The sequence below is a fragment of the Haliotis rubra genome, unplaced genomic scaffold, assembly GCF_003918875.1.
Source record: "Haliotis rubra isolate DU_JTF1 unplaced genomic scaffold, ASM391887v1 Scf31, whole genome shotgun sequence".
Classification (NCBI taxonomy): Eukaryota; Metazoa; Mollusca; class Gastropoda; order Lepetellida; family Haliotidae; genus Haliotis; species Haliotis rubra.
This window is the reverse complement of record NW_025766980.1, coordinates 1,712,339-1,784,427: the sequence shown is the minus strand read 5'-3', so window position 1 is coordinate 1,784,427 and position 72,089 is coordinate 1,712,339. Positions and strand designations below refer to the sequence as shown.

The window sequence follows — 72,089 nt, the reverse complement described above, 5'->3', positions numbered from 1 at the left end:
CAAATCCAAAGTATTAACTAAATGTCTCTATGTTACCGGAGTCTTGATTCTTGTCGATGTACTGATTGAAAATTGTTGACACTAATAGTCAATGTAGACGAGGCCTCGTGAGCGGTTGGTCTTGAAACGTCGATGTTTGCAGATAGATGAGCGTAAATCCAAAACAGTCCCCCAAAGTAGTGTCGAACTTCTCAGCAACCAATCCTTATATACCTATTACACAATCCTCGTATTCTCTAGCAGTAGCTACGCCTCTCTACGATCCTCCCAGAACTTTCCACAAGAACGCCGAAGACCGAAAGCAACAAACAATCAAAGGAAGGCAGCACCAGCTTACTCTCAACAGGTGAAATTACACAGCCCAAGTTCAAGATGCGAGTTGAAATCTCACCCAGCGCTTCAAACTTTTGTGACCATAATAACTAAAAGTTAATTGATGTGACATTTTAATTAACAAAAACACATCCTCATAACATCATCAAATCAATACAAAGATATCCAATCTAACTTGTCAGAAAGGTATAAGCCAGCAGAGAGTATCCAGGGTATGATCATCACATTCAATGCCGATGGCTTTTGATGTAATGTAAGATGACAGTACAAGGGCTAACTCCCATTATATACCTTTCTAGGGCAGTTCATTCTGGAAAAGGTCCTTGTATCCCTTTCCAGAGTATACTGTCTAAATCTAAAGAACACATATTATAATTATTAAAATATAGAGATAGACGTCATCACTTATTCCTCTTGCAGCTCATAAGAAAGCCTTACGTCATTAACAATGTATTGGCAAACACGCAACAAACTTTGTTGTATCAAAAAATGGTCGTTGCAAAGGTTTACATTTTTGTCGCGTATAAGTCTTCTGAGCAAACATTAACACAAAAATGTGTGCCGGCAGCCGTGTGCTTTATATAGCCAGTGTTCTTGAAGGTACTACACTATATAGTCAGGGAGGTGGAGAGTCTTCTGGAGTTAATAGAGCCCACCAGTGGTGCTGAAATCATTCCTACCCCGGATGCTTAGCTGTTTTTGTGTTTTTGGTAGCTTCACCATTGTGGAGGTGAGGTGTACATTAAAAGAATTTCCACCGTTTACTTTCTTACTGTAATCACTACTTACATATTATCCTGCCTTTGGAGTTTGTCCTGCTACTGTAATAGATCTGTATACCAGACTGCTTTGTTGTCTGTTGCTTCCACATCGAGTTTTTTAACGGGCTGATTCCTGGTTAAATTTAGTTTCAAGTTGGGAATCAATATTTTCAAACAACGTACCTGCCAGTTGGTATTCTTACCTGCGAGCTGGATTTTTTAAGCCACCTTTACATAATAAACATAAAGGAATTGTTGCTATAATAGGAGTCAGCAGTTACAACATTATTCCGTTTGATCAGAAGCTATGGTCTCCCATGACTGTGTAATACTAACACGACATATTCTCTTTCATGAATATTGGATCGTAAAAATTATATGAATGATAAAATCAATTGGTTAGCTTTTTTAGCAATATGTAGATTGTTGCTGCTCTAAAGAATATTGAAGTTGGGTTTTCTGTCAATATTCTTCAAAAAGTGTAGCAATTTATCTCTCTAAAAGATAGTTATGAAGTCTTCTTGAATGTCATCTTTCACAGACGTCATTGATTTTTCGATCGAGTTTCTTGAACAACGATATGAAGTTGTTTTGGGTGCAGTTGTGTTCCTGACATCGATTGATTTTTTGACTAATGAAAGAAAACTGTCTGAGTTCTTGGAATGTGTATCATAGCGATTCTCGAACAACAAACAAACATTTACAGGGCTGTGTAAAAGGTTTGACCAAGCAAAGCTGCGAGTTCCCTTGAGAGAGAGCCATGCTTGCCACGGTGACTTCACTGATGCACGTCATCGTGCCCCAATTGCGTAGACCGAAGCCCATGATGTCCATCACTGGATGGTCTGGTCAGACTCGATTATTTACAGACCGCCGCCATATAGCTTGAATATTGCAGGGGCGGCGTTAAACAACAATCAAACATCGTTACTCGGTATAATTGTAAGGATAGTTTTACGGTTTTTAGTGCATATATCGGAGGATAACAGTCACAAACGTTCTATAAAATCGCTCCACTCCTTAACCATTTGGGGAATCGTATTTTACAAAGCAGACGCCTACCACCACAGGATGATGAGCACCCGCGCAAGTCGGCTCTTTATTGCATTTGTCCTCTGAAGGTTGGTGTGTGAACATATATTGGTTATGAAAACACGCGCACACAGACTCACAAGTGTTGTGCCTTAATAGTGCTATGCAACGTTTCGGTCCGATTTTACGTTTTTGCAACAGTTAAAATTTACAAATTTGGAACTTAAAAATAAAAGGGAACTTGTGTTGAACAACTTGAACACATGTAAATGGATCGTGTTGGAATTCTCGTGACAATTCGCCACAACAAATTTCTTTCAACAAAAACGTTAACGGTTTTTTATTGTTTGTTTACAGATTTGGATAAAGACGTCTTTGTGGATAGGAAAGTTGCAGTGCAAGGTTTCATACAGATATTCTGATTTTGTCGAGAATAATCACAATCAGTTTTTAACTCTGAAATATTCCTCTGGCAAATTTGTTTAACAAATAACTTAGAAACTGTTTCTTGGATTGTTTTCAAATTTGGGGAACGACTTTTGTGTCTATGGGACAGGCGTCCCAAATAATCTTGTCATCAACTGTTTTCAAATATTTTGAACACACTCTATGTAGTTATATACATAGTTATGGAAATCATAATGCGATGTAATCTTTTAATTCAGTATGTGTATATTGTGAAAATGTATCACAGATCGATTGTTCTTTTTCTTTACTCTGGGTGTACCAGGGTACCTGCATTGATTATTCTACTTAAGTTCTACTTAATTAATTCTTAACCTACTCATATACTTAATGCCATTGCGCTTCCCCGCTAATTGCCAATTAGAACCGTTTCTGGGTTTTTTAGCAAACGATCAGAACATAATCTATATATCATTTAGAAGGTTCAACGTTTTCGTGACCCGCAGATTATGGATTGAGTGAGTGAGTGAGTTTAGATTTACGCCGCACTCAGCAATATTCCAGCTATATGGCGGCGGTCTGTAAATAATCGAGTCTGGACCAGACAATCCAGTGATCAACAACATGAATTATGGATTGAATCCCAGACCGAAATAATTCATATCAAAGCTACCCCTTCCTTCACAATTACTAGAAGAAAATCGTTTTAGTACTGTTGATCAGCCGTTGGCTGTCAGGGACGGGGCAATGAGTGAGTCAGGGACGGGGCAATGAGTGAGTCAGGGACGGGGCAATGAGTGAGTCAGGGACGGGGCAATGAGTGAGTCAGGGACGGGGCAATGAGTGAGCACTGCTCACATTTCTGGGCTTTGTGTTAGGTGTTTATCTTCCTACTATATCAAGATAATTATCAAATGTTCTACGTCATAACTCGGTTACCTGTCCAAGTGCACTGATATGACTAGAATTATGGAAACGCGGTGTTCAATAAGTCCAAATCTTTTCTTAAAGAAGTCTGTTCGTGTATATTAGTCCGTAAAGTTTCACCAAGAAGGCAGCCTTCGTGGAATACCAGGCCTCCCCGACATTCAGTAGCCTTGGTGTAAATTAACTTGTTTGAGAGGCACTAAGGAGGGATAACAGAATAGGGATGGACACCTTCTTTATTACAGTGAGAGCGACGTTTCGGTGTAGCTTCTAGCCCCGTTATCAAGCAGGTGATGAACAGAATGAGAACAGAGAGGCACATATACAAGTGCGAGGAGATGTTTGTACAGTACAATGAGTATTAGGACTGCAAAAGCATAGAGAAGCCAGTTAACAATTCCCTGCATGGATGGGCTCGAAATAAGAGCTAGCAAACATTCCATAAACCCAATACCTTTCAGCTGCCTTAACTGATGCAGACTGAAGGACCTGGGTACCCTGGGTACCACGTCACTACATCGGAAACAAGAAGTGTAACGGTCGATACAAGATTAACACAATGACCTTGTCACTTCCGATATATTGAAGTACTGTATATTGAATGCGCGGTCTCCGCAGCTCTTGAGGTGAACGTTCAGAAACTCCAGGATGACAGGAAATGCCTCGTACGCAATTGTATCCGAGAGAAGCGGTTATCGATTGCGAATTGATTATGCTCTTGGCTTAAGGGTGTTCTTCGGTGTTTGGCGACAGAACGCCAGTGCGGTGACAGTGAAACTGGTCGTTCATTAACATTCATCATGTCATTGGCATTCGCAATCAGTGTAAGTACATTCTGTGTCGATTGTATGAAATCCGTACATATATCGTTTGTTTCTAATTTTGGATGTTAATATTACCACTTACTATAAACCTGAAACAGAACATATGGTCATTAGTTGTCTACTAGAATTTTGGTTCAACGAAAATATTAATGTATAAATGATTTTATATTGACATAGTAAATTATGACAGTTACCGGTTGAAATATATTATCGTATGTATGAATTTAGTTTGTTTCATAATTATTCGTCGCAGTTGTTAAGCCTGTAAGCAGAGCAATACGAGAGATGAAATTTAAATGATTCCTTAAACTGTTATTGAACTTTTGTTTTATTGGGGTTTTATGCTGCTTCAATTGAGTTATTTTTGCTATTTTCATTATACCGTTCATTTGCTACTACCGTCTGAAAACATGACAAGAACACGACCTTTCCACGACAATTGGCATGTACATGCGTAAAGGTGTTTTGATTAAAGAGCTTCTTGCGAATGAGTATTGTATTAGATCAATAATCACGCGAAATATCAATTATCAGGAAGTTACTTGTCATTGATTTCTTCCCATATAGATGTTTGTCAATGATTTTCAGATACTGACTTTCTTGACTGTCACGGCTTGCTCAGCTGGTGAGTATCCCAGTATATTTGTAACGCATGACTTATGAAGTGGAGATGTTATCTTGATCTTTCCTAGCAGTCTTTATCTTAACAGTTACTTCATCAATCATCTGTCTGGTCGTCCATGCAGGTAGCAAAGGTACTGAAAGTCCCCATGGTCCTGGTATGGTGATCTACCATAAGTTGTTAGCGATCTATAGCCTGTTTTAGTTGTAATTGTGCTATTCTAGTTGTTTTACTGTCCTTCGTCGACAGGTTATTATAATATACAGATACTGAACCACAAAAGAAATGTCGCACCGATAGCGGTTTTTTAAAGCACACACTTTATTTCACTCTAATTAACAATCAGAAGGGAGGATTGAGTTCAAACCTGACAGTTATGGTTAACACATTTTGGGGGATCACATTTAGAGTTCACACAAACAAAATCACCAAAAATGGTACCATTAAGATACCCCAAAGTCAGTATTGTGTATGGCCTGTACGTGCATCGACGAATCGTCTGTAGATGGAATGAATAAGCCGGTTGATGAAGGCCATAGGCACTTGGGTCCATACTCTGTGAAATGTCTGATCGAGTCCAGCAGCGGTTGTCGGCCTTGGGTGTAGGTCATTCAGTCTTTGAATCTCGTCCCAAAGACTGAGTGCAGGCTATTGTAGGGTTTGGATGCCATGTTGTCTTATGAAGTCAAATGTTACTCTGGCATTGTGGGCACGAGCGTTGTCTTGCTGGAAGATGTGATTTCTGTAACGCCCAAAATGTGGTACAACCTGGGGTTTTATGACTTGGTCATTATAGCGAGCAGCTGTCACGTCATTCCCTCATCCTGGACCGAGATTCTCGAACACCACGGTGCAAACTATCTGGTTCAGATCAATTGCAACCCACACCATGATGCTTGGACCACCCACGAGTCTCTTTCAACAGTACACTCATTGGAAAACAGTTCCCCACGCCTTCACCATACTCTCACTCTGCCATCGACTGTCGAAACACAATATCGGCTTTCATGAGAAAGAAACACAGTTCTCCATTGTCGATAACGCCAATTTCGATGCAGTTACCCATTGCAGTCGGTTTGGGCGGTGATGAGCGGTGAGGACAGGACTACGATATGGTCTGTGACAGCAGGTTTCTTCCGCGCAAACGTCGACGCACTGTATCGGCACTGATGGGTCTGTTGTGAGTCCCAATGGTTGTGATGTTACTGAAGGTCGCCCACTGCGTGGACGGTCTTGGATGCTGTTAGTGACCTGATACCACTCCTGCAGTTGGTAGATTGTCCTAACATGAACATTAAAATGATTGGATACCCTCAGTGCAGTCTGACCAACTTGCAATCGTCCAAAGACTTGGTTCCTCTGATCTCTCGTAAGTCGTGCCATGGCGATTGTGTCAAAACAAAAATGATTTTAAGCGAGTTTGAGACTCGCTTTCACTGGTAGGGTTGTCACGATATGCACGTGCCTTTTCATTTTCACGAATGTCATACGGAACCTTTACCACGATTGCCTTTTTAGGTGCGTTTGGTCGATATGCTTTTCCATCAGAAAACACACTGTTGTTGGTAATAACTGTCAATTTGGATTTAAAAACCATGTTAACAAAACGATACAATCATAATAAAAAAGTTTTGTAAGAACAAAAATTTTGCGAAAAGCGATGTTTCTTTTGTGGTTCAGTATATATTCCATTTCAATGTCAAATATGTTCTCGTCACGATATGGCTGAAATATTGCCGATGTGACGTTAAATATTAACTCACTCACTCACTCTGTCTGGTCTTTGGTTTAAAGATTTAGAATTTAGGGATGGTGCCCTGTTCCTGAGTGAGTGTGTTGAGCATGATTTGAGATATGTCACGCATGCCAGCTTTTGTAACGTGTGAGGAAAGCCGAACGTGACATAGGATTGTTACCACTGATCATGATGACGATGGCTGTTGACTTTGTCGAGACAGCCAAAAATAACAAACACTCACACTCACCGACACACACTCAAGAAGATAGTACAACTAAAGACGAATTTAAGAGGAGCTATTTCAAGACAAAGAGTAGAATTATTATTCGGCTATCAAGACAATATTCACGTAGAATAACAATATGATTCGGAACTTCGTATCACGATGACACCATCTTGTTGGTGCAGAGTTTCAAGAAACAAACGTATTAGTGTGAGAGATATGACCCGGATAAACACACTACTATAAACGGAGTCAAACCTGTTGCCATGCAAATAGATTGCTATTTTCAAATTTCAAAATAGAAAAAGGCGCCACTTCAGCCCAAGTAGATCTTGTATTCAACCTCTTCCACGTGCAGGTGGACACTACGAGGGGCATTCAAAAGGTAGTCGGCCTCACCTAGAAAATGATACAAGTGCAGCTGTTTTTATGTTTTATTTTTGTACATATTATCTGTCAACCTCAAGCAAATTGTACCCGTGAGGGTCCGGGTTAGAATATTGATCTTCAGTAACCCATGCTTGTCGTAGGAGGCGACTAACGGGATCGGGTGGTCAGGCTCGCTGACTTGGTTGACACGTCATCGGTTCCCAATTGCGCAGATCGATGCTCATGCTGTTGATCACTGGGTTGTCATTTTGCGTGTTTGAGATAGGTAAAAGTCCACTAGAATCAAACTTAGATATTAAAGTGCCTACAAAAAGCAATTTGAAACTAACATTACTTGTTTAAGTGACTTCCCTCTTCATCTGATGTTTGATAGGCATATAGAAGTTGGTAGGGTAATACAAACGTATATATAGTATGTACATGAAATCTTAGCCGTCAACATTAGCAATTGGCCTAGACGAAAATTAATGGACGCTATCCACATCAAACATTCCAAACCGGAGTTGAATAGGGACCAGGGTGTCTTCTTTCGAAATGCTTGGTGCATTAACTAATTTCCCTCCAACAATGGCGTTTACCAAAACATGCTGTACATCCCATCGCCTAATGTCTATTATTGTACATCTCAATCACCTAATCTCTATCACTGTATATCCGTTACTGGCTTCCATCTGTGGTCATTCACTCTATGTAAACATGTTGTACAAACAGTATGTATACCCTATTTAACTTAATCCCCTCACCAATCTGTTGTAATAACAACTCTGTGGCTTCCTGTACATACTATACATACCTCTGTAACTATTCACTGTCATTCACCTGATGAAGGGGCAAGTATTAGCCCAGAAACGTCGTGTGTAAATAATACAGAAGTTGCACATCCATATCAAGTGTGTTGTATTCCCCCTTCATGTTTACTGAAAGAGCTTGTTCTGGGGACACTACCTACCCCCCCTTTCAGGTGACGTAATCATAAGGACATAACTTATTCTAATGTTTTCACTTATTCATACATGATGCCAATGATTCAGACAAAATACTGAAAGTGTCAGCTCTCAATATATTGTAAACGGTGCCAGCTTGAATAACTGCCCACAATGTGTTTGAAAGATTAAAATGGGTGTGTCCTTAAAAACAGCCCCAGTCTAAATATAACAAAGCAATCCAAATCTTTGAATGTTGATTGATTATGACGGGTAGTCATCCAATACATCCAAAACATATTTTATATGATATTATCTGAAAGCATACCATCACACAAAAAGTACCAAATGACAGATTGTGTTTCATTTTCTTCTTTTTTAAAAGAAACATTATACCCCAATGTGTTGTGATGACTAATATCTCGTTTACCACATGATAAACATGTGAAATTGTGGATATGGATTTTCTAATGATTCCTTCGAAATAAAGTGGAAGTTCATTGAGAATATAGTTAGGCCGACTATTTTTAAAACGCCCCTCATACTAGTGGGGCAGGATCCGCTCAACTTTTGACCAAAAAAACTATGTGATAATAAGTTCCTCAAAATTTGTATTGTGATTTCTTTGATTCCTTCATTCATCTTTTGTTCTGGATTCCAAGGCTACATAGAAATCCGTAAAAGAGTAGGTATTGCTTGGTCCAGCAAATATACCTCCAAACTCCTGTCTCAAAGATTAACCATATTCCTTAATACTATTAAGGATGGACTTTCTCTGTTTTCACAGAGAGTATTCGAGACAGGCGGAATTAATGCCATGTGGATTCTTAAAACCAAAAAAATTTACAATACATGTATATATGACGTGGCACAGATATGAAGCGGCCATTCGAAAAAATGCAACATTGATTGCTCCAAATGCCACATGAAATCATCAGCATCCACACTGTTCTGCATCGGGAAGCTGTCACAGCCGTCAGCATCCACACTGTCCTGCATCGGGAAGCTGTCACAGCCGTCAGCATCTACACTGTTCTGCATCGGGAAGCTGTCACAGCCGTCAGCATCCACACTGTCCTGCATCGGGAAGCTGTCACATCAGCAGCTGTCACAGCCGTCAGCCATAATGTCCTGCATCGGGAAGCTGTCACAGCCGTCAGCATCCACACTGTCCTGCATCGGGAAGCTGTCACAGCCATCAGCATCCATACTGTCCTGCATCGGGAAGCTGTCACAGCCGTCAGCATCTACACTGTCCTGCATCGGGAAGCTGTCACAGCCGTCAGCATCTACACTGTCCTGCATCGGGAAGCTGTCACAGCCGTCAGCATCCATACTGTCCTGCATCGGGAAGCTGTCACAGCCGTCAGCATACTGTCCTGCATCGGGAAGCTGTCACAGCGCGTCATCGGGAAGATCAGCATCCACACTGTCCTGCATCGGGGAAGCTGAGCCGTCAGCATCTGTCACTGTATCTGTATCGGGAAGCTGTCACATGCATTCAGCATCCAAGCTGTCCTGCAGCCGGAAGCTGTCACAGCCTTGGTATGACTTATTGCTTGTATTTACGCGTGATACACGAAGGAGATGACAAGAACTATGCAGGCAATAATAATTACATAATATTGTTTTAAAATTCTCTTTTATGTATATAGGTCGCTTCAGTAGCTCTGGAATGAAGAAGAAAAATATTATCACTCATAACAGTCAAATACTGTTTTTTACTGAAGTTGCAATCACGACTAACTACAGAGCTTTTAACAACGACTTTTTAAAATCCCATGTTTAGCAAGACCGCTTTCATCCCAATCAAAGGTAGAAAGTTGTTGTCTTGATTAATTGAACAAGAGCGTATTGAACCAAACACGCCTGGATGTGTTGCGCTTTCATCCCGAGGGAGTTTCCACGACATGGAACCTCAGTGTCACAACACACGAGATCAATGGTTTCTGAAGGTAGTTCTTCCTTGGATGACTAGTTTGTGATACACACTCGTGATTTCAAACGCCATACAGTTTTATGTAAGATTTATTTGTGGTTGGCGAAAACAGGCCGCCGGCTGGATATAAGTTCCCTCAAGCATAACTGATAAAATGTTTACATGAGTGCATACCACGTGACATTTTCAAAGTAAAAGTCAAATGAGTCCGTTTCTCTTTCGACGGCAGATAACTGAAGTTATTTGATGTGGTAGACGAAGTTCCCACAGACACTGGCTGCCTGACGTAGTCCCAAGTGCCATGAGACTTTCAATGAAAGAATGTGTTTCTGTAATAATTTTTGTTTATTTGTCGGTGCCTTGCCTACTTGTTACCTATCAAGATAATGCCCAATCAGTGTAGAATTAGAAAGTTGAAATAAATGTTTTAAAGTTATAACATTATTAAATTTAAGGTAAACACAGGTGAATCAATCAGAGAAAAACAGCACAGCAGAAAATATAAATTAAAATACATATATTATCACAAAACATGCAGTCACAGGGAATAATATTATCTCCTGATATCGGTGATGATGTGGCACGATTATCAGCATACTTTGTACCTGGGTATGGGACACAATGCAATTTGTGTATCTTGACATACACCACACATCGGGTGTCAAAACTATCTGTCGGTAATGGCCAGTGACCGTGTGGACAGTTACCATTCATGAGCTCCAGCTCCAACCATGTTTCTCATCTTGATCGACCGGGCTGCCTCCTAGGAGACTCCTGATGATACCTCCAATGACTTGATCCAGCTGTTCAAGTTTGTCAACATATCTACCTTTCATTTCCCACGAGGTGTATGCTGGATGAAGGTACCTTCATTGACATTTGCATTATCTGTAACATGTTCCCTCAATTTAACCACGTCTATACGAACCCATAGTTTTTTGCTTGTATTTTGAGGCGTGTTCTGGTCAAACCGATCTACCCCGCCCATATAATCCTGTATGTGTGATGGGCTGGGACCGATGTTCTGTGAGCCGTCCTACCTCCACCTGGCGGCAAAACCATTTTCTTGGGGAGGGTGTGCAGTGCTTGGGTAGTAGACAGACTTGTTATCCTCCTACATGTTAGCACCTTAGTCCCGACAAGCTCACAAGTCGACGGTCCCAATCTGCACACAATTTGCCTCTTTACATGAAGGGAGATCTACGACGGGGTAATAGTTCCAGCGATATGTGCCACACAGGTGCGTTTTTTTTCTGTAACAGATAGTCCACCAGAACAGCTCTGGTATAATTCTAAAGACAATTATTGATGAAGAAAATTACTCCACAACTATATATAGTTATCACACAATAAATAGAACTTGTTGACGTTGATAAGTATTTACCCTTGTGGAGATATCGAGGACTTTGTTACTCAAGATGTTTACATCTTATTTTTTCATCGAACATGTATACTCCCAGGCGCCGAGAAATAATGTAGTCAGTTGTCATGAATGATTAAGTGAATACGAGCATCTTCACAGGCTTCATCATGATCACACAGATGTAGGCAACAATACCAAATCAGTGACATGTTTCAGGTCAATAATGCCAATGAAACCCTGATCTTCAGTGCATGCAACCTGATCGAGGATTGATCTCTCCTTCGGGAATATGGAAACATAAATGCGGACGGATTTCATAGGTTTCCACATCCAATGGAATCAATTATCAATTATCATTTATTCATATACATCTGAATATGAACGACCACGTCTGTATGTAACACTCCATGCGAAGTTGACAATGGGTTTGCTTACAATCTATAGTTCGGTAGTTAGAATTGATCTTCTACAGCCCATACTTGTAATGAGACAACTAACGGGGTCGGGTGATCAGGCTCGCTGACTTTGTTGACATATATCATTGCATCTCAGTTACGTAAATGGATGCTCATGACGTTTATCTATGGACGTTCTGGTCAAGACTCGATTATTTACAGACCGACGCTATATAGAGTCCGACGTTACATAAACTACCAACAACGTTAGGTAGTTGGCACTTTCTCTGAAATTTAGTTGCATTCAATGGTACAACAACCCTGGGCTATGCTAGGTACCCGAATAGAGCAGGCCCGGATTCACAGTGCTGTCTTGGTATAAAAAGGTGCCAATGGTACATGTAAATCCAGCCGGGGTTCATGTTCGATTCCTGGTTGTACGAAGTGCAATTCTAGAGGCTGTTTAGTCGACGGACCTCTATGTATGCTTCCCGTGCCAAAGCGTCGTCATTGTCCCCTTGACTCCCATGCTATGATGGTGTAGCAGGCCCGATTTCTTTTCGACTTCAACAACTTAATGTCACCTGAGGCATGTATAATGACCAAGCATCCATACCTTTAGGGTACACGATCGGATATGAACGGGACGACCCGTTGCAATCACCCGTCCTCTGATAATATTTTCAGCCGGTCTGGAGGAATGATGGCGATAGTGATCATAATAGTGAGTTCGCAAGATATGGAGTGAGTGAGTGAGTTTAGTTTAACACCGCTTTGAGCAATATTACAGCAATATCACTGCGGGGGACACCAGAAATGGGCGCAAGATATTGATGAAATATAGGTGAGTATAGGTGAGTATAGTGCAAGGAATGTGAATGCCAAAGATCTGGTTGGGTTATATGTAGTGATATTTTTATGGCTGTCGAGGTATGGTTTGTTTGTTTTTTAATTCAGGTAAATGACAGCGGCCTGTACATAATCACCAAACCAGTGGTAGATGTTATCAGCACCGACCATGTCTCCGGGCACTGTGCTTGTGCGCTTGATCCATTTTTTTGTCTCATACAACATAAAAATCAGGTAATATAATTGCGCATTGTAGAAATATATATTATCACAAACATTATCACAATGCATTCTTTCCACAGAATATATGGATCACCGCGGACGAGAGTTTCTACTGGGATTTCCGCTCTGGCCCAACGTGTCTCAAGGTGGCTCAATTAAACTGCATGTGCGAGGACCGAAATTCACAAATATTACCACGGAAATTCTTGGATCTGGGGAGATTTACAACTATACCGTTGGGTTTTCAGAAACTCTCACAATCAACCTGTCAACAAATGTTGAGTACAATGGCACAGAAACACCCAATAATAATAGTGTCCGAGTTCTGAGCACTGATGAGGTATATGTGTATGTCATACGAGGGGTTTCCGGAGGTTATTTCGCAGTTCCAAAACTTAACTGGACCAAAGAATTCTACATCGTGTCCTACCCTCCATCAGATGGTGGATACTCCTACTTTGCTATCATAGGATATGAAGACGCTAACGTGGAGATTACATTTAGGAAGGACGTAAACTTTGGGTCCATCTTAATATCTCCACACGTACCAATACGCGTAAGAATCTTGCCGATGCAAATCTGGAGTATATACTCCTCCCAGGATTTGACAGGAACGTACATTAAAAGCCAGAAGCCAATATCTGTTCTCGCTGGTACAACTTTTCCAGGAGCTCCACATGGGGGCAAATTTGTTGAAGAGATGCTACTACCTATAGCCTTCTTTGGGAGCAACTATATTATTCCCACAATTTCTGGGGATGATGCAGTCCTGAGAATTGTCGCATCAGAAAATAACACGGTGATATACGCCGAGGGTGATCTGTACTCTTATATGGGAGCTGGTGACTACGTGGATATAGTCACAGACGACGAGGATGTGCACTGCCTTAAAAGCACACGTCCCATCCAGGTAGTGTTGATAGGAAAGCGAGCAAATGTGAGCTCTTACAGTGTGGATGGCTTCTTAGGAGACCCGATCATGGCAGTCGTACCTGCTGTTGAACGCTTTCAGAATCATGACAAAATTGATGTATTTACTGAAGCTGGCGATGGACTCATTAGACAACTGCTGTTTTTCTTTCAAAATGACAGTGACATCGAGATTGGAGGAACTGCCGAGTCTTTCTTTGAATATTCCGATTGCTGTAACCATGTAATATCGTACTTGGTGGATAGTCAACAAACAGTGTTGCCCATGCCACAGGGCTTCTCTGTCGGGGTCATGCAGCTGGCGACTTCCGGCAGCAAGGGATATGGTCTGACGATGGGGGTCTCCTTGGGTGAGTTAATATTGTGAGCTATCGACATGCATAACTATACTGTATTTTAATGACTGAACGAATCAAATGCTGATATAAATCATTGAAGCTCTGTTCGTGCAACAATGGAATGAGGTAAAAATAAAGCATATGAAAATATATCAATACGGTAGGATATTTTGCAGTATGTGGAGTAGCATTCAAATCGGACACTTCATTAATTCTCTACGTGTTTGGTTTGTACATCTGTTGTTTTTCAGACCCTTCATTTTGTCCGACGAAGTATGGATTCACGTACCTCAACACATCAGGCCTATGTGTGAAGGCGTATACGACACCCACCACGTGGACTGAGGCCCGTGCGTTATGTCGGGAAGACAGGTTACGTCTCGTTACGCTTGACACACAGGCCAAGATCAACGGTATCAAGCACTTTCTGAAGGACCAGCTTAACAGTATGTATCCTGATGTGAGACAGGTATGTTTAGGATCCTTACATAGAGCAGCCATACTACTACAACTGTATCTACCACAATGAATAATAATTAAATGAGTATCAACCAAGCGGAGTGCCATGTCAAATCAGCACAAACTGAGAAGAGAAGGCTTTTTGAACGACTACTGAACCGAGCTTATGTATTCTTATGTTGACCGTCCTTCGCTTTTATGAAGTCAACTGGCCCGAAATATGTCACAGAAGGATTTCTGTTTGCTGCTCAGGACCTGTCACTTCCCACTCGTAACGATCAATGTGTCATTTAACATAAAAATGAAAATATGAATTGCAGATTATAAAATGAAAGAGTGTCCAACACCTTTATACTGAATGTCCAGCGTTGGTACAAACACAGTATATTTAGCGACATGAGGAATCTTTATAACATTCAACCCCATGCTTTTTAATTTTTAACACGGTGGACCATCCATTGTACTCCCAGAATACGTAGACGGCATCATGGAAAGGGAGAATTATACCAATGTTTGGGATAGGCCCGTATACAGCTTGAGACGTATCCAAGTTAACAAACCTGACCATGTTCTTTTCTGTCCCGTTTAACAGCATTGTGACTGACAGGGACAGAAACATTATGGCAAAATATTCGCACCTTGCTCTTGGCATGTCACTCTTGCATCCAAAGTACGAAGTTGTCTGACTGCCTATTGTTTTGGGTGCCTTGGGTTTGGTACCTCCCAATCTCTTGACTTACATGTACATTTGGAAAGTTGTTTGCTTCGAGCCCTTGTGACACACTAGGTGATGCGAAAGGCTGAATTGTTGAAGTCCTCACTATCTCCGAAAGCTTCTTGTAATATATTGATTAGAAGTCCAATTCGTCGTTTTGAACAAGAGTCATCAGAAGATGACAAATCCCCCCGGCCTCCACAAATATGAAAGAGCAAATCATCTGACAGTTACTTATAGTTGAACTTGATTGTTTTAGACTAAGTCCTAAACGTTTCCATGGAAACCAAGAAAAATAATAATGACAAAAATCTGTAAACAGCAAAAGGCACCACTTTAGGTTCTGTTTGATATATCTGCCAAGTGTTGTTGAAATATATTAAACGGTTTTCCAGTTGTGCTCCGGAAACGAAACCCACCACTCCCTTTTGAGACTAAATCCAAAACGTTTCTATGGAAACAAATAAAAATAAAAATGACAAAAATCTGCAAAAAGGAAAAGGCACCACTTTAGGTTCTGTTTGATATATCTACCAAATGTTTTTTGAAAAATATTGAACGGTTTTCGAGTTATGCTCCGGAAACAAAATGATTACGGACGGACGGACAAGGCGTCGACTATATCCCCCGCATTACATGCCGGGTGGATAAAAAGGGGCAAGGTACCCCCAGCTGATGATGTGCCATGACCACCCGAAGCCCCTTTACTGCATTCTGTAAATGATACTAGGGCTACTTGAATGGCACAAGACTCCAAGCAAGAGAGGGACATACAAAAATCATATGACGTGTCTGTGGATTAGTTTTCTCCTCAGTTTGATTCCATTTCCCCGGGGACTACACCATTCGTTAATCACAGGGTAACTGGCTATTCGTTTATCGTTTTAGGACCCGTTTTTCATGCCTCTCAGATTATTGTTTCTAATTAAGGTCACAAAAATTACTTGAAAACTAATTTGTGGCAGCACTCGATCTTTGGGATACAGGAATGGCCTAACAACATTTAGTCCAGTAAAATTAGTGGAAAAATATCACTGAACCTCAAAAAAATTGGTACAGAAATGGTTTTGTGTTTATATCATTTACAATAGTTCTGTAAACAATCCATAAAAAGTCCTCCCTTGGATGCTGATGCCAAGTGGCTTTTTTAGGGCAATAACTATGAAACATGGAATTTTTCAATTATTTTTAAAAAATCTGAAAATAAGTCCAGAAAATGGTATAAGATCTTGCAAAACATACAACTGAAGCGTACAAAATAGTAAATAAAGAAAATTAGGGCTGATAAAAAATTATGACATGAGGGTTGAACTTGGATTTTGGACACTCCAGCACACTGAAAACAAGTAAATGAGAGTTATCTCCCCTTTGTTTACAATAGATTGAAGTAGCAGAATGGACAGGAAAGGTTATATCTTTAATAAAACTCTAACTAGATGAGGCTATAGTTAGCCAAATAGAAAAAGGATTCAAAAGACAGCTTAAAGCTACAATTAAAAGAGATGAGGAGGAGGACCGAGGTGATTTTGCTCCATAATTAGCCCACAGAACTATATGCACTGCGGTCGTGCACGACTACGTACTTTGGTGATAAATGGGACATTCTGTTTCAAGATTAGCAGAACTTGAAGAAACATATGACAGAATGATAGATTAGGAAAATATGATACCATTTATATTTTCTATGCAATTAATTTTAAAACAATTTCAAAAGGTGATTGAATGATAAGTTTGTTCTCTTTTATCTTTAACTGGCAACTACCTATTGTTATGTGAGCAGAGTGAGTGAGTATGTTTCTACGCCGCTTATTCCAGCAATATCACGGCCGGGGACAATAGAAATGGGCTTCACACATTGTACCATGTGGGAAATCGAACTCGGGTCTTTGGCATGACGAGCGAACGCTTTAACCACTAGGCCACCGCCCCCCTTATGTGAGCAGAATATTTATAGTATAACTGGTATTTTTTTTTTTCTGATATAAAATCTTCATGAAAACACTTGACACTGATTCACATAAATTAGATATATAACATATCTTTACTGAAAAACATGTTTTTCTTAAAATTGAAAAATCATTAACTTAGGCTCTTTGTAGGGAGTGAGTTTAGTTTTACGCCGCACTCAGCAATATTCCAGCTATGGCGGCGGTCTGTATATAATCAAGTCTGGATCAGACAATCCAGTGATCAACAGCATGAGCATCGATCTACGCAAATGGGATACGATGACATGTGTCAACCAAGTCAGTGAGTCTGACCACCCGATCCCATTAGTCGCCTCATACGACAAGCATGGGTTACTGAAGATCAATTCTAAACTGGATCTTCACGGGTGCTGGGCTGCTTGATCAAAGCTCTAGAAAGGTTTTGAAAACAATTTTTTTAACTTTTTCACCCCCAAATAGGATTTCGGATAACATTATTTGACTTTTCGAATTCAATTTTGGTAGTACCTTGTGTAAAATATATGTAAAAACGTAAATCTGTGTCTCAATATGAGATTTAAAAAATTATTTACTGTAGATTTCAATTTTTAATTTTTCACCCCCAAATATAGGACTTAGCTTCATATTTCAACGGAGGACTTTTTAATACTCATTAGTTATAACTTAAACATGTTGAAAACACTCAAATCATTTCTGTACCAATTATTTGGAGGTTTTGTCACATTTTGACTGGACTAATTGGATGACGTTCAGTTTAGAGTATGTCATGGTGAAGCGTCATAATCAGTGTGACATATTTGAAGCGATATATAATAATATCTAAAAAAGTATAATATTGAAGTTAATGTAATTTCTCCACAGATCACACGTTTTCTATTGGGCTGCACACATTCTCGGTGTTGTTTGATTTGAGCATGTACAACTGGATCGACGGGGGATCTCTTGGAAATGCTCTGGACTGGCTGCCGCAACAACCGGACAACATCAGCTCGTGTGTCCAGTTGGCCTCGAGGAACAGTAAAGTCGGGTGGCAGTCCACACATTGCGACGCTACATCCGGCTACATCTGCGAGGTGGTGCTAGCGCAGAAACAAGACGTTCAGCTGTTTTCTGGAGAATGCCAATGTACATACACAATATTGGTATTATTTTACCACTGACCGCTGTAGTAATCGGCGACTATATTCCGTCCACAACAATTCATGCTTGTTTTAGGAAGCGAGTGAGTGAGTTTATTTTAGGCCGCTTTTAGCCAGAAATGGGCCTCGCGAACCCGGGTGTTCGTCTCGACAAGCGAACGTTTTCACCACTAGGCTACTCCACCGCCCCTGTTGTAGGACGTGACCAAATGGATCTGGTCAGGCTGGATTACGTCAACAATGGCGTGTAATCGTTAATTCGTTATACCAATTGAATCTCAGTTCAAAATGATCAGTCGTTTAGTGATCTACCTTGGGTTGCTGGATCTATAGCCCGTTGTTATATTGTCCTGTCCTAAATAGTGACATTCTTAACTCACACTCACTTCTTGTTTTAAATCTCAAACTGTGATATTCTAGTTGTGTTAATGCCCTTTGCCGGCAGATTTTATAATGTAACATTATCAATTATCATTGCATGACTTGTTCAGGTCGAAATATGACTGAAATATTGCCGATGTGACTAAAAATCTCACTCAAAATGATTCGAAATGGCCAGAAAATGTTGTTTTGTGCACATTGGTCATTCACTCGTTGACAGTTACCTCTTCTATGCTAATATTCAACTCTGCTCATGTCAGATACAATCACCTAAATGCAGTATGTCAATCTCAATGTTATCAGACTCCCACCCAGGATGTCCTACGGCTGACGGTTACACCTACATCTACGAGGCCGAGCTCTGTGTCAAGCACCACCTTCAGCCACAGTCGTGGGTCAACGCTGCTGTCGCATGTCGTGCTGATGGAGGCCGTCTCGTCACCGTGGACAGTGACACGAAACAATATTATCTGCACAGAGTATATCGGCATATCTGTGAGTTGAATATTTCATTGTGCAGTACATAAAATAGATATTATACAAAGTATTTTATAAGGAGCTGATTTCCAAATATGAGTCCTTCACGTTGCCAGGACAGACACCTATGATCGCTGGTTTGAATTCCGGTCCTGGTTTTAGGTGTCTCAGCACTTTACCCGTGCTCTCGGACCCACCTGCTAATGTTTAAGACCTTCATCATATGGGCTGTTACGCCATGAACTGATTACATGGTTTTGAATAAGTAGCGTTCAACCAAACTGACAGCCCATGAGTGAGTGGATGAGTTTAGTTTTACGCCGCTTTTAGCAATATTCCAGCAATATCACGGCGGGGGCACCATAAATGGGCTTCACATACTGTACCCATGTGGGGAATCGAGCCCGGATCTTCGGCGTGACGATCGAACGCTTTAACCACTAGGCTATTCCACTGCCCGACAGTCCATGACGTCACTGAAGTGAAATATAGTTATTAAACTCACTTATACTTTAACATTATGCTACGACCTATTTGTGGACAGGTAGCAAAAGTACTGTAAGTCCCCATGGACCCTAGTACCTTCGTGGTGATGTACCTTCAGTTGTTGGTGATCTATAGCCCGTTTTTATTTTGTGCTGTCTATACTGATTTAATTTTATGATACCGTACTAGTTTTAAATTTATATCTGTGATGCTCTAGTAATTTTACTGTCCTTCGATGACAGGTTTTTATGTTCTAAATTTATTGATTTTAATATTGATATAAATTAACTTGTTCTCGTCACGATATGGCTGAAATATTGCCGATGTGACGTTAAATATTAACTCACTCACCTATTTGTGGAATATGATTGTTTAATTTGTGAGTAGTTGTATGTAAATAGTGTAGGGGACTTGTTTGACACCTTTCAAATTGGGTTGGATGTTCTACTGCACAATGCTTAGGTCCAAATTTATACTGTTGGACTAAAAACATGAAACTCCTAATAATGTAGACTCGGTTATATATTGCCACTGAACAGTAACACAAACATCTGTTTATTCTAGCACCAAACTACTATATAGGCAGCTCCTGGCGTAACTTGACCACTGGGCAGTGGGTGTGGACTAACTGCTCCTCACTGACCTACAACAACTGGGACTTGGGACAACCCCAGGACAAGAACGGACATTGTGCTGTGACCAATCCCAGTGGTTCTTGGTACAATGTCCAGTGTAACGAAGTGATGCCATATATATGTGAAAGATCTCTGACAACGTATGCGGGGAAGGACATTGGTGGTCAAGCCGATAGGACATGCGAAGGTAACATTGTAAAGAGCAATATCTACATGGCAATCATATTTAAGTGCACAGTCGATGCCGCATGTGGATTCCACATTAGAACAGATCTCCAGCAATCCATGAATGTCTCAATCAGAGACATCAGGTAATGAGACGCCATCAGTTGTTTGTGTCAGGTCTAACGACGTGGGTCGGTATTCATAATACACCTGGATTGTCCAATACAGTTTTGACGCCAGTCTTATAGCTGGAATACTGCAGAATACTGCCCATGGCAACCACTTTCAAATAATTTCTTATGTGGTATAGGCAAATATTCATAAGTCCATGATGTATGTCTTACTGATACTCGGACAACTGATTGTATGTAGTTCGTGGCTGGACCTGCTCTGAGGCCTGCCGTTACAATTTGTATCTCTTTAAGATAGCATACAAGTAGCTGCTTGTCCATTGTCGGAATCTGTGTTATTGCGCAAGAGTAATAGAATTATGAGAGTATCATGAACTGTTTTTCTCTCTCCAGAAATGTCATCACTTTTGCCTTCGATGCTGTCGTCGTCATCATTGGTGCTGCCTCCATCATCCTGGTCAGTACTTACCTCTGAATATTCTCCATCCACCTCAACTCCTCCTTCAATGCACACAGATCACAGTAATGTCGTCCCAACTGAGACAGGAGGGTCAGTGCAATCTGAAAGTGACTTGATTTCATCAGCGGGGTTATCTATCGATGACACACAATCGTCAGTATCTTCAGCCGACAGCCCTCTAGTCAGCACTGATACAGCAGGGACATCGTCATTGACAACTCTAACCGATATGTCAACAAGCACCAACTCAGTTTTAACCCCCAGTCTCAACAGCTCCTCTGAAGTTTCGGAAACATTAGTGCAGTCATCGATGTACGATAGTGGACATGACATCATGCCCTCTACCACATTCTCATCCCCACAGTCCCAAGAAACCACTGTATCTCATAGAAGTACAGGATCCAAAGACAGCATAGGGCTCAGTGATAGCCCAGACTCCAGTTTCAGTCCAGATTCCTCTACATTACAACCAACGATATCAGGAACGGATACAAATCCAGAGTCGAGCAGCATAATCCCAATGACTACTCAAGCAGATACTTCATCGGTTACTGGTCCCACTAATGAAACCGATAACATGGAAACTCAAAGCGAACGTAATACGTCTTCTTCTCCTGGAGCATCTTCAAATTATACAGAAAGAATCATGTACACCACAACGATTATCCCCGATTCAAACCCTGAGAGAGGTGTCTTTGAGATCTGCAGGTGCTCCTGTATTCCTGAGAACCGACTCAATGACCTCGCGGTTGAATCAGTCGACGAAAAGACAAGGGAAATTAAGGACAAACTGCTTCTTGACAGAAGAAACTTGACGAAGACCATCATAAAATACATCAGTTCTCCAGATGAGCGGAAGTCCTCCACCAGCATCGGCGCCTCAGGTCTGGTGTTGATTGTATTCATTGTGGTGCTCCTACTATCATCCGATCTTCTCACCTTCTTTCAGAACAGAAGATATCAACGAAAAACATTCCAAGAATAGACAGAAACCATATTTTTTAAAACATCATCCTTTTTGAAATTACAAAGAATTAATATAAATGGTGTAAAAATGTGACCCAGAAAACATGATTCGACGCAAACAGAATTTGTTTCATTATTGTTCTGCCTTTTTCACCCAGTGTAAATGGGGTGCTAATCGGGACTCCTTTTCATCCGACGTTGAGCTTCAGTTTACGGTTACTTTCCACTGTAATATCACCGTGTTGCCTTCTTCTGTGTTGTATTATAACGGGGATCGAGTGGACTGATTTTGACATGTGCATATTGACGTTTTGAATAAATTCACACTCTACTGTTTATACAAAATAAAACCCTTGAATATACAAACCAGTTTTCATGAAAATTTCACCTGAGAATAAAACATGTGAAGCATCCCCTACAAATGGGAGTGATCACCACCAGAATTCGTTAGAGCAAGCCTCTTTTGATAGGTATGGGTTGCTGAATATCAGTTCTAACCCAGATCGTCACGGGTAAAAAAGGCTAAAGTATTTCTCTCTTTTTTTTAGTTTGTTTGTTGTTTAACGCGGCACTCGGCAATTTTCCAGTACATGGAGGTGGCCTTTGAATGAACCCGTCAATCAAGTAATCAACATTAAAAGCTTCGGTCTATGACCGATTCTGATCACCCGACCCTGTCAGTCGGTTCAGCAGCATTGGTTGCTGAAGATGATCCGGATCTTCACGGGTGAAAAGGCTAAAACAATACACAATTCAGGATCTACATTTTTATGTAGCGCATCTTGCTATCATTTTTCCTATAAGTACATGTAACTTTTTGTAGTCATTTGAAACATTATAAATTTAGTCATTTGAAACATTATAAATTTACGCACTATATTTTTGTAGGATATTAACAGGTATGAATATCTTATGTTTATTCAAAGGAACGATAATATAGGAGTTTTGTTTTGTAAACACGTACAGGGAAACAATTGCTGGAGTCCTACAGAACTGAGACGCTTGTTTATTCTGTTCCGTGTCGACTTTCAAACTGAAACAATGCCCAGATATCTATACGGAAGAGAATTCAGTATAAACCTGCAAACAACAAAGGCGTGGTGCACAATTGCTATTTGGTTTATAAACCTTACAGATCAATACAAATCCAAGTAATTACAATGGTGGTGAAGGACGTCAGTACAACGTGTAATGGCATTATTAAATGCAATACAAATGATAACAGCTATAACGTCAGTGTTAATACTATTCAATGGGCAGCAGTTCCAATCTGGTCACATTTCCATTAGGCAGTCATACATGTCTGACAACTGATTTCGTTACAACAAAAATGCTATGAACGTCTACTGAATCACAACAAAAATAAAGCCATACAATCATAACGTAACAATGAATTACTCTGCCTTACAACAATATGACCCCTTTCATTGAGATACAGAAATAATACGACCTTTTCAATAACAGTAAAGACATTGAGCAGTGAGTCGTGATACTCAGGTTAAATTTCATCAGACTAGTTAACGTATTGTAACTGCAAATACTACACATTCCAAACATAAATGTTGTAAACGCTTTTACATTGTCAGTTATCATGAAGTTGTAATATAAAAAATGAATTTACATAGTTGTGTTGTATAGTTTAGCAATATTTAATTTGCACTGAGACCAATCTGTAATTTACCTAACAAATTCAGTTGATCAACATTTATTTATATCTTTAGGGGTAACTGCTAACCCCCCGACAACTGCCCCTGGCTATTTGCCCCACCCCCTAACTGCCCCCGGACAAGTGCCCCCATCAAAGTGTGACACACCCTCCCCATCTTGATAGGATTTATTAAACTCAATTATGAAAACAATGTGTTGAGTTGTGATTAAGATAACAACTTAAGTAAGATAACAACTTACCTATATTATATCAACAAACAGTTAATCCCATCGCCCCTAATAATGCTGGTATATAAGCATTCAGGAAAAGGTGTCCTGCCAGTCATTTTACAATCATGGAGTGGATTCCAAGTCAGAGAGGGAAGGATAAGTTAGCTTTAGAGGGAGTCTTGTATGTTCACCAGAAAGAGTTACAAGGTGGAGTTAACTTCTACCTTACATACTTAGAATATTATCTTCCCCTTCTACCCTTCATTACTGGACAAAGAAACAGATACTGAACACATGTCTGAAAGCTTGTATGTGCATAATCTTAGGAACAATCTCTCTGTTATTTGCAGTATATTTATTCACTAAACAACTTCATTGGTTGAAGAATATAGGAAGAAAACGTTCATTTCTCCGACGGTAGACACGTGATTCATCACTGAACCAGACTTGCCTCCAGTTTCTAGTTCCAGTTCCGCAAGCGATTGTGCCGATGGAAGTCTCTCAAAACAGGGACGAAAACTGGCCGAATCCCCACTTCACACCATCGATTCCAGACAGTTTGGTCGGAAATTGTTCTCAAACCAGGGAAGTGTTGTGCAGTCTCCACGATCGGGCTTGGGTGGAAACTCGCCCCCCTCCCACGTGTTATTGCTAGAAATTGCTAGAATCGGCGTAAAACTAAACTCACTCAATCACTTATGACTGTTGATTGAGGTAGTTATAAAGGTAATGAAATGAGAAGGACACCATACAAGGATTTCAGGCTGTAACTGTTTAACTGCGTAGACCATACTCAAGATAGTTTAAGAAAGCGACAAAATCATTTCCAGTTTCATAAGAAAACTCTTCTGAAAGCGATTGTACGATTCCAACTGTATCATCCGCATTTGTTTATGAAATAGTGATGACACCAGGTGTTCACTAAAAAGGTGATCCTATCCTGCCCCACAAACACATGCAAAGACAAGTAACTTTTTCATCTGAAAACCACAGGTACAGGTGCTGGTAAAAGTTGCTGAAAACCACAGGTACATGTGGTGGTAAAAGTTGCTGAAAACCACAGGTACAGGTGCTGGTAAAAGTTGCTGAAAACCACAGGTACACGTGCTGGTAAAAGTTGCTGAAAACCACAGGTACATGTGTTTGTAAAAGTTGCTGAAAACCACAGGTACATGTGCTGGTAAAGTTTCTGAAAGCCACAGGTACAGGTGTTTGTAAAAGTTGCTGAAAACCACAGGTACATGTGCTGGTAAAGTTGCTGAAAACCACAGGTACATGTGGTGGTAAAAGTTGCTGAAAAACACAGGTACAGGTGTTGGTAAAAGTTGCTGAAAACCACAGGTACAGGTGTTTGTAAAAGTTGCTAAAAACCACAGGTACATGTGGTGGTAAAAGTTGCTGAAAACCACAGGTACATGTGGTGGTAAAAGTTGCTGAAAACCGCAGGTACAGGTTTTGGTAAAAGTTGCTGAAAACCGCAGGTACAGGTTTTGGTAAAAGTTGCTGAACACCACAGGTACAGGTGCTGGTAAAAGTTGCTGAAAACCACAGGTACATGTGCTGGTAAAAGTTGCTGAAAACCGCAGGTACAGGTGCTGGTAAAAGTTGCTGAAAACCACAGGTACATGTGGTGGTAAAAGTTGCTGAAAACCACAGGTACAGGTGTTGGTAAAAGTTGCTGAAAACCACAGGTACAGGTGCTGGTAAAAGTTGCTGAAAACCACAGGTACAGGTGCTGGTAAAAGTTGCTGAAAACCACAGGTACACGTGCTGGTAAAAGTTGCTGAAAACCACAGGTACAGGTGCTGGTAAAAGTTGCTGAAAACCACAGGTACAGGTGCTGGTAAAAGTTGCTGAAAACCACAGGTACAGGTGCTGGTGAAAGTTGTTTGTCTGTTGGCCACTTGAAAAGTGACGCAGATACAAGACAAGATCGATGAAACAACTTCATAACCATTTGTGAGTGAATCAGATTATTTTTTAAACGTTAATGTTGTGTGTTGACTCATGGTTGCAGCCAGGCGACCGATGTTTTCTGTGACAAACAGTGATATGTAAATACACCATGCATTGACACAGATACAACTGTGAAAATCGATTTAGCCACAGACCTATGCAAAGTTTATTTCTCTGATCAAGTAGCACCTTCATGTTGAAAATACCCGTAAACGCAAGCGTATTATTGTTTGTCTAGATTAGATAGCGGAAGGGAACAATGGAGGGAGGGTAGAGGTAGGATCGATGTCGATTTACAATTATTTACCATGGTAACATCTGCCTCATTCTGTAGGTTCTGTCTCATCAGTTGTTACATCTGGTTTCATGGCAGTCCTTGTCTGTTGACAACAGGGGAGAGGGGGAAGAAGGTGTAATTTGAGAGGTTCGGAAATTTGAAAAAGTAACCCCAGATATAACACATGTTATCACAGATAAAAAGTGCTCGTTTCATATATCTGAATAAATAACCTTGTTTAGAAGCAAATGTTAACAGAGAAGGCGCCTTTGTAAGACACCTAAGATGAATGAGTAGTTGAATGTTGTTTAACGCCGCTTTGAAGGTTATTTACAACTTGACTACCATTAGATAGGCCTTTGTTATGTTTACCACTTTGATGGACCAACGAGCACGGTCATGCAGGAACAAAACGGGATTGGAACCCTCTCTACTACCCCTCTAAGGAAAGGCAGCGGATCCTGAATCTACCGTATCTCGTTCATTGGAAACGCCGTTGGACACGCACGACACAGAAGTGAAACACATCCCTTATTAACGAAAGGCACGACTTCATCACATGATTGTTTTGTACACAACATTTCACGAATATATTTAGTTCGTGAGTTCTCATCCAAAACGGAACCATTTCCCAGTATGAACCCAATTGACGTTTAACAGGTTAACATTGATGTTTAACAGGTTAAAAATGCCACTCAAGCAAGTTTAACAGGTTGCCTTGATGGTGCAAAGAACTGTCAATGGCACTGTAAAACGTCAAGGCCAGAGCATAACCAGTCTCGACTACATGTGACTGTAAAGCAAACAGCGGTGGCAAATTTATGAATGGATTACAAAAATTATCAGCAGTGACACCATTTGTTCGGAGAAAGGGGTAAGCATGACCAGTTCTTACAGTACCACCAGGTGTTCGGAGAAAAGGGTAAGCATGACCAGCTCTTACAGTAACACCAGGTGTTCGGAGAAAAGGGTAAGCATGACCAGCTCTTACAGTACCACTAGGTGTTCGGAGAAAAGGGTAAGCATGACCAGCTCTTACAGTAACACCAGGTGTTCGGAGAACAGGATAAGCATGACCAGCTCTTACAGTACCACCAGGTGTTCGGAGAACAGGGTAAGCATGGCCAGCTCTAAGAGTAACACCAGGTGCTTGGAGAACAGGGTAAGCATGACCAGCTCTTACAGTACCACTAGGTGTTCGGAGAAAAGGGTAAGCATGACCAGCTCTTACAGTAACACCAGGTGTTCGGAGAAAAGAGTCAGCATGACCAGCTCTTACAGTAACACCAGGTGTTCGGAGAAAAGGGTAAGCATGACCAGCTCTTACAGTAACACCAGGTGTTCGGAGAAAAGGGTAAGCATGACCAGCTCTTACAGTACCACTAGGTGTTCGGAGAAAAGGGTAAGCATGACCAGCTCTTACAGTACCACTAGGTGTTCGGAGAAAAGGGTCAGCATGACCAGCTCTTACAGTAACACCAGGTGTTCGGAGAAAGGGTCAGCATGACCAGCTCTTACAGTAACACCAGTTGTTCGGAGAAAGTAAGCATGACCAGGTAACACCATGACCAGCTCTTACAGTACCACTAGGTGCTTCGGAGAAAAGGGTAAGCATGACCAGCTCTTACAGTGACACTAGGTGCTTGGAGAACAGGGTAAGCATGACCAGCTCTTACAGTACCACTAGGTGTTCGGAGAACAGGGTAAGCATGACCAGCTCTTACAGTAACACCAGGTGTTCGGAGAACAGGGTAAGCATGACCAGCTCTTACAGTAACACTAAGTGCCTGGAGAACAGGGTAAGCATGACCAGCTCTTACAGTACCACTAGGTGTTCCGAGAACAGGGTAAGCATGACCAGCTCTTACAGTAACACCAGGTGTTCGGAGAAAAGGGTAAGCATGACCAGCTCTTACAGTGCCACTAGGTGTTAGGAGAAGAGGGTAAGCATGACCAGCTCTTACAGTAACACTAGGTGTTCGGAGAAAAGGGTAAGCATGACCAGCTCTTACAGTAACACCATGTGCTTGGAGAAAAGGGTAAGCATGACCAGCTCTTACAGTAACACCAGGTGTTCGAAGAAAAGGGTAAGGATGACCAGCGCTCACAGTAACACCAGGTGTTCGAAGAAAAGGGTAAACACGATCAGCTCTTACAGCATGACCACTTACTAGACCAGTGTTCTAGGTGAGAGAAAAGGGTCAGCATGACCAGCTTCTTACAGTAACACCAGGTGTTCGTAAGAAAAGGTGTAAACACGACCAGCTCTTACAGAAACACTAGGTGTTCGGAGAAAAGGGTCAGACACATCGGAGACCAGCTCTTACAGTAACACCAGGTGTTCGGAGAAAAGGGTAAGCATGACCAGCTCTTACAGAAACACCAGGTGTTCAGCTCTTACAGTAACACCAGGTGTTCGGGAAAGGGTCAGCATGACCAGCTCTTACAGTAACACCAGGTGTTCGGAGAAAAGGGTCATGACCAGCATGACCAGCTCTTACAGTAACAGCATGACCAGTGTAACACCAGGTTGGAGAAAAGGGTCAGCATGACCAGCTCTTAGAGTAACACCAGGTGCTCGGAGAAAAGGGTAAGCATGACCAGCTCTTACCGTAGCACCAGGTGTTCGGGGAAAAGGGTCAGCATGATCAGCTGAGAAAAGGGTAAGCATGACCAGCTCTTACAGAAACACTAGGTGTTCGGAGAACAGGGTAAGCATGACCAGCTCTTACAGTAACACCAGGTGTTCGGAGAAAAGGGTAAGCATGACCAGCTCTTACAGTAACACCAGGTGTTCGCAGAAAAGGGTCAGCATGACCAGCTCTTACCGTAGCACCAGGTGCTCGGAGAAAAGGGTAAGCATGACCAGCTCTTACAGTAACACCAGGTGCTCGGAGAAAAGGGTCAGCATGACCAGCTCTTACAGTAACACCAGGTGCTCGGAGAAAAGGGTCAGGATGACCAGCTGAGAAAAGGGTAAGCATGACCAGCTCTTACAGTAACACTAGGTGTTCGGAGAAAAGGGTAAGCATGACCAGCTCTTACAGTAACACCAGGTGTTACGAGAAAAGGGTCAGCATGACCAGCTCTTACACATACTGCATCAGAAAGTAAATTCTTGTCTGTGGCCATCACTCCGCACTACCCATGACAGGTGACGGTGACCTGAGAACAATCGAACCGTGAGGAGACACTCAAGTGATACCCTAACGCAGTTACTGGATTTGTTTTTAGCTAAAAACTACATATTAATTATTTACCTATGTCTATTGTGTACAGATCTGGCTGTTTATATGCGTATGAGAGAATATAGCAAAGGGTACAATAGAAGTTTATGGTGATCGTGTCTACTATGATTTGTAAATGTAATTGGGTTTCGATTTGTGCCCCGTAAACACAGCTACTCAGTACACACTTGTATCTACTTCAACATAAAATATAACATTACTTAGATAGCGTGACATTAAAAAAGGGCGCAATTTCAGTCAAAATGTAGAGTTTACCAATTTGGTAAATGTGTCCCTCATAGTTATGTCTTTTATTATTATCAGTTTCAATATACCGTAGCATGCAAGTTACGTCACGTGGCAATGCCGTGTTAACAACAAAACGTATTCATAGCATCACGTTGCCTTGGGAGTTATTGATTAACGTATGTTCAGTCGTTCAAGCAGAGAAATATTATCTATATTTTTTATCATCGAATATCAAAAACGTGAAGTGAAGCATTTGCTTGGGATCACAAACAGTTATATTTATAAAAACAAAATAAAACTCAATGACTAACATGGGGGACATCTTACAGTATTAATCGATCCACAATTATATTGCTTCTCCTAATACTTCAGATTACTTTGAAGATTTTCACCATAATACATTACAAGTTTTGATCGAAATGTTTCTTTTCACATATAATTAGAACATGAATTTACATTTCGAGATACCCGTGAGCATCCGGGTTAGAATTGGTCTTCGGCAACCAATGCTTGTCGTAAGAGGCGACTAACGGATCGGGGGTCAGGTTCGATGATTTAGTTGACACATGTCATCGTATCCCAACTGAGTAGATCGATGCTCATGTTGTCAGTTACTTTATGATCTAGTCTAGAATCGATAATTTACAGACCTCCGCCATATCCAAGAGGAATCTCTGCCAAAGTCTATGTCATGTTTGGATGAATCAATTTTAAACAATGATGGAACAATGTGTCCGGCTAACCTGCACAAGAACACCTCCGATGTTTATACCATCACCGCGTTAAAGGCGTGGCTGTGTGAAAGTCATTGCTGTGTTTAAGGCGTGGCTGTGTATAAGTCATTGCTGTGTTTAAGGTATCGCTGTGTTTAAGGTATCGCTGTGTTTGAGGTATCGCTCTGTTTAAGGTATCACTGTGTTTAAGGTATCGCTGTGTTTAAGGCCCCGCTGTGTTTAAGGCGCCGCTGTGTTTAAGGTATCGCTGTGTTTAAGGTATCGCTCTGTTTAAGGTATCCCTGTATTTAGGGTATCGCTGTGTTTAAGGTATCGCTGTGTTTAAGGTATCGCTGTGTTTAAGGTATCGCTGTGTTTAAGGTATCACTGAGTTTAAGGTATCGCTGTGTTTAAGGTATCACTGTGTTTAAGGTATCGCTGTGTTTAAGGTATCACTGTGTTTAAGGTATCGCTGTGTTTAAGGTATCGCTGTGTTTAAGGTATCGCTGTGTTTAAGGTATCACTGTGTTTAAGGCGCCGCTGTGTTTAAGGTATCGCTGTGTTTAAGGTATCGCTGTGTTTAAGGTATCGCTGTGTTTAAGGTATCGCTGTGTTTAAGGCGCCGCTGTGTTTAAGGTATCGCTGTGTTTAAGGTATCGCCGCAAGGCGTGTTTAAGGTATCGCTGTGTTTAAGGTATCGCTGTGTTTAAGGTATCGCTGTGTTTAAGGTATCGCTGTGTTTAAGGTATCGCTGTGTTTAAGGTATCGCTGTGTTTAAGGCGCCGCTGTGTTTAAGGTATCGCTGTGTTTAAGGTATCGCTGTGTTTAAGGTATAAGGCGTATCGCTGTGTTTAAGGTATCGCTGTGTTTAAGGTATCGCTGTGTTTAAGGTTTCGCTGTGTTTAAGGTATCGCTGTGTTTAAGGTATCGCTGTGTTTAAGGCGCCGCTGTGTTTAAGGTATCGCCATGTTTAAGGCGTGGCTGTGTTCAAGGCGTGACTGTGTTTAAGGTATCGCTGTGTCTGTTTAAGATATCGCTGTGTTTAAGGTATCGCTGTATTTAAGGTATCGCTGTGTTTAAGGTATCGCTGTGTTTAAGGCGTCGCCGTGTTTAAGGCGCCGCTGTGTTAAAGGCATCGTTGTGTTGAAGGTATCGCTGTGTTTAAGGCGCCGCTGTGTTTAAGGCGCCGGTGTGTTTAAGGTATCGCTGTGTTTAAGGTATCGCTGTGTTTAAGGTATCGCTGTGTTTAAGGCGCCGCTGTGTTTAAGGTATCGCTGTGTTTAAGGTATCGCTGTGTTTAAGGCGCCGCTGTGTTTAAGGTATCGCTGTGTTTAAGGTATCGCTGTGTTTAAGGCGCCGCTGTGTTTAAGGTACCGCTCTGTTTAAGGTATCCCTGTATTTAAGGTATCGCTGTGTTTAAGGTATCGCTGTGTTTAAGGTATCGCTGTGTTTAAGGCGCCGCTGTGTTTAAGGTATCGCTGTGTTTAAGGCGCCGCTCTGTTTAAGATATCGCTGAGTTTAAGGTATCGCTGTGTTTAAGGTATCACTGTGTTTAAGGTATCACTGTGTTTAAGGTATCGCTCTGTTTAAGGTATCGCTGTGTTTAAGGTATCACTGTGTTTAAGGTATCGCCGTGTTTAAGGTATCACTGTGTTTAAGGTATCGCTGTGTTTAAGGTATCACTGTGTTTAAGGCGCCGCTCTGTTTAAGGTATCGCTGTGTTTAAGGCGCCGCTCTGTTTAAGGTATCGCTGTGTTTAAGGTATCACTGTGTTTAAGGCGCCGCTGTGTTTAAGGTATCGCTGTGTTTAAGGCACCGCTGTGTTTAAGGTATCGCTGTGTTTAAGGTATCGCTGTGTTTAAGGCGCCGCTGTGTTTAAGGTATCACTGTGTTTAAGGCGTGGCTGTGTTTAAGGTATCGCTGTGTTTAAAGGTATCACTGTGTTTAAGGTATCGCTGTGTTTAAGGTTTAAGGCGCCGCTGTGTTTAAGGTATCGCTGTGTTTAAGGTATCGCTGTGTTTAAGGTATCGCTGTGTTTAAGGTATCGCTGTGTTTAAGGTATCGCTGTGTTTAAGGTATCGCTGTGTTTAAGGTATCGCTGTGTTTAAGGTATCGCTGTGTTTAAGGTATCGCTGTGTTTTAAGGTATCGCTGTGTTTAATCGTTGTGTTTAAGGTATCGCTGTGTTTAAGGCGCCGCCATGTTAAAAGGTATCGCTGTGTTTGTTTAAGGTATCGCTGTGTTAAAGGTATCGCTGTGTTTAAGGTATCGCTGTGTTTTTAAGGCGCCGCTGTGTTTAAGGTATCGCTGTGTTTAAGGTATCACTGTGTTTAAGGCGCCGCTGTGTTTAAGGTATCGCTGTGTTTAAGGTATCGCTGTGTTTAAGGTATCGCTGTGTTTAAGGTATCGCTGTGTTTAAGGTATCGCTGTGTTTAAGGTATCGCGTATCGCTGTGTTTAAGGTATCGCTGTGTTTAAGGTATATCGTTTAAGGTATCGCTGTGTTTAAAGTATCGCTGTGTATCGCTGTGTTTAAGGTATCGCTGTGTTTAAGGCGCCGCTGTGTTTAAGGTATCGCCATGTTTAAGGTATCGCTGTTTAAGGTATCGCTGTATTTACGGTATCGTTGTGTTTGTTTAAGGTATCGCTGTGTTTAAAGCATCGCCATGTTTAGGGTGTCCCCGTGTTTAAACATCACCCTTGTATACCAAATGCGCTTTACTGATTAGCTTCAACCTGCAAATCACTGAAGATGTCTGTACCCAATTCAAGTTGAAATGATATAAAATGATTTATTCATCGGTCGTGTGAGCTACAGAGCTCTAAGGCTGTGTTTTTAACACAACTGTTAAAGAGATGAAAATAACCAATATCACATCAGTCAATGGGGATGAACGGATCATTGAAACCTGTCCGGGTAACGACGGTTCCACCCGACTGACAGTACACAATGTATGAAGTTGTTAAAAAAATATAGCAATAAGAAATTAATATCAACGATCTGAAGATAAATGTTTTCATGTGAAGTTAGTGTTTGTGTTAAACTGTTGCTAATGGTGAATTATCGATTGTAATAAATTGTGTAAAACGATTTTATCTGTGTTTACAGAATCGTAATTTTCCAATATTTTTTTTACCTAGCTTCAGGCAGTATGGTTTCCCGTATTCTAATGGCTATGGAAATATTTTTTCGCTTTCATTTTATTAACAATCAATGCTGCTAAATTACGATACAAAAATATAAGGTTAAAATAACAAACATTTCAGAATGCAATCAGTCTTACAGCAACACGTTTAAGAGGCATTGTTGATATTGTTGATTTACATAATGTTATAGTCTCTGTACCGATGTGTCCTCTGCCTGATTTACATAATGTTATAGTCTCTGTACCGATGTGTCCCCTGCCTGAGTTACATAATGTTATAGTCTCTGTACCGATGTGTCCTCTGCCAGGGGAATGGGTGTTTGGTAAAACAAATGAATCCAACATTAAATATGATCTACTGCGGGTCCCTTGAAAATGTCAATGTCTAGGGATTGAAGTGGAGCGCTTTAAGCAATAGTACACACTTCAAAAAGAGAAACGCACATGCCAAAAATATGGAAATGTATTAAACTTGTGTAAGTGTGCATAAGTTGATTAAGTTTGAACATAGATGAAGGTAATCGACACACGGATTAACATATGTATTGTTGTCATTGTCAGCATTAATTCAGTTCACTCACTGCGCATGTGTGGAGATCTACCTTCAGTTGTTGGCAATCTATAGCACGTTTTTTACATTATCTTGTCATTTCTAGTTAAAATGTTTTAGATTTCATTACTAGTTTTAAATGTGATGCTGTCATACACTAGTAGTTTTACTGTTCTTCGTCAGCAGGCTTTTATTTTCTAAATTTATTGATCTATAATATAATTATTAATTGTTCTCGTCTCGATATGGCTGAAATATTGCCGATGTGACGATACATATTAACTCACTCACTCACATGTGTGGACACAAGGGGGCGTTTAGGCCAGTACCTGATGACACCGCCCCTTGCAGCCGTTACTGCTCGACACCGCCTTGGAATGGATTGCACAAGTTGTCGGATGTTTCCTGGGGAATTCCTCGCCATTCCTCATGAACGCGCGCTGGCAAGTTCTACAAGTGTCTGAGGACGCGTCGATCAACTTCGTCCTATAGATACTCGATCGGGTTCAGATCAGGCGATTTGGAAGGATAGGGAAGGACACTGACGTTTTCATTGGCGAGATAGGCACCTGTTAAATGAGCTGTGTGGGCTCGAGCGTTGTCGTGAAACAGCTCCCTCTGGCGGTTAAAAGGTGGGAGGAGGTGATGTAGTGATGTGTTGTAAGATTGCCTTGAACCACCACCAACTCGGATCTACCCGTGTAGGACATGGCTCCCCGACACAATGACGCTTTATCCACCAAATCTTCCCACCTGTCGGACGCAGTTTGGCACAAAACGTCCGTGTTGACGTCAATAGACACGTTGTCCCCCCTATCACTTCGTTGCAAGAGAAAACGCGATTCATCGCTGAAACAAACGCGTTCCATGCGTTCCCAAGGTTCCATGCTTGTACCCTTTTGCACCATTGGATATGTCGAATATGTTTCCCTCGTTATATTTATTATGTAGTTACGTAATTGATATAACTCGGGAGTTATTGTCACGCGTTAGTTATTGTCTAAAACCTTCCTCGTGTAACTAGATCACCAAAGAGTGGAATGTCCTTAAAAACACACACTTTGTGTTCGATTTCAAGTTTTCGAAGTCACGGTTTTCAACAAACGTGACCCCACAAATCTGCCACCCTGACCACTCCACCCAATAAGTCGCCTCTTACGACAAACCTAGGTTGCTGGGAACAATTACATCTGGTTATCCAATGTATATCCATTGTTGAAACCACTAGTATCTCGTCATGCGGTTTGTGCAGTACAGATCTGCTTTGTCATCTAGCCAGATTTGCTGGCTGTACCATTCATTACATTTCTGGGATGATCCTCCCGAAAAACCTTCACAAATTAATTCATGACTGAGTTTAACCTTCCGCATTCCTGTTGTTAGGATTATAAATACACTCTGCCATTACCTAAACATGCTTATGGATGTGGATGGAATTGTGATGCTATATTTACTGATTGATTTACGCTGCTTCAAGCAGTATATCAGTTATATCAGTCATATCAGTTATATCAGTTATATCAGTCGTACCAGTTATATCAGTCACATGAGTTATATCAGTTATATCAGTCGTACCAGTTATATCAGTCATATGAGTTATATCAGTTACATCAGTCGTACCAGTTATATCAGTCATATGAGTTATATCAGTTACATCAGTTATACCAGTTATATCAGTCACATGAGTTATATCAGTTTATCAGTCATATGAGTTATATCAGTTTTATCAGTCATATCAGTTATTTAGTAATATCAGTTATAGCAGTCATATCAAATATAGCAGTTGTAGCAGTAATAGTAGTTATATCAGTCATGTCAGTAATATCAGTTATAGCAGAAATATCAGTAATATAAGTTATATTAGTAATATAAGTTATATCAGTCATATCAGTTATTGCAGTTATATCAGTTATATCATGGCGCATCAGCACGAAGTGGCAGGACACCTCCAAGCGATGTTTGTACAACGTGTTCACCTGTTTGGTGATAGGATCTCTAGAGCAAATGAAATGGATTGACAAAGCTCTGGGATAATCTGGACCTCATCTAAAGAAACTCAACCGTGCTCATATTCAGTCTCGTTCCACGAAACGTTAGACACTGGTATCAGATCTTTGGGTGAACATTTCACTGGTGTCATAATCTGACAAAACAGATTTTCAAATTTAGGCTAATATAATTACTGTGTCCCGTTCAAAGATTTACCTCCCGTGCCACTTAAATTGTACGGGTACAAGATTGGCCAAATGAAGCGTCTAATGAACCGAGTTGTCATGTGTAGATTGACAGGATTCGCAAATCGTGGGTTTGTCAGCGCCATTTAGTAGGTTGTATAAAGGTTTCCTACTTATTTACGGGAGACAGAGATAAGAATTGTCAATTGTATTGCAATGGTGCATTTATGAGGCGCTTCACACAACTGCAGAATATACATGGGCCGGGCAGAGTTTCAATGTATTTCACAGTTCTTCACACTAACCGTTCTTCTCTCTAATCATCGACATCTATTCAAAATTCTGTTCTGTTATAATGGCCGTGTCTGTAGGGGTGTTTTCAAGACTCTTCAGTTGTATTTGAGACGGCTAAAGACAAATGAACTAATATGGTTATGGCCGCTAGTTTGGAGAGTGAACAAATCGCAATTTCATTGGTCTGCCTTTAGTATAGTTGCATATCCCGGGCATTTAATCCTGATGTGTTGCCATATCGCATTCGGATTGTAAGGTGTTTACGGCCAAATTCATCTGCTTCCACGTTGGTAACCATGACGACTGACAAATACCAGAGACTACTAGTATATTTTATGATGTAATTAACAATTGTATTCTAATACTAATTAAGTTCACAAACCAATGCCAGTCAATACAAAGGCATCACTATGGCAACACAACAGAGATTGGCAGTACAAATTCAAAGGTAATTTATACAAAACCAGTGATTATAGCAATAAAGGCAGTGGCGGTAATATTCACTTCTGAACAACAGTAATCCGACTTGCAAAATAGAATGGCATGTATTATGATCGTCACACACGATGTTGGTCATGCGAGATAAGACGCAAGAGTTAGCTCCCCTGAAATGCGAGAACCGTCCACACTGAGGCAGGTTGAAGATGATACTGGAACAGATTGCTTGAAGCAACTTCCCAGATCTTCCTGTCTAAATGTAATACAAACCTCTAGCACACCCCTCACTGTATATCTCATGCACACTTCATTAAACACAATGAATATCACTGCCACATAAAACGTACATAGGTATCTGAAGGTTGGTATGTTGTTTAACGCCACACTCAGCAATACTCCAGCTATATGGTGGCGGTCTGTAAATAATCGAGTCTGGACCAGACAATTCTCTAATCAACAACATGGGCATCTCTCTGAAGGTACATGGACCGATCTCGCATTTGTCATGATCAAAGTAACGGTTGTCTGGGAAAGAAGTGCGCCAAGCATTCCAATGCTGTCGTCAGGTTGTATGTTTTCTTTATTCTTTTGCATGTACGCTGTTCCAGCCTGCCATGTAACCACCGGGGTTGGAATCACTGTTCGGACAATATTTAAAAGAGAGAGAGAGAGAGAGAGAGAGAGAGAGAGAGAGAGAGAGAGAGAGAGAGAGAGAGAGAGAGAGAGAGAGAGAGAGAGAGAGAGAGAGAGAGAGAGAGAGAGAGAGAGAGAGAGAGAGAGAGAGAGAGAGAGAGAGAGAGAGAGAGAGAGAGACTTTTGCACTCATATTTCGATTAACATATTATTTCAAATGTGAACGAAATCGGTGAAGAAATACAGATTTAAGAAAATTCTACCGCTACACTCATTGCATATAATACACAAGCGGTGACACTCTCGATACTTAAAAACCTGATCGAAAACCAGACAGCCCGACTATTTCAACATGCGGTTCAATCAAACCATGTTTTTCACCCCCAAAAGTTGTGTTGAGCTTGTAGATCATTATTTTACCTTTCTGCTCATGGTTTTCAATTTGTCTAACTACATTTCATATTTGACCACTGACCCTCTTTTTAGCACTACCCTCTGCTTTGAACAAACGTCTGGTCTGGTCATGTCTGAATGACTCAGAAACAGAAAACGGCTTTCATTGGTCAATTTCCATGTGTGTGATTATTGCGCTGGAAACTCGGGAAAGAATCTAATTGGTTGTTACAGAGGCGACATATTGAAACCTGAGGCCACCTCGGTGATCTGGTGGATCGGGAGGTCAGGCGTGGTGCCTTGGTAGATCCTGAGGCCAGGCTTGGTGAGTTCGTGGAACTTTGCTCACAGTATCAGACACTATATTGTACTGGGTCATTTACAGGCTTTAATATGGCGGAATGAGGCAAAACACGCTCGCGCACGCACAATCACTCACACACACTCACTTACACACACACACATACACACACTTCGTGAATTTCCACGACAAATACACTATCTGAGTTAGGTATTAAGTATTGACATTTTAGGGCGGTCGATAAAGGGACTGTATTCGGTAAGCTACCTGTTTAGCTCGCCTCCATGAAAGGACACCTTTTGTAACCTTTTGTATCTCTTTTCTGTTGAATTTTACTCACGTGTTCAAGGAAAATTGACGAGATAACTGTATGTATGTGTTGAATTGATTTCTTTCACATTTCATGTTTCATTGAGGTTCTAATCGATAAAAGAGCTTTTGATCTGTGCATTGACTTGTTTATACTCGATGAACTCATTGTCATGATTTACAATCTGCACGTGAGATGAAACAACCCCAAAATAGCCTCCAGATTCAATGGTTTCTCTGAACGTTTGGTCTGGCAGCAAAACCTGAAAACATGAACCTTTTCACTTTGAACTGGTTCCCATTGGTCAGTAACAACCCGTACAAAGAGATAGATTTTGGAAGGTCCAGTAAATGTAACACCAAAGTATTGTTCTTTCATTGTATTGAGGATTATTTGGTGGTACATTTGCTGCACAGGGTTCTGAACACACCCTGTCATTTTCACTGCATCTGTCTTTAGAGCTCAGAAAGTCCTTCCCCTGCTGTGTTGTGGATTATGCTTAATGCGTTCCCCCTGGAAATCGGTGACACATTTGCTGAGCCCAACTTTGAAATCAACATTTGGGGTAAACAGTTAGGATACGATGACATGCATCAATCAAGCATCAATCCGGTGAGACCGGCTGATCCTGTAAGTCGCTTCTTGCGACAAGCATGGGTTGCTGAAGACCAGTTCAAACCCAGATCGTCACTTAGCTGTAAATTATCGAGTCAAGACTACTGAAAACTATTCCATTAACCCAGTGTAGTCGGTACTCATAACTTTATTACACATAAGTTTTTTTTATCTGTAACTATCATAATAGAACATCAAAGTATGGGATTGTACATAACATAACATCTAACATAAATGAGTGCAGTACAGACCAAAGCCAGTGTGACAGAACTATTTACACTTCAGTTTAACATGCATACGCTTTTAGAAGCCAACAGTGTACGATATGTTAGGAAGTAAGAGAAAATAATAGCATATACTTTGAGAGAAGAACACAACAACATTTATCGATACAAGTCTGATTCCTGTGCTCCGCTTCAGCCGAACTGCAGATAACGTGATGTACTTTCAGTGTTTTCCAACCGAACTGCAGATAATGTGATGTACTTTCAGTGTTTTCCAACCGAACTGCAGATAACGTGATGTACTTTCAGTGTTTTCCAACCGAACTGCAGATAACGTGATGTACTTTCAGTGTTTTCCAACCGAACCGCAGACAACGTGATGTACGTTCAGTGTTTTCCATGACTGCGAGTTAAAACGGTTTTACTGTATTTACCAGTGTTATTTTGACAAAGCACTAATGAAGCCGTCACAATTGCCAAGATATGAATTTTCTTTTCGCAGTGATTGATTTTACATCAAACCATTGTAACACTGCTTGCACTCTAGTTGATCAGGCCAATCACTTCCATACAACAGATCAATCACTTCCATACAGCAGATCAATCACTTCCATACAGCAGATCAATAAACCAATCAGCTAACATCATTGTCTCAAAGCCTGCGTCAGTACCAGCAGGTCGCCATTCTTGAGAAGTCAGCAATGCCAAACAGACGCGGACAATGACGTGGACTGCACTGGAAGTTTGTTATTATTGATCTAAGACCATGCTTTCCTTGGGTCCCTGTTGGGCTTTCTCGAGATTGGGTAAAAGATGGCTTACATAAATGAATATTGTCCATTCTTAGATGAAGTCTTTGCACATCATCAAACAGTAAATCTGAAACGTCAGATTCTGTCTTCCCTTGAGTATATCTCATCGCAAGCTGCTTATAAGAATTGGTCTGCATTATGTCAATAACAATATGATTTAACATTGGGGTGGGAGTTTTGTCTATGGAGATCATCAAAGGCTCTGTCCAGGAGGTCGAAGTACCGTGTTTACGGGGACGGCACACGTTCGATTCATAGACGGAGACCCGAGAAGATCTGGGTTACAGTTGGTCTTCAGTAACGCATACTTGTCGTAGTTGCGACTGACGGGATCGTGTGGTCAGGCTCGCTGGCTTGGTTGACACATGTCACCGTATCCCAATTGCGTAGATCGAAGCTCATGATGTTTATCACTGGATGGTCTGGTCCATACTCGAATATTTACAGACCGCCTCCAAATAGCTGGAATATTGCTGAGTGCGGCGTTAAACAACCAAACAACCAATTATACCACTGAGGCTGATATTTAACTGACATTAATCTGCATCAGATCTAAACATCGATTTGATTAACATTATGACTTTCTTAAAATATCTTTGATTCATAAGAGTTTGCGACTGGCCATTATATTTGAGGCAAAATTATGTTAATAATAGAAGGTAAGAATGCATATCAGAGGTACATGGTAAATGTCCAGGGACAATGGGGTAGCCTAATGGTTAAAGCGTCCGCTCGTCACGCTGAAGACTTGGAGTCGATTCCCCACATGAGTACAACGTGTGAAGCCCATTTCTGATATTGTTGGAATATTGCTAAAAGCGGCATAAACACATACTTACTCATCCAGTTACTATTAAGTGTACATGGTTTCAGCCCTAAGTTGCAGTAGCCTTTTTCGACTCGGTACATATTCCACCTTACCTCTGTACATGTATGTTATTCACGCCACATGTGGCATTACAGCAATGTCTTTGTCTGTGACACCGGACATAGGCTTAACACATTGAATTCATCTGAGCATTCGAACCTAGGTCTTCGGCGAGAAGAGCGAAATCCTTACCCACTAGACTACCATCGCCGCCGCCTCATTTAGTTCCGAAACTTCATCGTGCATAGATCTGACAAGATCATCAATGTCATCGGAAACGTAATGAGGAACACACCAAGAATCCCTATACCAACAGCAGACTTTCTTTCGTCTTCAGCACTTTTGAACTGGGCAATTGTTTTTGTAAGGTTTTTGGTGTTTAGAATAAGCTCCCTTCTGATTTCTTCTGCCTTTCTCTTCACAACAAGGGGAGATAACTGACTTAGTCTTCCGGGCGGAATACAAGCACAACGACACACTTCTCTCGTCACACGTTGTGGGTTGTGGTCATCGGTCAGTTTGCTTTCCATATCTTTGCTAATGGTCGTTGGTCCGTATGGTTGAACACCTGTTGGATCGGTTAACTGTAGTAGTTCTGAAGATGCCAACGTTGAAGAAAAGGCTTGTGTTTCTAGCGCGGCCGTTTCAGTGTTAAACGGAGTCGGGTCTGTGTGAAAGGATGCTGACGTTGCTGTGACTGACGGCGTTGGCTCAGTGAGAAAGGATGTCGATGGTTCCGTAGTTGTTGCCATATTGTGCAATGGTGGTTGTGTTCCCGAAAAAGGGGTCGCTGTGATGGACGTCGACTCCACAGGGTCACTGCTGAAGACGGTAACGACTGTGGTCGCTGTTATGGATGTCGACTCCACGGGGTCACTGCTGAAGACGGTAACGACTGTGGTCGCTGTTGTGGATGTCGTCTCCACGGGGGCACTGCTAAAGACGGTAACGACTGTGGTCGCTACATCACTGCTGTACGACGACGTCACGACATCAGAGGCGTTACACTGGAACGTGCCGTGTTCGTCTATGTGACCAACAACATGGTTGCCTGGTAAAATGATGATAGATCACGTGGTGTTAAAAGGAACCTGAACATATGAATCTTATAATCAAACCTATCCTATTATGTTTACATATTGAGAGATTTAAAAAGCTCGAAGTTAAAGAACAAACTAAAAGCAAAATAGCAATGACGTATTTAAATGGATCATTGAAAATTTGTTCCGGGGCCAGGTTTTCAGGTGTGGTAATATTTTCGACGTAGATCTTAAGGTGAGTGTTATTTTACACCCAAATCAGTGTATTCCCGTGTTTTGGCCCCTGAGGTAAAAATATTAATTCACAGTGTTCTGCATGTGCGTAGTGTGCACATATTCTAGGCATTGTCGGGCGTACTTTTGAAAAAGAGTTTCGTTCATATTTCGAGAACTGCAACCAAACCTTGTGTCACAGTTCTTCTTGGTATTACATTAACACGTCTTCCAGAAGGAAATAGCCCCACTGCCTTGCAGATGTACACAATTATAGGACAAGGAATTATAGAGCCCCCAGATCAAGCCCCTGTGACTATCTTGTGGTGCCACAGCTATGCTGTACTGGCTTCCCCCGGCCCCGGGAATCTGTCAGCGATATGGAGACAGGTGCTTCAACAGCACGTTGAACACTATTCCACATACATTACGGTCTGTCTGATTATTGTGATGTATAGAGGAAGGGAAGGCTCACACAAACCTAGAAACATAAATTTGCCAAACCGGGATTCGAACCCATGTTGTTGTAAGGGATTAAGAAAGAGACTGGCAACAAGACTTTATAGCCTTAGCCAGAGATGTTAAATTGAGTTGCATATCCTACAATGTGTATTGGCAAACATTTCTTATGGGAGTAAAACATTCAAAACGAGTATTGAAATCAATTGTAGCACTTACTGATAGTGTCTGCTTCACATATAGATATCTTCTTATCATTACAGTGGACATCAAGCCATCCTCCATTCTCATGTAAATTCATTTGTGCGCATTGTTCAGACAGATGGTTCGGTTCTACTCCATACCAGTTGGTGTAGTTAGATACGGTACAGTCTGTCCACACGGCCGCAGTATTGTCACTGTCCCACAGGCCAATGTAGTAACGGTGGTCTGAAATAATACCACATTACAAGTACACGGAGCAAGTACTGTAGAGTGGATGTTCAACTCATCTATGGATGGTCCGACAGAACCATAGGAAATATTTAAACTTTATAATAACACAAGATTAGGCCACATAGACTAACATTTTTTAAATGGGTTGGTAGGGCGGATTTGATTTTGTTCTTGTAATATATTTATTTCTGATTTACTGTACAATGTTAGTCGAAAATTTGGAATGTCGGAAGCTGAGACGGATTTCGGAAGTCTGTCGGCTTTATACTCGCAAATATAAAAGTGAAAGAAATAAAAAAAAAAGGTCGGGCGGTAATGAGAAACAAGAAACTATGTTTATGTGGCCTTAGATCGACATATAAGAAACAAGAAACTATGTTTATGTGGCCTTAAATCAACATATAAGAAACAAGAAACTATGTTTATGTGGCCTTAGATCAACATATAAGAAACAAGAAACTATGTTTATGTGGCCTTAGATCGACATATAAGAAACAAGAAACTATGTTTATGTGGCCTTAGATCGACATATAAGAAACAAGAAACTATGTTTATGTGGTCTTAGATCGACATATAAGAAACAAGAAACTATGTTTATGTGGCCTTAGATCAACATATAAGAAACGAGAAACAATGTTTATGTGGCCTTAGATCGACATATAAGAAACAAGAAACTATTGTTATGTGGCCTTAGATCGACATATAATAAACAAGAAAATACAAATGGTGTATATATTTTTGCATATTTCACACTTATCCGTCTCTGAAAGCGTAACCATGCATAGATTTAATAACGGTATTAGAATACTCAATGCTTGGAAAGGTGAAGAATTCGGAGCTTATTTGCGGCTCCCTGCGAGGAGCACTCACAAAATTCCATATTCAAGCGGAATAAAAGTGGATCATATAAGTTGAATGAAATTGAAAATATTGTTACGTCTAATAATGCACCTTTCACCATATATTCATGATGACGTCTCCTTGACAATTTGGATGGTTGCAACATCAGTAGGAAATGCAATGCCCTCACAAAATATTTTTAATGTGAACAGTAAACAATGATGAAGCTATCACGTGCTGATATGAGCATCTGTCTATGATGTACATTACACTCACACGCTGTCGTGGCTTGCTGAACATCAGCGTCTATGCCCTGTGGTAAGCGGCAGAGAGGAATGGTGCAAAACGAAGTTGCAACACAATTTAATGGCAATCGAAATACATTTTCATCTCTTTGGAGACCTTATCTTGAGCAGAGCAACACTCCATGTGTGACGTCACTTCAACACGACAACCATGTTCGGTTGGTGCATCTACGGAAACGATACAATACTGCGACAGTAATAGCTCGGGCAATATCGAGGTTGTTACCACTTTGAGGAGCGCTGACACTGAAACCGCAACTACTAATGCTTTCTGATATTAATACTGAGCAATCAAATGAGTGATCGAGTGACATGGATATACCTCACGGTGTGTCATCTTCATGTACCGGGTTCGCTTCCCCACATGGGCACAATATGTGAAATCTTTTTCTGGTATCGGTCGCCGTGATATTGCTGGAATATTGCTAAAAGCGGCGTAAAAGACATTCAACAAGATGCAGGGGAAAGTCTGTTGAGTGCACATCGAATATGAAGAGACTAGAATAAGGTTTAGTTTGAAGAATGTGTTTGAGGACTAAATGACCTGTAGCTTCCAATTTAAGGTAGGTGTATAGTAACTCATTTTTTTCCTGAGTGTCGACCTTGACCAAGTGACCCCCCGTGTTCTGACAGTCGGTCATTCCCTCGGCCCATGTCTGGCGGGTGTCGGACATTCTCAGACACATTGTTGTGTTGGAATACGCTACATGCATGTAGCCGGAACTCGCCGGACACCCAGCGATGTCATCTGAAACAGACAAACGTACACATGCCTGTACACAGTGGGCTCTTTGTAAACTTCCCACACTATGTGACTCTGGGTCTTTGAATGGCATTTAGAAGTGATACACATAAGAAAGATAATTTTTATGGATGTCAACGTCTTTATTTTGAGGAACACATCGAGTATATCCTTACTCCTTAATCAGGTGAATGAATGGTATGAAGTGTGTCCACTGTTCATCACCAATCAACACTACTAAAATGTTAAATGTTGGTTTCTATTCAACACTACTTAACTGTTAAATGTTGGCTTCTATTCAACACTACTTAACTGTTAAATGTCCACCATCGGAATTGAGAACAGCAGTGCATCGACGACGCATAGAGCCTATCAACGTGCAAGGAAGGCTTGTGGGATGTCACGCCAGATTCTCTCAAGTTCTGTTGCAAGGTCAAGGACGTTATCTGGCGGATGAGGAAGACGGCGTAGACGTCGATTCATCTCTTCCCAAACATGCTCTATCGGGGAGAGATCCGGTGAATTTGCAGACCAAGGCAGTAAGTCAACGTTGTGGTGTTGCAAGAAATCCATAGCAACCCTTGCCGTATGAGGGCGGGCATTGTCCTGTTGGAATGTGAACCAAGGGCCATGACGTTGCAGAAAAAGAATTGCCACAGGTCGAAGAATCTGATCCCTGTAGCCCACACCAGTTAAGTTGCCCTGAACAATCACCAAAGGAGTTCTTTGGCGTGCTGTTATTCCACCCTAAATCATCACGGAACCACCACCAAAGCGATTCCTGTCCAAGACACAGGCCTGTGCATAATGTTCTCTCACGCGTCTATAGGCACGTTGACGTCCATCACTATGGGAAATGTTAAACCTGGACTCATCTGTTAAAACAACATTTCTCCACCAAACCAAGGGTCTGCGGACATGATTTCGGCACCACATTCGGCGAGCTTGTCGATGACGTTGTGTCAGGATAGGCCGTATGGCGGGACGTCGTGGTCTGATCCCGTCATGACGTAAACGTTGTCGAACTGTGTTGGGTGGATACGGCGAAGTCCTGGGATGGTTCGGGCAGTCATCACTGCAGTCTGAAACCTGTGGCGAAGATGGGTCACCCTTATCCATATGTCCTGTCTTGGCGTTGTTACACGTGGACGTCCAGAACGTGGCGGATCGATGACGTCATTTGTGTTCTGGTAGCGTCTCACCAGTGCAGAAATGGTGTTCCGGTGGCAGTGGAAATGTGCAGCCACTTGTCGTTGAGACATTCCCCAACGGACCATCCCAATGGCCTCATGACGTTGTGCAGACGTGAGCCTTGGCATGCCATGCGTTTCAATAGCCGTTTGATTTTTTGAACGATCGCAAGGGCAGGGGTTGAGCTTTCCAAAGTGACAGTATTGTGTGGCATTCATTTGCTCTGTTTCTCTTTCCCGGAATGCACGTGCAACAACGTATTGCACGTCTCAAGGACGAACCCACTGCCGTCACGGAACGTGGCACGTGCATGCATGTTGGATACATGTCACTAATCTCTGAGTTTAAATCCTTATGTGTCTACACAGGTTTGATCAATTTAGATTTTAAATTTTTGTATGCACAGTTTCTTTATGTGCCTAGTATACATTCCTGTGAAAATTCGGCCAGTTAGTTGCCAAACGTTTATGGATGAATATCAGCTATAACACCGGGTGTTCTGCAGAAGGTTAGCCATGTCCTAGAAACGTCAGTGTTTGGGACTGACCCTTTCATTGTGCGTTGTTTACTGCTTCAAAACAACTAATTCCAGTAAAGTGTCACGCATAACAAATTGTTCATTGAACAAGCAACATCATTGATAAACTGCGCTTTTCCAAAGTAAATCCTGCTTTGTGATCGAGATATAAAGATAATATATTTGGCTTTGGCAACATAAACCCTATCCATTCTATGATGGCGTGAAACATACGTACCATTACACATAGTGTTGACTATTGTCGTAGACGTTGGATCAAGAAGAACCTTTTCGCAGACATACGAGTTGTTGACGGCGCAGTTGAAGTCGTCCCATTGGAACTGAACCGAGGACAGAAGTTGGGCACACGTTCCAGAGTTATCAGGTTGATTGGGATACCAGTCAGTGTAGTTTGAACTCTCTCCATCCGTCCACTCCCACACATCGTACTTCTGGAGCCCAATCCACGCACCTATAGATGGGATAGCTGGAACTAAAAAAAAAACAGGAGTGCATCGCCCATTATTCACATGGTGAGCACAACGGTTTTCCGTCTCCCGGACTATTTCTATTGTAATAATAACGCGTGTTATTTTAATGGAAGTAATAAATCATACGTGAAGGTGAAATTCACGACAGAAAAAAATCGTACTTCATAAGGAATCTCTGCTTACACAAGGTGCAGAGGAGGGCCCAGCGATCTGAGTGATGACATGTTCGTAAATTCCTCACTTCATCATACACTTACGACAGTCGTAACGCTACGATCACTTTTTGGAACAGGCTCTCTTTGCGCTAAGATAGTCGTAAGTACCATACATTGACATTAACTTGTGACTATCTTAGCGCTAAGAGAGCTTCGAAAATCTAGGCCTTGGGCCCAGTCCCCAAAGCGATCGTAGCGCTAGGATGATTGTAACTTCCATACTTGAACATAGACTTACGACCACGACTCATACCTTTTCTCGTAGCATTCGTGCTCCCTATGTTACAGTATAGGAGGCACGAATGCTACGAGAAAAAGTACGAGATCTTAGGCTGACGAGAGCTTTGTGAAACGGGGCCCCGATGAACACAACACCTGTTGCACGAGAACTATTGCAATTTGTCCGATGTATTAGTAGCATGTTCTGGAACAAGGCCGTGGCTTCACTGGTTGGATATTAGTATGTACCTCATTGGAAGGCGGTTGTACATATGCACGGTTTGGGAACAAAGTTTAACATATTTTTGGTGTGTTGATACTAACCCCGCAAACAGCAATAGTACAGTTATATGACGCCGGTCTGTTAAGAATCGTTAAATTCCAAATGGCGGTTATGGCTCATCACAGAACCGGATAGCGAACGGGTGCATTTTCTGGGACGAGTATCCGCAGTCGTCTGAGGACATTGTAAAAAGTGCTGGATTCTTACACGTACATTAAAGTAAAAAGTGACGTTCCAGACATTACCGGTATTGGTCACCAAATTGACCACAGCAATGTTCTTCTGCTCAGTGTCCAACTTGACCAGGCGATCTCCGCTCGCCAAACAAGCATCCTTGGCCTTTGTCCAGGACAATACTGTGGTGTGGACCTTCAAACAGAGACTCGGCACACTCAAATACTGGTAACCGTCACTGACTGGACAGGTCACAGGGTCTGGAATGACAAGAATGACTTTCATTCAAAAACTAATGTGTGACAGTATGATATACATGAGGAATTATTATTGTAATCTGATAAGAGCGTACGCCAATTTGAGAAATTGACATGCTCCATCCAATGATTATTTACAGGTCACCGTGACCTAATTGTTATTATACTGAGTGTTTCACTCACTACAAGATATTCGACAGACACAATAAGGTGTTGCTAGGTAAATGTTATTATCACTGAGTTTATTGCTAGTACCTGTATTTCCTGTTGCCATTGTAATTGCCCAGCAGCAGAAAGTTCAGTTCAGGTTATTCGATTTCGATGTTTAATGGAATTACATTTTATATTTGTAAAAATGCCCAATAGCTTCAATATGTTCGTTTGTATAATGATTTGTTAGGACATTAAATGGCGTAAATCATGGCATAACATGCTAAAACCTTTTGTCGATCGCGCGCATCGATTAATCGCTATTAAAGTCATCGTCAAAACATACTGACTGATACTTGGCGACGTCAACACCAGGACCCGGGTCGTTCAATTAAAGCTTTAAATTTGGGCAAAGCTATTTTCTGTGGAATAGCATCAATGTAGTCCATATGTGCAAAGGTGTGGAAACTGGTAATATTACCTTATAATCTCAGCAATGATGTGGAAGCAGTCAGTATGAACAATGATATGGAAGCAGGCAGTATGGACAATGAGGTGAAAGCAGGTGGTATGAACAATGATATGAAAGCAGTCAGTATGAACAATGATATGGAAGCAGTCAGTATGAACAATGAAATGGAGGCAGTCAGTATCAACAATGATATGTAAGCAATGATATGGAAGCAGTCAGTATGAACAATGATATGGAAGCAGGTGGTATGAACAATGATATGGAAGCAGTCCGTATGAACAATGATATGGAAGCAGTCAGTATGAACTATGATATAGAAGCAGGCAGTATGAACAATGATATGGAAGCAGGTGGTATGAACAATGATATGGAAGCAGTCCGTATGAACAATGATGTGGAAGCAGTCAGTATGAACTATGACATAGAAGCAGGTGGTATGAACAATGATATGAAAGCAGTCAGTATGAACAATGATATGGAAGCAGTCAGTATGAACAATGATATGAAAGCAGGTGATATGAACTATGATATGAAAGCAGTCCGCATGAACAATGATATGAAAGCAGTCCGTATGAACAATGATATGAAAGCAGTCCGTATGAACAATGATATGAAAGCAGTCCGTATGAACTATGATATGGAAGCAGTCAGTGGTATGAACTATGATATGGAAGCAGGTGATATGAACTATGATATGAAAGCAGTCTGTATGAGCAATGATATGAAAGCAGTCCGTATGAACAATGATATGAAAGCAGTCCGTATGAACTATGATATGGAAGCAGGTGGTATGAACTATGATATGGAAGCAGGTGATATGAACTATGATATGAAAGCAGTCTGTATGAACAATGATATGAAAGCAGTCCGTATGAACAATGATATAAAAGCAATCAGTATCAACAATATGAAAGCAGTCAGTATCAACAATATGAAAGCAGTCAGTATCAACAATATGAAAGCAGTCGGTATGAACAATGATATGAAAGCAGTCAGTATGAACTATGATTATGGAAGCAGTCAGTTTGTACAATTATATGGAAGCAGTCAGTGTCAACAATATGAAAGCAGTCAGTATCAACAATATGAAAGCAGTCAGTATTTACAATGATATGGAAGCAGTCAGTTTGTACAATGATATGGAAGCAGTCATTATCAACAATATTAAAGCAGTCAGTATCAACAATATGGAAGCAGTCAGTATGAACAATGATAATGGAAGCAGTCAGTATTTACAAGGATATGGAAGCAGTCAGTTTGTACAATGATATAAAACCAGGCAGTACGAACAATGATATGGAAAATAGGTGGTATGAGCAATATGATCGATAATATTGAAGCAGACAATGTCTTAACTTGTTCCTTCACTTGACTGAGTGCTAGTCTTCGTTCTGCTGCATTCATGGCATCTATCGCTATACATTTGTGACCTCTCATATCACACATAGCAACTGTTGGAATACATTTTAACTAGCAACAACATTTGCGTATTCTTGTGTAAATAATCCTAAAGGAAATTAATGTTCAACCGCCAAGGCTATTCCTTGAAATGTTTGAGAATGTTTGTCCAAGATGCACGAGTAGGGGCATTGTAGTGACATCCCAGTGGACCAGCTGAATGTAGAAGCAACACCTTCAGTGATGAGCCAGGATACCCAGGAGAAGCGGTGACGTACAGACAAATTAAGAAACTGTGGTGATCTGTGATTCGAATCTATCTGGTTTCTGGTTAGACTAACTAACGCCTAGTCTCTGAATACATGTAATTTTGATAGTAACAAATAAACCCATTTAAACTGAAAAGGAGCTCCTGTCAGATGGGATATTCAGAACCTGAGGAAATCTAGACTTGCTTCACTTAGGGCATAGCATTGCAGGTAGGGCTAGGCAGAGGGAGAATAATGTGGTTCAGGGACTATGAGAGTTTCTGGTCTATCCTATGTAATCCAGATAGGAAAGCAGCCAAACTATTAGTGTTAATCTCTAAAGCAATACATGGAACTTTCGGGTCTAGGCTAACTGCCCCCCGGACAACTGCCCTCTGGCTATCTGCCCCCCGTCCATTGTGCCCCCCGGACAACTGCCCCCTGGGTAAATTGCCTCCCGGACAACTCCCCCCCCCATCATAACAAAAACACACAAGCTAAAAGTAATAGGAACCTTCTTACCTAGATTTGCTCCGCCGAAATAGCCATGAAGTGCGCCAGATGGAACGTGAAAATGATTGTAGATGATAGTGAATGGAACACTACTGGCCAAATTCACGGTGGTGCCATTTGGCACGACACCTGTGACTTGAGACATGTTACAGCACTGGCTTGTTTCGTTAACTGCTATCATCACGAACTGTATGGAAGCAGCAAGCTCATCGATGTGGTCGCTTGGAGCCACCAAGGTAATGTGTTCAGAAACCATGGTTGATGAGCTTTCAACGTAGAGGTTGTAAGAAGTCAGGAAACGTTCAACTGGTGGCATTGGCATCATCATGGGATGAGCTAGGGATGATACAATTGTATGAGCACCAACGGATGACGTCACTCCTAGCATGACGACTTGTACTGGCTTATTTGTCGTCATGCACGTCAAGGAATTACTTTCAGGAACGTCCAGAAAGTCGCCGGCACTTAGCAACATCTTCGTGTTTCTCGCGAGAGATACCAATGTGTCATTAGATGCTGCAACGACTCTGTACATAGATCCTGCTGTGTAACTAGGCAACGCGTAATTATTTCCATAAAGGTCAACCGGTAGAAGCATCGTCTCCAGAAACGGCAACGCAGAGAACAAACTGGCGAGGCCAGAAACAACTGCAACTGGTGCCGAACTTGTAACCGAGGTACCGGTCAGATCCTGGTCGCACCGCACTCCCCATACGTCAAGGCTGTTGAGGGTGAAGGTCAGCGAGTGTCCGGTGGTTACTTCAGTATCCATGTTGACACATTTACCCGGCCTTGGAAATTTGAAGTGGACATCGACAGTGGTGGCATCATCGTAGGCTGTTACCAGGATATATGAAGCATATCTGCCAGCAGGGTCGTGAGACACGGCTATATAGGTAGTTGATGCTGAATGTTTCGGGATGGCCGTGTATCCTTGTGACACATTAGCGTATTTGTTGATACATCTGACGGTTACGGCAGCACTGGCAGATACGATGATGCCATTAGGTTCAATAATCAAACTATTCCAGTGTTTCATGTATTCAGGTAAGGTGACATTCAGTCGTCCATTAGAACCAATACGATGGTTGGTCATATAGGTATGTCCAGGTGATGAAATTGTGACTAAAGTGTTTGCCGGTCCACTGATTGTAAAGAGTATATATGACACAGACATGTCAGGGAACTCATCCTTTTCGGCAAACATCACAGCAAATTCTGTACCCGTGAAATCTGCACAGCCTGAAAGAAGAAACTGTGGGAGTGAATATTGGTCAATATGTGATTGTTCATGGTCTGTCCTAAGCATTACCTCTTGGTGAGTACGGGGGTATTATGGCCAGTTTACTCTCAAAACCTCAGAATACTAGGATCAACCCGTAACCATAAAGTTTGTTCTATATTGTACTTCCCAACTTCTAAAATGCCACTCAAAGAAAGAAGTTGACCCGTTACCAAACCGGGTATGTGTACATACACACCGCTGGCATGGGTAGTCGCTCATGCTATCAGTCCTCATGCTACAGTAACTTGGAGTGCCTTGTTTGTGACAGGCAAACTGGTGCCAAATAGTTCTTTACAGAATATTACAGGACAGATATGTCTGTAGGTTGGCGCTCAGCTTCCATTTTCTTTTGGTACAAGGGCGGTGGGGTAGCCTAGTGGTTAAAGCGTTTACTCGTCACGCCGGCTTCGATTTCCCACATGGGTACAAAATGTGAAGCCCATTTCTGGTGTCCCCCACCGTGATATCGCTGGAATATTGATAAAGGCGGCGTAAAACTAAACTCACTCATTCTTTTGGTACCAAGCTTATCTGGGAGATGTCGAGTTTGCTTACTTGTCGAGATGCAGTAGCGTCTCCATGTCACGCGATCACTAAACGGAGAGTAAAATCCATTATTAGAAAACTATTTTAATATCTGAAATATCTTACCGGCAAAGGTGGCCAAGAGGGATACTCCCAGTACCTGAGAACAAATAAAAAAATATATATAATATTTCATCATTACCGTGTCCCATGTAATTAAACAAACCACGACACGAATATTAGGTGTTGTCCAGGATCCTGCTGATAGTCCATCACCTTTGATTTATATGTCGATAGGAAACCATCATTTGTGATTAAACTCATTGTGGCGGCACACATTGTAAGTTACAACTTGATCTGATACACGAAAGCACGTTTGTTTGTTTTAAATTTCACTTTATTTTGTTTCGTTTTGTTTTCAGTGAGTGTTTGGGTTCAACGTCAGACATATTTGCGTCATTCTTGTACTTGATTCTCTCCTCTTTCCTCCTCAACCACCATATTGTTTGTGTTTCTTACGTGTATGTGTCCGTACTGTGTCACTTCACGTACTCTTATTTTGACTCTTCATTATAATTCTATTCACTTGATGTCTATGGCCTCTCAGACGTAGAACCATTACTGTTTTAATTTCACCATACAGTAAATTACTTTGTTAATGCTTAGGGCGTATTGACTGATTCGGTCTGCAGATTCTCGTTACAAGGCTGTAGAAGATGATCACCACTCTTAAGTAAGAAGTGGCAGACACTTCAGATCCAGGTCCAATGCTTCAATACACTGGTGTTGTTATTTACGACATAAACGACATGAACACATTGATTTGCGCCCGTGTCATATTCTATTCAAGCATTTGTGACAACAATAACTCGACGGGGGATTAAAAAGACGCGCATTCTAAATGAAGAAGGGATTAGCATTAGAAGAGCATTAGAAGATTTTCCCATGCTGATGAATACGGAGTTGTTTGATTTCCATTTTCCATAGAATCATCCGTTTTGCCTCGCAAATGTCATGCGACACATATAACGCACGTGCGTATGCACGTACACTCACGTGTATTGGCGTGTGAGAGTCATGTATTAAGACACCATTATCAACCACACTTCCAGTGGTGCCTGGAGCAACTGAAACTTCAAGTCTTGTATACAAGAATCACCATCAATTACTTATCCCCGGGTCAAACGACCCTCTTGTTGTCCTGGCACGCCTACAGATCGTGGTTAGGAGAATGTTTTAAATGAGGGACAGGAACAATGTGGACAGACGACGCCTTTATTGCAATGTATGCCACGTTTTGGTGCAGATACTAACACCGTTATCAAGCAAGTGAAATCTACACCGAAACGTTGCATCCATTGCTATAAAGTTCCTGTTCATCATACCAGCTTCTAAATGCCACTCAAAGAAGATATGAAATGATGTTTGTAATATACAAGGGGGACTATATACGTATAGAGCCCAACGCACATAGAACTAATATTGTTTCATTGTCTTACAACCCAGTCCACTTGTAGTTCTACGATCTCTCCATGAGGTCACGCCAGGGTGAGGGTTAAATCAGTCGCTGATCTGTTAACTAGGGCGGTATGGGGGACATGGATTCTAGCTTGGTCTGGGTATCATGATCCAGGCCTTATTACTGGTCACGAGCCTAAAATGAAGATCTCTCGGTTGCCATTATTTCTGGTTAACATCACAGAGGTGCTGAAGGACTAATGACACAATGCATGTTACACAAGCGGGGTGTTATATACAAAATTATTCGCGTGTATTGTGGACAAAATATCAAGTTTATGGCCGAACACTGTTAGTTTTTGTTCATACACAAACCCACGAATACGGTATTGTTGCAACGAGAGATATATAGTTGGAAAACGAAAACTGAGTGCATGGGTGCTTCGCAATGGCTTCCGTGTACAGAAAGGAATGGAAGTGTAACTCAATAACTTTCTCATTTGTAACCATCTACCATCCATTTCCCTTGACGAGGCACCTTTCGGAGAGCATGCGAAAAAGTGAAAGTACCAATATATCGCACTATCGTAGAGAGGAGCGTAAAGTCACCTTGTGAAATACGTCAGAATAAATTCTAAAAAGGCACTTATGGAATCCTTCATTTTTCACTTCGGTGACACATTGCCTTGAAATCTGAGTTGTATTTCGCCAGACATTGGCTGTGTTACAAAGTTCTGAGTCGAACGATAAAGTGTATGAATATTTATGTTTCTGAAATTGCTGCGGAAACGAGGCGTTTACTGGAGCGTTGGTATTCAATATATTTGTACTAGTATCGTAGCGAGGACTGCCAGGTTTGATCAACAATTGACTTTGATCTTTAAAGTCATTGTTGTACACATCCGGGGGGTAAAGCGCCTCATTCATCAAAAGAACTTTCACCGGAACTTTATATTTATTTGGAATGAAGGCAAAACAGCAAACTAATTAAGTTTAAAGACGAGTAAGAAATCAGCTTAGATTAACAGACCAGAAACAATGTTTATACCAATAGCGGGTCGTGAAACGCTTGGACGGTTGCAGACTCAATGATTAAAAGCACGAATAAAACAATCTCAATTGAGTTCGTAGATACATGTGCGTGCGTTCATGCCTGTGTGTGTGCGTACGCGCGCGCCTCTGTGTGTGTTTGTGTGACCTTTGGCAGGCCGGACTAAGGCCGGTTATGTGTTCCAACGCCATGAAATATTATGTTTGTTTTAAACAAGCTCCTACATAATTATTATTATCTATACTATTCACACTTTGCTAAGGATCAAATCATTGATTCAACAGAAAACTGTGATGTGGGGTCTAATTTGGTTTAAATATCTAAGCGTATTGTAAGCATGGATCCTAGGTTTCAGTATGTCACTGCATCTTGTGGATCCCATACCTGCTATTGACAGGTGTTGTGTACTTGTCAATGATTTGCAAAATGGTTGATTGGTGCCATGAAACCCATTTTTTATGGTAACTCATGTATCAAGTGCATAAGGTTAGATTAAAGTGGTTGTTTGCCTAAAGAGGGGTTACCATATCATTATTTATTTAGTTTTAAATGGATACAATTTCAAATTATAAATCTATGTTTAAGTAAAGTTGGGAATTTTTGTGATCCTTAGCAGATCGTGAGTAGTATATTATTACATGAATGCAGTGCTAATTAATTGCAATTGCTATAAATGAAGATTTAAATTAACTTTTACATAAAATATAAGACAATACCACCTGCAGCTACATTACGTCTTTGAGTGGAATTGTTAGAAGTTGGGAAGTACAATATCGAGAAACTTAATGGCTAACAACGTCTTTTGTTTCGTGACGTTTCTGTACACATTGCTGTACCGTTGTCAAACGGGGGACAACAGTAAAAGATTCGGGATCGAAAGAAGTTGTTAACCACTAAATTTTTCGATAAAGTGCAATATTTTAAAAAATATAATAAATTGAAATAGAATAATATATACAAAGCATCTAAGCCGTTTCATCCAGTTACATATGAATAGATTTGATAAATTCTCCCCATAATCTGGGACTAAATTGCATAATCCGTAAGTTCTGAGCCGTTGTTCATTTCCATTCTGAATAGTGGGTTGTGGTGACGTGTACATCTTACCAGACAAAAGCAATATTTGGAGCTATCTACGCCAAAATCATGAGTCAATGCCATCATTTGTAACTTAGTTCGTTTTCAAATAAAATGGAAAGATTTAATTGATAATGTTCAAACTAAAGAACTGTTATGGTTGAACCAATATCTGATAAATGCAAATGGGTCACGTGTGTACTTATCTCGTGTGTACGTAAACGCATGTGACACCAATTAGCTTTCACACACACACTCACTCACACATAGATTAACACACACATTAACACGCTACCAAACACACAGATTAATACATAATTAACCCAAACAGACACACGCACGCACGCACACACACACACACACACACACACACTAATAATACACACGCGCGACATGACAAGGCCGGTAAACACATAATTGTAAGCGGTACATTCCCAGTTTTAGTTGTACCGAGTTGTTTGTGCCACACCCCCGTTGTGTGCGGACATATCATCATCCATTTGTGTCAAGATCGCTTAGTTAATTTGAGTCAAAATCGGGTTTCAATCGACTTGCAGAAACAACAATAAAGAATTGGTAGGTGTCATGAGTGGTGCTCGCTTTACGACGTAAATTGTATTAAAAACGCAAATTGTAATACTTGCAGCAAATTGTAATAAACTTGACGTAAATTGTAATAAAACGTAAATTGTAATAAAAGTTGACTTAAATTGTAATACGCAAATTGTAATAAAATTGACGTAAATTGTAATAATTTTCGTTGCGGTAAAATGTAATAAATATTTACGTAAATTGTAATAACAGTTTTAATCACTCGTAAATACGTGGGTGTTTGTTTTCGTTGCACTTCATACATCAGATAAGCTTGTTAGGGCGATAACTCAAGAAAGAATGATGGATTTTGTTCAAATTCGGTACCAATGTATATTGGCGAGATTCACCGACACAAGAGTGTGAAATGGAGTGACCTTGAGATAATTGTCAAGGTCACAGCAAAAATCTGAGGGTTTTGCCAATATAAAGATTGTTAGCGCGATAACCCAAGAAAGAATTGACAAATCTTAGCCAAATGACGAAAATGATATTCGTCCTGATATATACTCTCCCAAAAAAGAAACGCATCATGAAAATAGCAATTTCATGTAGCAATGAATTAAAACGTGATTCATTTTCACAAAAGGTTTTGCTCTGTTTATGAGTCCTATGGTGTTTATGTTTGAAACATCACAACAAAACGCACCATCCGTAAAATACCCGTATGTAACAGCATGATTTTCAATTTCGGCGTGTAGTGTCACAGAATACACAATTCACATGCAATGCACGTGAAAGTTGGGGAGCATGGCTGTACAGCCCCCAGGAGTTGAAAAGTATCGGAAACTACGAAAGTGTCCTATGATCGGGGATAGTAATGTACGTAGCGCCGTGAGCAGGCAATGTGCTTGGATGTGAGCGCCATATAAGCGGACTATTACTATTACTAGATACCAAATGGGAGATCGTTTTCCATTTTCTGCAAATTTGCAAGAAACATAATACTCCAATGTTGTGATGACTAATATCTCGTTAACCACATTACCCACATGAAATTTTGGATATGACTTTGCAAATGATTCCTTCAAAATAAAATGGAAGCTTTTTTCAAACATTGGACATCGAGAATATAATTAGTTTGACTACTTTTTTCAACGCCCCTCGTAAAATACTGCTAAAAGAAAAGAGAACGTCTAAGGAAAAAAGCATTTCGATCTCTGAATACTTCTGAGCTATTTAAGTGCAAAAAGCAAAGGAATAAAGTAAATAATCTAAAAAGAATAGCCAAGGGAAACGTTTAATCTATTTTTTGATAACCATTTATCACCTCAGTCTACTCAATCAGGTGGTTACTACTCATCGGGACCCATTCCCCTTCTTGTCACTGATGATTCTGGGATACCTTCAGTTTTACAGATTTGGATAAAGCTCAAACATTAAATGAATATTTTGTATCTGTTTCAAATGTTACTGATGGCGGCAAGACTTTGCCACCTGTTAGCCATCGCTGTGTTAACAGTATAACAAATGTCATTGTAACCGAAAAGGAGGTATCTGATAAGACCTTACCAGCAAACAAATCTAGTGGACCTGATGGCATTAACATGAGAGTGTTAAAACGAATTTGTACATCTATAGCTGAACCTCTTTGTTTGTTGTATAATATATCACTGAGTGACTGTATTTCCTACATTGTGGAAAACGGGTAATGTTACTCCTATTTTGAAAGGAGATGCATCCCTCCCAACTAATTACAGACCTATTAGTTTATTATCTATCCTTGGGAAAATCCTTGAAAGAATAATGGTAAAGCATGTGCACGACCATTTCCATGAACATAACATTTTAAGTAAATTCCAGTCAGGTTTTACTGCTAGTCATTCTACTACATCTCAACATAGACATTTATCATAATATATGCTCAGTCCTAGATACTCACCACCCTTTACTGTATGCTGTTTTTGTGATATTTCAAAGTTTTTACAGGGCATGGCATAAAGGTTTATTGCACAAATTAGAAAATGATGGTGTTCGTGGAAACGTACTTAGTTGGTTAACTAACTATCTATCTGGTCCCGGTTGTTCAATACTCGGTTATCTTAACCGCCGAGTTAACTCTAACGGCCGGTTAAATCCTTAACCGGCCGTTAGGTAACCGAACGTTAAATATGCGTTGTTCAAAACATGGTTAGTCATGCCGTTAGCTAACGTCGCCGTCAAAGTTTAAGTGTGGTTAACGTCACTGGTTAGCTTCCATATATCCCATAGTTCCGTTTTCTGTTTACTTCCGGTTTACCAAAAATGGAAACACAAAATGTCGCCTGCACCCCAAGGAAAAAAAAGAGAAGTCGAAATTTCTGCTGACGAAGAGAATGTAATCCAGTCAATGGTTGAGGGCATGCGAATGTCGTAGCGTTACGAACATTTTGTATTGGAACACAAGGTTCCAGCCGTTTGCATAATTTATATTTCAAAGACATATGATCCCAGCTCTGTGTGGGACTTACTTCAATTCCAGCAACAGAAAAGACATTTTAATGAAAAACTATAGCGCAGCTATAGATAAAATATGATGAATCCATGAAAATAATATTAATATTAGAAGCATGTTGTCCGTGGATAGAAAATGTATATATATTACACACAGAGTTACGCTTAGACGGCTTTAATGAATCTTTGAATTCCCACAAGACCTATCGCTCACTTTTCTCCTTAAATTGTCATGACTGTATGGCCAAGTCGTGAAGATGCTATCAATATCATTTATTAATTATTTGCCAAGTCTGTCAAAATTGTAATGTATGAACACACATTGCCTAGTAGGCTGCAAGAGTTGTATGCTCCCCAGGGGAGTTGAGATTGACAATACGATGTGCCGTTGAGATTGACATCCAGTGAACGAGGGAAAAACAAAGCGCCTTTGAGCAGCTGAGCTGAGCTGGATATCGGCGCTATACAAATGCTAGCATAATAATAATAATAATTGCCAAATCTTTTAACATCAAACAATATAGATGTTGTGAAATTAATACCATAGCTTTATCTGAAATATACATTCAATACCAATAGAAACTTAATATGTTTACTAGCACCACTTCGCAAGTAATCAAATTGTAATCGTACTATAGGCCCCAGGGCCAACACTGCTGAAATTATTATATTATAAAATATTATCAGACTCTTTACTTTTTGACAGGAATCTCATGAATAATACTGTGCAATATCGTCATTATCTGAACGCCTTGACTGACGCATATTCCGGAAAGATGTCTTGAAAACATGAAGCTGCGTCTAATTTATAGATGAACAGAATTTCCTCGATACTCATTAATCAGATGAACCTTCATTTTAGTTAAATTCACAAGTGACTGCAGAAAATGCATAATTTTTGTTAATGACTTCACGATCGGAAAACATATATTATATTTCATGAGTGCATTATAGAACTGGCTGCAACGATTCGACAGAGAAATACATGTATATGGACACTATTGGGACGCTGGTAACTGTCATCACACATTATTTGACGACATTTCTCATGGTTTGAATATAGCCGACTTTATAGAAGATAAATATCAGTTTTACAACACAACTGCCTAAATCTTGGTATTTTCGGAACCAGAGAAGGGATATGCCGATATTTAGGTCGTTAACCCTAGCATATTATGGTCACGAATATAATTTTCTATTTATTACCGAAGTCTTTAATTGCGGAAATTACGCGATAATCTACTTTCCAACAAAGGCAGGCTCCCCGTCATCGTTGTATTTAGAAGGCGGCTTCTTAAAGCAACGTGACGTCATAACATTGTTCATGATGTCATGTCACCATGACAAAGTGATAGTTTACCCGGTGCATATCGCATCAAAACAAATTATTATTATGATATCCTCAGTAAATGTAACTTAAAATTCCTCCTCATAAAAATACAATAATATGTAGTAATATGATGAAGAAAATAATACGAACCAGGTTAAACTATGACAACGCAATGTATGAATGTATGATCGAAACATAAATCATAATAAATCACATATGATTAAAACATTAAATTTAACTTCAAATATGTCATTGCGTCAACATTGAAAATAATTCGAAAATGAAGAAAAGAAACGTACATTTCAAAGCGTAAACAAACAATATCCTGTTATTTTGGGATATGCTATGAAGAACTTCAAAATGTAATAGAAATAACATTAAATTATTGAAAGCTATTGCTCGTAAAATATATCCTTGCGTCAACATCGAAAATAACTCCATCATGAAAAAACAATTAACTTTAATTTTCGAAACATACACAAATAATCTCTGGCTTTTTAAGACGTGTCACGACTCACGAATAATTTCACAGCTGGTAGAATTAACATGAAATTATAGAAACCATATGCTAACAAAAATTTGAAAGTTAGTAATGACGAAGCGTTTGTCACAAACATAGTTATTACCCCCGCCACATGTCGATATCTGAATGTCGCAATTATCCTCTGTCTGACCTTGATACAAAATGCGAACAAATTCCATCCATTAGGGTTTGGAGATATCTCAATAATACTCGCTGTGACCTTGAAAATAATCCGAAGGTCACTGAATTCGAGTGGCGTTAGACGATACTCCCAACGCATGTTGGTACTACCTTTAAGCAAAACATATTAATTCTGTCTTGTATTTTCGCACTAAAAAGTTAGACATGTGCAAAACACTTTTCACTGTGAACTTAAAATGAGCACAAGTTTCCCAATCAATTGGTGTTGGGGGAATCCCGCCAATACACCTTGATATAAAATTGGATCAAAATCTATTAATACATTCCTGAGTTCGCCGCTACCAAGCTTGGCATGTGCAAAACTGTTACACCTTCTGCTGTGACCTTTAAAAATGACCCTCAAGGTCACTAAATTCAAGTGGTGTCGGTAAATCTCCAATCTCCAGTCAATAAACCTTGGTACCAAATTTGAACAAAATCCATCATTTCTTTCTCGAGTTCTTTCAGTAAACAGAATGGGGAGTCATTTGAACAAGCGATTGTAGTTTTGAAATTGCTTTTTTGTGCAGTTTAATATCTAAGTTTGATTCTAGCCGACTTCTACCAATCTCAAACATAGCATATTTTGTTTCCTGAAGTTTGTGATGCATTTTATTGCAGATTTTACGTTTTTGGGGAGTACCAAGCCAAGATATACAAAGTCTCACAAAATGGGATCGTGGAGGCTGCAACATAGCAAAACCAATTTGCTTGAGGCTGACAGATAATATTTAGAAAAATAAAACATAAAAACAGCTGCATTTGTATCATATTCTAGGTGAGGCTGACTACTATTTGAACGTCCCTCGTAGTTATACCCGTTAGAACACCCACCCACCTCTCCGACTCTACATGCATGCAAGTGTGTTAGATATACCCGTTAGAAACCCACCCCTACCTACCCCCACCCCCACTTTATATGTATGCATATCAAAACCCTCAAAAGATATTTGCGAAAAGACATGATACAGAGGACAGTATATATCGATTATATATCAGGACGAATATCATTTTCGTCATTTAGCTAAGATTTGTCAATTTTATCGCGCTAACAATCTTTATATTGGCACAACCCTCAGATTTTTGCTGTGACCTTGAAAATTATCTCAAAATTGAATCAAAAATCTATTAATACTTTCCCAAATATATACCTTGGTACCAAATTTGAAACAAAATCCATCATTCTTAATTGAGTTATCGCCCTAATAAGCTTATTTGATGTATGAAATGCAACGAAAACAAACACCCGCGTATTTACGAGTGATTAAAACTGTTATTACAATTTACGTTAACATTTATTACATTTTACCGCAACGAAAATTATTACAATTTACGTCAATTTTTATTACAATTTTATGTATTACAATTTACGTCAATTTCTATTACAATTTACGTTTTTATTACAATTTACGCCAAGTTTATTACAAATTTGCTGCAAGTATTACAATTTGCGTTTATATTACAATTTACGTCGTAACAGGCTTATCATCCATGATTATGTTTACATTAAGTTTTAAACGATGGTAGCGTAGCGATCGGCAAAGCAGGCGTGGTAGGGTGCACCGAAATGTCCGGCCCTTGTCATAGTAGTGTATTGTACTGTGAATAGGGCTGCGCAATATAACCGGTTTACCGGTATTTTACCGGTTCAGACATGAAAACGATACGTATTGCGATACGCTGATCGAAAACCGGTATTTTGACATGCATTCGGAAAACTTCGTAACACTCGGAAATCTTCGGATATTTCCGTTTTTTAATTGTTCTTTCCCTGTTTCATTAGTGCCAAATGTTACTTTCATTTTATTTTGTCATGATTAAAAGTTTTATTAAAGGTTAATCAATCATAGTGGATTTTGTTGTGTTTATAAATAGTTTTGTTAAAAATAATTCTTGCAATATATTGCAATACATATCGCAATATATGCTTCCGCATCGCAATATATCGCAATATGAACATTCTCTGCAATACCCACCCTTAACTGTGAAACGTTTTGAGTCGGGGTCATCTCAAAAACAATATTTTTTAATCTTTAATCCTCGTAAAGACAAGAGGGCTCGTGGTTAATATGCAGTAACTATAGCTTGTCAAAAAGTATTTCACATATTAGGTACAATATAATCCATTTATTATGAAACTGCCAGCTATACACTCAGGGGCAAAAGAAACGATACCATATTATTGAGGCTAATTAATATAAGATGACAAAAGATAAACAGAAAATTAATGTTGCAATTAGAAGACAAATAGGTGAGGAGCATGGAAAATCAAATTCATTAATCGAGGCCAATAATTGTTTGAGATAGTTGCAAAAAAACACATAATATTCATATGTCCTGTATTCGATCACTCTAGTACGATGAGATACGTCAATGTCTGTGACACAGAGACACTCCTGCGCGTCAATATCGAGTGTGATTCCCCACATGGGTATAATGTGTTAAGCCCATTCTGGTGTCCCCCGCCGTGATATTGCTGGAATATTGCTAAAAGCGGCGTAAAACCAAACTCACTCACTCACTCACTCAATATCGAGTGTGTGATCACCACCGGCATCGATGCAGGCTCTAACACGATGTCGAACAGATGAGGTCAGACGTCTGATCACGTGAGGAGGTATCCTGTTCCACTCCTCCCTCAAAGCCTGGATGAGGGTTCACTGGGGCGACCTGTCTGGCACGAATCTGTCTCCCAAGATGGTCCCACAAATGCTCAACGGGTGAAAGATCCGGAGAGCGTGATGGCCATGGCAGGACAACAACGTTGTGGCGTTCAGAAAGCCTTGAACACGTTGAGCTGTGTGACATGGGGCGTTGTCCTGATGAAATACGGTTCTTGGATTCTGTTGTAGGAAGGGTAGAACAACTGGCCGAAGGACTTGGTCGATATAACGCTGCCCATTCAAATTCCCATCGACAACAACCAGATCCGTATTTCTGTCACCACATATTCTTCCCCACACAATAACGCCACCACCGCCAAACGGCTCAACCTCCTGCGCAGCAACTCACTCTGCGTCTATGCACTCGTATCCTGCCGTCGGTCTATTCAAGGTATCTGCTCTCATCAGTAAACAAGACTCTGTCCCAGCTTGAACGATGTGTGCCCATCTCACACGTAGACGTCGATGTAGGCGCCTCTGCTACACCACGCTAGGGTCTGTAGGCTGACACCATGCTGACGAAGTCTCCTGGACACCGTCCTTCGGCTGATACGATGATCCAGCGCAGTCGATGCTGATGATGTCACTGTGAAGAATCGGTTGCGCAAAATGCAGGGTACGCAAGTAACGGTCTTCAGCTGGGGTCGTGACCCGAGGTCTGCCACTCATCGGCCTGTCCTGTGTCCTGCCTATCTGTCTGTAACGGGTCACCAGCCTGGTTATTGTCAATCGGCTACAACCGAAGATCCTGGCGACGTGATTGTGGGTAGCGCCAAGCTGAATCATGCCAATTGCCCTTTCTCTCTCTTCTTGCGATAATCTCGGCATGGTCGCAAATGTAATCGTAAAATGTGGATGTCCAAAAACATTTTCACGTGCTTTTATACGAATATTGTCTCGTGTGTCATGTGTGCACGTGCACGAAACTATCGTGAATAAGTTCACTTTTCTGGGTTCTTGCTTTGCACGTGCATCGCTGTTTCATTGAGTCAGCTTTGTTGCGTTCGGTTGAATGTTTCTAGCCATAAATACTCAAAATATCAAAGTCCAAACACAAATTATCATTTTAAAAAGTTTGGTATTGTTTCTTTTGCCCCTGTGTATATAATATGAACATTTGGGATACACAATATTATCAATTTAAAGCTTAAGGTTTTGGTGTGATATGGAGAAAAATACTAAAACTTTCTGAACACTAATACTTTAACCTAAATGTTAAAATCATAAAACCTCTTTTGATTCCATCATTGACCCTTCGCAGCTAAACCTTTCCGGAATGAATACATCTTGAGGGAATGGATTTTGAGGAAGGATTATTCTTTTAGACAATCGGTTAGTTTCTCTGTGTAGCTCCAGATCTTCTTTTATAATTGAGCTGAATCGTTTCGTCTAATTTTACATCGTATTCAGTTCCCCAAAGAAAATAATAATGGCATCTAAAGCTAAGTCTGATAAACTTATCAGGGTTTTTTATCCAGTTCATATCAGTCATGTTCGCGGCGCTTTTTAACATCTAGCAAAACGTTCAGTGATCAGATTGATCATTGTTTTCTCCGCTACACAATAGTGTCTATGAATATTCAGTATAACCCATTTTCCCCCTTTCTTATCAGTAGTAGAAGAAATCTGAACACAAGAAATATACATATGTATGACGAGAAATGATCTCCCGGGCCGATATCCAGGAATCAGTCTGACTTATCTGCCTACAACAGAGAATTATAGACGTACTTACCCTGAGGAGAAACATGTCCTCCACCATTGCGATGTGAGCCATCATCTGATAATCAAACATTCACAAGGCACTTATGGTTTATCACTGACAACCAAAGATCCATAATCGATGGCGTTAAGCATCCATTTGGACAACGAACAATATACTGACGTTCACTGATGTTTTTCATAAAGGTTCACTGCATCTGCTCTGAGGTTTCTCACTGTGAACAAAATCAATAAAATATTTTGTTGGTTATTTGTTGTTTTGGTTTCACGAGCTAGCTCTTTGTCGATCAGTTAGTTCATGAAGGGTGCCGTTCCCTATAAACAGACCGAAACCTAGTCGATTTAGAAATCAAATACGTAATTTAACCCAGAAATTCACAAAAAGAGTTTCATGATAAGCAACCGCAAAGAAAGGGAATACGATTAACTAGTGCAAGATAACAATAACTGTTTTTACAAATCAATCAAACATATTGTGAAATAGTGAAAAGGCAATACACAGTAGTGAGTGCATCAGTGAGTATGGTTTTACGCCGCTTTTAGCAATATTCCAGCAATATCACGGCGGGGTATACCAGAAATGGGCTTCACACATTGTACCCATGGGAATCGAACCCAGGTCTTCAGCGTGACGACTGACTGACTGACTGAGTTTGGTTTAACGCCGCCTTTAGCAATATTCCAGCAACATCACGGCGGGGGACACCAGAAATGGGCTTCACACATTGTAACCATGTGAGAAATCGAACCCGGGTCTTCGGCGTGACGAGCCAACGCTTTAACCATTAGGCTACCCCACCGCCCCTCAGCGTGACGAGCGAACGCTTTAACCAGTAGGCTAACCCCAAAATGCACAGTAGAGTGGCAGTACTGACGAAATGCAATGGCGGAGTTCCCATTACAAAGGCAGTATTCAAACAATAGCAGTTGTACCGCCCCTCAGCTAACGATACAGGTGAGGTGAGGTGAGGTGAAATTAACCAGTAGGTTTAACATCGTGCTTGAGAATATTTCGCTCATATGACGACGTGCATGCGTGTGTATGTGTACGTGCGGCTGCTTTTGCCCCTACCAGCCCACTGAAGCTGGTTTTATAGTGCTAGCCCACTGAGATACACTAACGATACAGAGACTGGTGCTGTTTTTCACCCGGAGGCGGTGGGGTAGCCTTGTGGTTAAAGCGTTCGCTCGTCACGCCGAAGGCCCGGGTTCGATACCTTACATGGGTACAATTTGTGTAGCCATTACTGGTGTATCACGCGGTGATGTTGCTGGAATATTGCTAAAACCATACTCACTCACACAGTGTTTTTTTACCAAGCAATGGCCTCCAAAACAGGCCTAGGCTGAAGGTCCAGGTTGAACATATGATCGTCATACAACCACTAAGGCGAGATGATAATGGCTTGCACCATTTTATACTCTTTAAACCTATCGTAAATGGTCATACTATGCGGGACTAATCTGAATTCATGTTCTATAGGATTCTAGACCACATTTGAGGCCAGAAGCATCTTAACGAAGAAACTTTCCCGCCTATGCGTACAAGTACTACACTCCTCCCAACTAAAAAAACAGTGTTTTGAACTTCTACTGAATATTCATCGAAACAAGGTAACTGCATGGTAGTTTGACAAGAACTTACATACACTTCCATATAACAGTATTTGACTCATGACTAATAATGAGGAGACGTAATAACAAGCAAGATAAAAAGACACTAACTCGGTAAAAAGCATAGCAACACGGCAAACGTGCTCAGTTGATCGATAGCCAAGTGAGTTTGTCCTTGAATGAACTATCGGCTCAATCACAAGAGGAATATAAAGGCACTTGACTCACCATCTATGGTAGTAAGTGACTTGTAGATTCTCAGTTGTATCATGATATCGATTTGTAATCGATATAAAAATTGCGTTGTATATCAGTATTGACTGCTTCATGACTTCGATCACTTTTCGTACTTCTCTTCTCGAATTAGACTCAACGAATCTATTTTTTTTAGGAGTAATTGATTGGTTTGTTGTTTAACGCGGCAATATTGGTCTTCAGTAACCCATGCTTGTCGTAAGAGACGACTAACTGGATCGGGTGGTCAGGCTCGCTGATGTGGATGACACATGGTCATCGTATCTAGGGCTCTCACGAGTCCAAAATGTGGGACTCGAGTACTCGAGGTGTCAGACCCGACTCGACCCGAGTACCCGACAAGTTGATGCTTATCTGAAACCAACATTCAAGCATACACGTAGCTGTTCCAACTTCCAATCTACGAATAATGCAACATGTTTATGTGAATCCAAACGTTCCTGAATAAAGCAATTGATATTCAATGTCAATGGAAGTATCATTACCTTTTATTATTGCAAACAGAATGTGATGGCAACGTAAGTGTCACTGTGACCCAGTTCTACGCGATCAATTATGCGTGATTAATATTCATGAGCTGGGCCGGTGATACCTTATTACGCCTGTAAATACTGTAATATGATTGATGTGTCCGGGAAAAGAAACCAATGAATGTAATTTCTTTTCTTTGGTTTTAAGATTGACTGCGCTTTCAAGATTATCTAAGATTAAGATGCCGTTGCAGTTATGACATATTAGCAACTTTTAAACATTCACCTAGACGATAAGTCACATAATCAATTAACCTTAATCACGGTTAAAATGCGGCAAAACACGTTCCAAAGCTGGAAGACACATAGATAAAGCATTCATTGATTGGTGCTGCATTAGATACTAGTATCTTGTAAAGATGGATCGACTGTGGAACTTAAAGAATATGTAAAACAGGATTGATGTTTATTTGAGACTTCTTATAGTGAAAAACGTTTTGGTTTCAAACTAAAGACTAACCATTTATTGAGTAACACTACGCTGTATTTCTTCTTCCGAAACTCTGCTGAACGGGTATCACGTCAATGGTATTCATTGTGATTAAAACTTTCACTATTAAGCATATAAGTCTCCAAGCGTGAATGTTATTTTGAATGCGTATGTATGTGTTGATTGTTGAATATGTAACACTGAAATACGCTGGAAAAGAACGACTGCATATCTATGTAGAAAACAAGTTGTTCAAACATAGGTATAGTGGGCAGTGACAGTGATGCAGCCGTGAGTGGCTACGCTTTTTCCACGCGTCCGTAGTTAGGGCAACGGCAGGTACTGTTTTGGGTACTGATATTTTGTTCTCTCCTTGCAAACTTCATTCGTCTTTATGAGGTAGTTGTGAATTGTCGCAGTACATGGGACCTGGTAATTTGGGTTCAATGGTTCACAGAAAGCCCTGAAACCCTCCCTTTAACAAGGCTTATTGGTCGCATATCTATAACACACATAAGCATTGCTTTTGCGTAATACCTTCATACCATTTCCTGTCAGCAGGCTTGCGACTTTTGCTATCAAACTTACCAAACTAACCGAGGGTTGCTTGTTAAGCTGGTTTTCTGTCTACAGTGCTTATTGTGGGTGCTTAGGGGACAAATGCTTGCGTAACTAAGGGAAACGCCACTAAGACGGCATTTCGTATTTTGGCCACTAAATCAAGATAAAAATGCGTCCAGTCATTGGATTTTTCTCACGATCATCCATCTTGATTGCATGAGATGTTTAGAGGTATCTCCTCTACGAGTCCTCGAGTCCATTCAATTGGACTCGAGTCCTGCTTTTACCCGACTCGGCCCCGGGTACCCGAGTACTCGTGAGAGCCCTAATCGTATCCCAATTGTGCAGATCGATGCTCATGCTGGTGATCACTGGATTGTCTGGTCCAGATTCCATTATTTTAAGACCGCCATCATATAGCTGGAATATTGCTGTGTGTGGAATTAATTAACAAGGCATAGTGTATGCATTATCATATAACATGAAACACGTGGAATTGGCTTCTCACACTGCACGAGTACCAAGTGAGGGAACCGAAAAAGTCTCTAATTATACACATGTCTCGCTGGGAAAAAGGGATTATTGTAACTCTGCTGGATAAACCCAAGTACATATCACAGTCCTCCACAATTTTATTATTATTATCCGATTAGATAGCGTGAATATTTCTCAGTGCGGCGTAAAACAGTATAACAAAACACACGTACACAGACATCGGTATAATTGAATAACCAGTGTTGTGAGTTTTCATTGTGCATGCACCTTCTGTATGCCTTGAACAGGCGTATTACATTTACACAGAAGGAATTGTCCTTTTGCATCCCTCATCCAAGGTCTCTAGTGTGTTAATGATGATTAACTTTATAAATGTTAATTTTTATATATGAATGTGCACAATGCAACAGTTTAATTGATACTACAAAATCGTATCTGAAGCCGCAATTTGTTGTTCAGAGTTGCGCCCCTTAGTGCGCCAGGAACCTAAGATTGTGGGTTTGTATTGCGGTTGCCCCTTGTTCTGGGTTTACCCCTTCTTGTGGGTTTCAGATGCTAGTACGTGGGGAATTTCTAATACCTGCGTCACCGTGGGCTCTCTACCACATTAAGCTGACACGATGAGATAACTCTAAAGATATTCAAAGCATCGGCAGTCCAACTCACTAACCGATCGATACTTTGACTGCGGATGCTCGCGACTTCTGTTTCCAATTTTTATACGATGATTTTAAGGCTGCTTCGGAACAGTGGACGAGGATTGTGGCTCGGATTGATTGATTGAGTGTAACTTTACGCCGCTTTTAGCAATATTCCAGCAATGTCACGGCGGGGGACACCAGAAATGGGCTTCACACATTGTGCCCATGTGGGGAATCGAACCCACGTCTTCGGTGTGACGAGCGAACGCTTTAACCACTAGGCTACCACACAGCCCAAATGTGCTTGGAAGCGCTTGGGTCTTATAAAATACATGTTCTCAGAAGGACAAAACAGTTGATTGAATTAGTTAAAACATGCAGCATGTAAGTAAAATGTTTCAGGTCAAAGCAACGTGTTTCATTAATATGAGAAATGTATTGTTTCCATGATAATTTGTATTCATATGATATATCGTTGTTGAGAGACAGAGCTCATACACACAGGGCGGAACGTCGGCGGTCACGTCATACCAGACGGATTAGCTAATGTACTTGTTTTTGCCCACCAAGAAAGCATGGTCTACTATATTAGATCTACAAGTACACCCTGAACATGTTGCCTAGAAGTGAGTGAGTATGGTTTTACGCCGCTTTTAGCAATATTCCAGCAATATCACGGAGGGGGACACCAGAAATGGGCTTCACACATTATACCCATGTGGGGAATCGAACCCGGGTCTTCGGCGTTATGAGCCAACGCCGTTACCAAGAGGCTACCCCACCGTCCCATATTGCCAAGAAGGCTGAGATTCACCATATGGAATTACATAATGGGATGGCCTCCAACTGGTGCAGAAGAATCAATCAAGATGACTGTCCTTCGCTAAACAACTTATAAAAACAACTAAAAACAAAGAAATCCATATAAACATTTATTTGAAACCCTGTCATTCATTCAAAAACATATTCACGTTGACACAGTATGAAAGGAACCGCCTGAGCATCTGTGACAGCATCCATCTTCCAGTCACAAGGTGCACGGGTCTGTTTGCATACAAACATACATTAGTAGGTACTTAGAGGCGTATGTACAGGATTCGGAAGTTCATGGTTACCATTCCAGCGTTATATTTAGGGATCTGATGAAGAGGTGGATATGGATCGCCCGAAGAACCACATATCTAGGCTGGTTTGATCAGTGGCGTTGGCTCCAGATGGGGCACACTTAATGAGAACGGACTGCAGTGACCAATACACTCTACACAAAGAGAGTGAGTGAGTGAGTGGGTTTAGTTTTACGCCGCTTTTAACAATATCAAGGCGAGGGACA

At 40.8% G+C, this 72,089-nt stretch overlaps 2 protein-coding genes across 2 annotated transcripts; one reads left to right on the top strand and one right to left on the bottom strand.

The window, feature by feature from the left end:
• Window positions 1-4,116: 4,116 nt before the first annotated feature.
• LOC124283089 lies at window positions 4,117-22,280 on the top strand. Its single transcript, XM_046719115.1, has 8 exons — window positions 4,117-4,282; window positions 4,871-4,907; window positions 13,027-14,226; window positions 14,466-14,660; window positions 18,199-18,462; window positions 19,161-19,352; window positions 20,385-20,642; window positions 21,145-22,280. Exons 1-8 carry the CDS (start codon window positions 4,259-4,261, stop codon window positions 22,194-22,196), a joined length of 3,222 nt encoding a protein of 1,073 aa, XP_046575071.1. The 5' UTR covers window positions 4,117-4,258; the 3' UTR covers window positions 22,197-22,280.
• Window positions 22,281-40,793: 18,513 nt separating this feature from the next.
• Window positions 40,794-66,304, bottom strand: LOC124283088. The gene is made up of 8 exons (XM_046719114.1): window positions 66,247-66,304; window positions 53,332-53,365; window positions 51,405-52,637; window positions 48,429-48,617; window positions 47,214-47,468; window positions 45,070-45,273; window positions 43,165-43,374; window positions 40,794-42,284 (listed from the first exon to the last, which is right to left on the bottom strand). Exons 1-8 carry the CDS (start codon window positions 66,289-66,291, stop codon window positions 41,455-41,457), a joined length of 3,000 nt encoding a protein of 999 aa, XP_046575070.1. The 5' UTR covers window positions 66,292-66,304; the 3' UTR covers window positions 40,794-41,454.
• Between the last annotated feature and the right edge of the window lie 5,785 nt (window positions 66,305-72,089).

Coding starts and splice junctions, on each gene's coding strand:
- LOC124283089 (XM_046719115.1), top strand. CDS start 4,259: ATGTCATTGGCATTCGCAATCAGT. Junction 4,283..4,870: donor CATTGGCATTCGCAATCAGT/GTAAGTACATTC, acceptor AATGATTTTCAG/ATACTGACTTTCTTGACTGT. Junction 14,661..18,198: donor TCTGAAGGACCAGCTTAACA/GTATGTATCCTG, acceptor ATTTCTCCACAG/ATCACACGTTTTCTATTGGG.
- LOC124283088 (XM_046719114.1), bottom strand. CDS start 66,291: ATGATGGCTCACATCGCAATGGTGGAGGACATGTTTCTCCTCAGG. Junction 48,618..51,404: donor TTTCGGCGGAGCAAATCTAG/GTAAGAAGGTTC, acceptor TTGTCATTCCAG/ACCCTGTGACCTGTCCAGTC. Junction 43,375..45,069: donor CCTTAAATTGGAAGCTACAG/GTCATTTAGTCC, acceptor GTATTATTTCAG/ACCACCGTTACTACATTGGC.